We start from the raw sequence: 72,089 nt of genomic DNA, 5'->3' as shown, positions 1-72,089 counted from the left end.
AAGTATTCCTATAGGGGGCGCAGCACGTACAGTCATCCGAGCGGGGGGCACCTTCACTATAGAAGAGAACAGCAGTACTGAACCTGTCTGCAGCCACCACTAGGGGGAGCTCCCTGTATACAGAGATACATGATAAGATCCTGTCTGCAGCCACCACTAGGGGGAGCTCCCTGTATACAGAGATACATGATAAGATCCTGTCTGCAGCCACCACTAGGGGGAGCTCCCTGTATACAGAGATACATGATAAGATCCTGTCTGCAGCCACCACTAGGGGGAGCTCCCTGTATACAGAGATACATGATAAGATCCTGTCTGCAGCCACCACTAGGGGGAGCTCCCTGTATACAGAGATACATGATAAGTTCCTGTCTATAGCCACCACTAGAGGGAGCTCCCTGTATACAGAGATACATGATAAGATCCTGTCTGCAGCCACCACTAGGGGGAGCTCCCTGTATACAGACATACATGATAAGATCCTGTCTATAGCCACCACTAGGGGGAGCTCCCTGTATACAGAGATACATGATAAGATCCTGTCTGCAGTCACCACTAGGGGGAGCTCCCTGTATACAGAGATACATGATAAGATCCTGTCTGCAGCCACCACTAGGGGGAGCTCCCTGTATACAGAGATACATGATAAGATCCTGTCTGCAGCCACCACTAGGGGGAGCTCCCTGTATACAGAGATACATGGTAAGATCCTGTCTGCAGTCACCACTAGGGGGAGCTCCCTGTATACAGAGATACATGATAAGATCCTGTCTGCAGCCACCACTAGGGGGAGCTCCCTGTATACAGAGATACATGATAAGATCATGTCTGCAGCCACCACTAGGGGGAGCTCCCTGTATACAGAGATACATGATAAGATCATGTCTGCAGCCACCACTAGGGGGAGCTCCCTGTATACAGAGATACATAAGATCCTGTCTGCAGCCACCACTAGGGGGAGCTCCCTGTATACAGAGATACATGATAAGATCCTGTCTGCGGCCACCACTAGGGGGAGCTCCCTGTATACAGAGATACATAAGATCCTGTCTGCAGCCACCACTAGGGGGAGCTCCCTGTATACAGAGATACATGATAAGATCCTGTCTGCAGTCACCACTAGGGGGAGTTCCCTGTATACAGAGATACATGATAAGATCCTGTCTGCAGCCACCACTAGGGGGAGCTCCCTGTATACAGAGATACATGATAAGATCCTGTCTGCAGTCACCACTAGGGGGAGCTCCCTGTATACAGAGATACATGATAAGATCCTGTCTGCAGCCACCACTAGGGGGAGCTCCCTGTATACAGAGATACATAAGATCCTGTCTGCAGCCACCACTAGGGGGAGCTCCCTGTATACAGAGATACATGATAAGATCCTGTCTGCAGCCACCACTAGGGGGAGTTCCCTGTATACAGAGATACATGATAAGATCCTGTCTGCTGTCACCACTAGGGGGAGCTCCCTGTATACAGAGATACATGATAAGATCCTGTCTGCAGCCACCACTAGGGGGAGTTCCCTGTATACAGAGATACATGATAAGATCCTGTCTGCAGTCACCACTAGGGGGAGCTCCCTGTATACAGAGATACATGATAAGATCCTGTCTGCAGCCACCACTAGGGGGAGCTCCCTGTATACAGAGATACATGATAAGGTCCTGTCTGCAGCCACCACTAGGGGGAGCTCCCTGTATACAGAGATACATGATAAGATCCTGTCTGCAGCCACCACTAGGGGGAGCTCCCTGTATACAGAGATACATGATAAGGTCCTGTCTGCAGCCACCACTAGGGGGAGCTCCCTGTATACAGAGATACATGATAAGATCCTGTCTGCAGCCACCACTAGGGGGAGCTCCCTGTATACAGAGATACAGAATTAGATGAAATAATGGCAGGTTGGGTTTGAAGCTCTGGATGAGCAGAAGTTAGAGAGAAGCATTCTCCTCATCAGTCAGGGACGCTGCCTATAGCCCGGGGTCTCGGGGTGGGGGTGGGCGGCTTGTTGTGACAGTGAATGGTCGGTGGTCCGGGGTCGGGGCTGCAGGGGATGAATGTGAATGGAAACACAGGGGCAGATGACGCTATTTACAAGTGGAAAATGTCTGTGCGGTTTCTGGTTTCGCTGCCAACATGTGACGTGGACGGAGCTATTTATACTCTGCTCTGAGCCAAAGAACCAGTGAAACGGTGAGGAAATCAGAGGGCACTTTATGAGGGTGGAGGGGTGCCGAGGGATAGGGGGGAGTGGTTCCGAGAGGCAGGGGGGAGTGGTGCCGAGAGGCAGGGGGGAGTGGTGCTGAGGGGCAGGGGGGGAGTGGTTCCGAGAGGCAGGGGGAAGTGGTGCCGAAGGGCAGGGGGGAGTGGTTCCGAGAGGCAGGGGGGAGTGGTTCCGAGAGGCAGGGGGGAGTGGTGCCGAGAGGCAGGGGGGAGTGGTGCTGAGGGGCAGGGGGGGAGTGGTTCCGAGAGGCAGGGGGAAGTGGTGCCGAAGGGCAGGGGGGGGAGTGGTGCCGAGGGGCAGGGGGGGGAGTGGTGCTGAGGGATAGGGGGGAGTGGTGCCGAAAGGCAGGGGGGAGTGGTTCCGAGAGGCAGGGGGAAGTGGTGCCGAAGGGCAGGGGGGGAGTGGTGCCGAGGGGCAGGGGGGGGAGTGGTGCCGAGGGGCAGGGGGGAGTGGTGCCGAGGGGCAGGGGGGGGAGTGGTGCCGAGGGGCAGGGGGGAGTGGTGCCTAGGGGCAGGGGGGGAGTGGTGCCGAGGGGCAGGGGGGGAGTGGTGCCTAGGGGCAGAGGGGAGTGGTGCCGAGGGGCAGGGGGGAGGGTGGTGCCGAGGGGCAGGGGGGGAGTGGTGCCGAGGGGCAGGGGGGGAGTGGTGCCGAGGAGTAGGGGGGAGTGGTGCCTAGGGGCAGGGGGGGAGTGGTGCCGAGGGGCAGGGGGGGGAGTGGTGCCGAGGGGCAGGGGGGAGTGGTGCCTAGGGGCAGGGGGGAGTGGTGCCGAGGGGCAGGGGGGAGAGTGGTGCCGAGGGGCAGGGGGGGAGTGGTGCCGAGGGGCAGGGGGGGGAGTGGTGCCTAGGGGCAGGGGGGAGTGGTGCCTAGGGGCAGGGGGGGAGTGGTGCCGAGGGGCAGGGGGGAGTGGTGCCTAGGGGCAGGGGGGAGTGGTGTCGAGGGGCAGGGGGGGGAGTGGTGCCAAGGGGCGGGGGGGAGTGGTGCCGAGAGGCAGGGGGGGGAGTGGTGCCGAGGGGCAGGGGGGAGAGTGGTGCCGAGGGGCAGGGGGGAGAGTGGTGCCGAGGGGCAGGGGGGAGAGTGGTGCCCAGGGGCGGGGGTGAGTGGTGCCGAGGGGTGGGGGGAAGTGGTGCCGAGGGGCGGGGGGGAGTGGTGCCGAGGAGCAGGGGGGAGTGGTGCCGAGGGGTGGGGGGGAGTGTTGCTGAGGAAGAGGGAGAGTGGTGCCAAGGGGCAGGGGGGGAGTGATGCCGAGGGGCGGGGGGGAGTGGTGCCGAGGGGCAGGGGGGAGAGTGGTGCCGAGGGGCGGGGGGGGAGAGTGGTGCCGAGGGGCAGGGGGGGAGTGGTGCCGAGGGGCAGGGGGAGTGGTGCCTAGGGGCAGGGGGGAGTGGTGCCTAGGGGCAGGGGGGGAGTGGTGCCGAGGGGCAGGGGGGAGTGGTGCCTAGGGGCAGGGGGGAGTGGTGTCGAGGGGCAAGGGGGAGAGTGGTGCCGAGGGGCGGGGGGGAGTGGTGCCGAGAGGCAGGGGGGAGAGTGGTGCCGAGGGGCAGGGGGGAGAGTGGTGCCCAGGGGCGGGGGTGAGTGGTGCCGAGGGGTGGGGGGAAGTGGTGCCGAGGGGCGGGGGGGAGTGGTGCCGAGGAGCAGGGGGGAGTGGTGCCGAGGGGTGGGGGGGAGTGTTGCTGAGGAAGAGGGAGAGTGGTGCCAAGGGGCAGGGGGGGAGTGATGCCGAGGGGCGGGGGGGAGTGGTGCCGAGGGGCGGGGGGGAGTGGTGCCGAGGGGCAGGGGGGAGAGTGGTGCCGAGGGGCTGGGGGGAGAGTGGTGCCGAGGGGCGGGGGGGAGTGGTGCCGAGAGGCAAGGGGGGAGTGGTGCCGAGGGGCAGGGGGGGAGTGGTGCCGAGGGGCAGGGGGGAGTGGTGCCGAGGGGCGGGGGGGAGTGGTGCCGAGGGGCAGGGGGGAGAGTGGTGCCGAGGGGCGGGGGGGGAGAGTGGTGCCGAGGGGCAGGGGGGGAGTGGTGCCGAGGGGCAGGGGGAGTGGTGCCTAGGGGCAGGGGGGAGTGGTGCCTAGGGGCAGGGGGGGAGTGGTGCCGAGGGGCAGGGGGGGAGTGGTGCCTAGGGGCAGGGGGGAGTGGTGTCGAGGGGCAAGGGGGAGAGTGGTGCCGAGGGGCGGGGGGGAGTGGTGCCGAGAGGCAGGGGGGGAGAGTGGTGCCGAGGGGCAGGGGGGAGAGTGGTGCCCAGGGGCGGGGGTGAGTGGTGCCGAGGGGTGGGGGGAAGTGGTGCCGAGGGGCGGGGGGGAGTGGTGCCGAGGAGCAGGGGGGAGTGGTGCCGAGGGGTGGGGGGGAGTGTTGCTGAGGAAGAGGGAGAGTGGTGCCAAGGGGCAGGGGGGGAGTGATGCCGAGGGGCGGGGGGGAGTGGTGCCGAGGGGCGGGGGGGAGTGGTGCCGAGGGGCAGGGGGGAGAGTGGTGCCGAGGGGCTGGGGGGAGAGTGGTGCCGAGGGGCGGGGGGGAGTGGTGCCGAGAGGCAAGGGGGGAGTGGTGCCGAGGGGCAGGGGGGGAGTGGTGCCGAGGGGCAGGGGGGAGAGTGGTGCCGAGGGGTGGGGGGAAGTGGTGCCGAGGGGCGGGGGGGAGTGGTGCCGAGGGGTGGGGGGGAGTGTTGCTGAGGAAGGGGGAGAGTGGTGCCAAGGGGCAGGGGGGGAGTGATGCCGAGGGGCGGGGAGGAGAGTGGTGCCGAGGGGCGGGGGGGGAGTGGTGCCGAGGGGATAGGGGGTTGTGTGGTGCCGAGGGGCAGCGCTCACATCAATGACCCACCCATGTATCTGCACGCAGAGACACAAAGTTCTGCAACTTTCAAGACCTCCGCTTGCTGTCAGTGAATACAGACAATATATAGTGTGTAATGTATTAATTACATCGGATACAATGGCAGCAATCCCTGGAGCAAATTATCGTTTTTGGGCATAAACAATAAATGTTTCCAATCTGTGACAGCAGTGACTGGATCATCCTCTGAGCCGGGATTAATGGCGGCCGTACTGGAGCTGTCAGCTCTGCCTCCTGTGCAGCAGAGGTACATCACATTACATGCACCGCCACCTAATGGCTGGGGCAGGAAATGACACCCGTGTTTATAATGATCACGTGTCTCTCAAAGCTTTCAATAGAATCATAAACTGAGACAATCTGGAATCGCAGCGCCGATGTGATCGGTGGCGCAGATCGATCACACATGAAATGGGGAATAGATTGTGATCTCTTTTAGTATTTTGTTTTTTTTATGTTTAGCAGCACCATCTAGTGGACAAAAGCGGGATTGCAAAAAAAAAAAATAAAAAAATATATATATCAATGCAAAGGCACCTACTATATCATTACAAATTGGCTAAAAAAGCCACAAAACAGGGGGAGTCCACAGATGCTGATACCACCTATTCCCCTCCCAGTTCAGGGCATTGCAGGGCTTCTTAGCTCTTTTCTGGGTTGCAGACTGACACTGCTGCTGGCAAGAAAACTTGGTGATGATTTGGATACGGCTGATGATGCTACAAATGTCCAGGTTTCAACTCAGTAATGATATTTTCTTACATTGCTTCGGACACTGGGAAAGCTGGGTTATAATTCAGTGCTGATACCTTCTTACATTGCTGCTGATGATGATGGGAAAGCTGGGTTATAGTTCAGTGCTGATATTTTCTTACATTGCTGCTGACACTGGGAAAGCTGGGTTATAGTTCAGTGCTGATACTTTCTTACATTGCTGCTGACACTGGGAAAGCTGGGTTGTAGTTCAGTGCTGATATTTTCTTACATTGCTGCTGACACTGGGAAAGCTGGGTTATAGTTCAGTGCTGATACTTTCTTACATTGCTGCTGACACTGGGAAAGCTGGGTTATAGTTCAGTGCTGATACCTTCTTACATTGCTGATGATGATGATGGGAAAGCTGGGTTATAGTTCAGTGTTGATACTTTCTTACATTGCTGCTGACACTGGGAAAGCTGGGTTGTAGTTCAGTGCTGATATTTTCTTACATTGCTGCTGACACTGGGAAAGCTGGGTTATAGTTCAGTGCTGATACTTTCTTACATTGCTGCTGACACTGGGAAAGCTGGGTTATAGTTCAGTGCTGATACTTTCTTACATTGCTGCTGACACTGGGAAAGCTGGGTTATAGTTCAGTGATGATACTTTCTTACATTGCTGCTGACACTGGGAAAGCTGGGTTATAGTTCAGTGATGATACTTTCTTACATTGCTGCTGACACAGGGAAAGCTGGGTTATAGTTCAGTGCTGATACCTTCTTACATTGCTGATGATGATGATGGGAAAGCTGGGTTATAGTTCAGTGCTGATACTTTCTTACATTGCTGCTGACACTGGGAAAGCTGGGTTATAGTTCAGTGCTGATACTTTCTTACATTGCTGCTGACACTGGGAAAGCTGGGTTATAGTTCAGTGCTGATACTTTCTTACATTGCTGCTGATGATGGGAAAGCTGGGTTATAGTTCAGTGCTGATACCTTCTTACATTGCTGCTGACACTGGGAAAGTTGGGATGTAGTTCAGTGTTGATACTTTCTTACATTGCTGCTGATGATGATGGGAAAGCTGGGTTATAGTTCAGTGTTGATACTTTCTTACATTGCTGCTGATGAGAGGAAAGCTGGGTTATAGTTCAGTAATGATACTTTCTTACATTGCTGCTGATGATGGGAAAGCTGGGTTATAGTTCAGTGCTGATACCTTCTTACATTGCTGCTGATGATGGGAAAGCTGGGTTATAGTTCAGTGATGATACTTTCTTACATTGCTGCTGACACTGGGAAAGCTGGGTTATAGTTCAGTGATGATACTTTCTTACATTGCTGCTGACACTGGCGAAAGCTGGGTTATAGTTCAGTGCTGATACCTTCTTACATTGCTGCTGATGATGGGAAAGCTGGGTTATAGTTCAGTGCTGATACTTTCTTACATTGCTGCTGACACTGGGAAAGCTGGGTTATAGTTCAGTGCTGATACTTTCTTACATTGCTGCTGACACTGGGAAAGTTGGGTTGTAGTTCAGTGTTGATACTTTCTTACATTGCTGCTGATGATGATGGGAAAGCTGGGTTATAGTTCAGTGTTGATACTTTCTTACATTGCTGCTGATGAGAGGAAAGCTGGGTTATAGTTCAGTAATGATACTTTCTTACATTGCTGCTGATGATGGGAAAGCTGGGTTATAGTTCAGTGTTGATACTTTCTTACATTGCTGCTGATGATGGGAAAGCTGGGTTATAGTTCAGTAATGATACTTTCTTACATTGCTGCTGACACTGGCGAAAGCTGGGTTATAGTTCAGTGCTGATACCTTCTTACATTGCTGCTGATGATGGGAAAGCTGGGTTATAGTTCAGTGATGATACTTTCTTACATTGCTGCTGACACTGGGAAAGCTGGGTTATAGTTCAGTGATGATACTTTCTTACATTGCTGCTGACACTGGCGAAAGCTGGGTTATAGTTCAGTGCTGATACCTTCTTACATTGCTGCTGATGATGGGAAAGCTGGGTTATAGTTCAGTGCTGATATATTCTTACATTGCTGCTGACACTGGGAAAGCTGGGTTATAGTTCAGTGTTGATACTTTCTTACATTGCTGCTGATGAGAGGAAAGCTGGGTTATAGTTCAGTGATGATACTTTCTTACATTGCTGCTGACACTGGGAAAGCTGGGTTATAGTTCAGTGTTGATACTTTCTTACATTGCTGCTGATGAGAGGAAAGCTGGGTTATAGTTCAGTGTTGATACTTTCTTACATTGCTGCGGACACTGGGAAAGCTGGGTTATAGTTCAGTAATGATACTTTCTTACATTGCTGCTGATGATGGGAAAGCTGGGTTATAGTTCAGTGCTGATACTTTCTTACATTGCTGCTGATGATGGGAAAGCTGGGTTATAGTTCAATGCTGATACTTTCTTACATTGCTGCTGATGATGGGAAAGCTGGGTTATAGTTCAGTGCTGATACTTTCTTACATTGCTGCTGATGATGGGAAAGCTGGGTTATAGTTCAGTGCTGATACTTTCTTACATTGCTGCTGATGATGGGAAAGCTGGGTTATAGTTCAGTAATGATACTTTCTTACATTGCTGCTGACACTGGGAAAGCTGGGTTATAGTTCAGTGCTGATACTTTCTTACATTGCTGCTGATGATGGGAAAGCTGGGTTATAGTTCAGTACTGATACTTTCTTACATTGCTGCTGATGATGAGAAAGCTGGGTTATAGTTCAGTATTGATACTTTCTTACATTGCTGCTGACACTGGGAAAGCTGGGTTATAGTTCAGTACTGATACTTTCTTACATTGCTGCTGATGATGGGAAAGCTGGGTTATAGTTCAGTGTTGATACTTTCTTACATTGCTGCTGATACTGGGAAAGCTGGGTTATAGTTCAGTGCTGATACTTTCTTACATTGCTGCGGACACTGGGAAAGCTGGGTTATAGTTCAGTGCTGATACTTTCTTACATTGCTGCTGATGATGGGAAAGCTGGGTTATAGTTCAGTGCTGATACTTTCTTACATTGCTGCTGACACTGGGAAAGCTGGGTTATAGTTCAGTGCTGATACTTTCTTACATTGCTGCTGATGATGGGAAAGCTGGGTTATAGTTCAGTGCTGATACTTTCTTACATTGCTGCTGACACTGGGAAAGCTGGGTTATAGTTCAGTGCTGATACTTTCTTACATTGCTGCTGACACTGGGAAAGCTGGGTTATAGTTCAGTGCTGATACTTTCTTACATTGCTGCTGATGATGGGAAAGCTGGGTTATAGTTCAGTGCTGATACCTTCTTACATTGCTGCTGACACTGGGAAAGTTGGGTTGTAGTTCAGTGTTGATACTTTCTTACATTGCTGCTGATGATGATGGGAAAGCTGGGTTATAGTTGAGTGTTGATACTTTCTTACATTGCTGCTGATGAGAGGAAAGCTGGGTTATAGTTCAGTGTTGATACTTTCTTACATTGCTGCTGATGAGAGGAAAGCTGGGTTATAGTTCAGTGCTGATACTTTCTTACATTGCTGCGGACACTGGGAAAGCTGGGTTATAGTTCAGTGCTGATACTTTCTTACATTGCTGCTGATGATGGGAAAGCTGGGTTATAGTTCAGTGCTGATACTTTCTTACATTGCTGCTGACACTGGGAAAGCTGGGTTATAGTTCAGTGCTGATACTTTCTTACACTGCTGCTGACACTGGGAAAGCTGGGTTATAGTTCAGTGCTGATACTTTCTTACACTGCTGCTGACACTGGGAAAGCTGGGTTATAGTTCAGTGCTGATACTTTCTTACATTGCTGCTGACACTGGGAAAGCTGGGTTATAGTTCAGTGCTGATATATTCTTACATTGCTGCTGACACTGGGAAAGCTGGGTTATAGTTCAGTGCTGATATTTTCTTACATTGCTGCTGACACTGGGAAAGCTGGGTTATAGTTCAGTGCTGATACTTTCTTACATTGCTGCTGACACTGGGAAAGCTGGGTTATAGTTCAGTGCTGATATATTCTTACATTGCTGCTGACACTGGGAAAGCTGGGTTATAGTTCAGTGCTGATATTTTCTTACATTGCTGCTGACACTGGGAAAGCTGGGTTATAGTTCAGTGCTGATATATTCTTACATTGCTGCTGACACTGGGAAAGCTGGGTTATAGTTCAGTGATGATACTTTCTTACATTGCTGCTGACACTGGGAAAGCTGGGTTATAGTTCAGTGCTGATTCTTTCTTACATTGCTGCTGACACTGGGAAAGCTGGGTTATAGTTCAGTATTGATACTTTCTTACATTGCTGCTGACACTGGGAAAGCTGGGTTATAGTTCAGTAATGATACTTTCTTACATTGCTGCTGACACTGGGAAAGCTGGGTTATAGTTCAGTGCTGATACTTTCTTACATTGCTGCTGACACTGGGAAAGCTGGGTTATAGTTCAGTGCTGATATATTCTTACATTGCTGCTGACACTGGGAAAGCTGGGTTATAGTTCAGTGATGATACTTTCTTACATTGCTGCTGACACTGGGAAAGCTGGGTTATAGTTCAGTGCTGATTCTTTCTTACATTGCTGCTGACACTGGGAAAGCTGGGTTATAGTTCAGTAATGATACTTTCTTACATTGCTGCTGACACTGGGAAAGCTGGGTTATAGTTCAGTGCTGATACTTTCTTACATTGCTGCTGACACTGGGAAAGCTGGGTTATAGTTCAGTGCTGATATATTCTTACATTGCTGCTGACACTGGGAAAGCTGGGTTATAGTTCAGTGATGATACTTTCTTACATTGCTGCTGACACTGGGAAAGCTGGGTTATAGTTCAGTGCTGATTCTTTCTTACATTGCTGCTGACACTGGGAAAGCTGGGTTATAGTTCAGTATTGATACTTTCTTACATTGCTGCTGACACTGGGAAAGCTGGGTTATAGTTCAGTAATGATACTTTCTTACATTGCTGCTGACACTGGGAAAGCTGGGTTATAGTTCAGTGCTGATACTTTCTTACATTGCTGCTGACACTGGGAAAGCTGGGTTATAGTTCAGTGCTGATATATTCTTACATTGCTGCTGACACTGGGAAAGCTGGGTTATAGTTCAGTGATGATACTTTCTTACATTGCTGATGATGAGACTGAAAACAGCAAAAAAATATTTTAAATATTTTTCTTAAAGGAACCTGACATCTTATTCTGCTCCCGATCCACGAGAAGACCCCGGAAGACGTCAGTCTCTGAACCGCTGCGGTGTGTCAGGGAAAACAAACTGAGGAAGACGCCGAGGAGCCGTGCGCCCCATCTAACTATATGGAACACTTAGAACGTGCACATTTATTGCAGGGTGTGTGGACTTTTGCACTGTCATATCAGAGTGATCTGTATACTGCACTATATGTAATAATGGTATTGTGAGCTAATATGTCAAGGAGCGGAACGCTCGGGTCACCGGGAGGTTCCTGTCCTGCAAAATGTCAAGTTTACAGCGGAACATTGGCCAGGTAAAAACTGCAGGGGAATGGAGGGGCCCTGTCCCCATGTTTGGCCCCACCCCCTCACGGATGAACAAAGAAGGGGGTATGTAACACAGCGAGGGTGTGGTGCTGGATGGAAGGTACATTTCTCCCAGTAAAGTGACTATCACACTGCTGAGCAGCGGGAAGGAGGTCGCACCTGGCCTGGACCTTCTCTGTTAGTCCGGGTTTTGATTTCATTGTCTAAGATGCACAGCTGTAGGATTAGCGCAGCAGCAATAGACAGCGCTGGCTTCTCAGTGTGGTGGTGTTTGGGCTGGAAAGCTGAAGCAGGTTTTGTGGTAATAATATTCCTGAATGGACTGGCACGTCCGGGGCCTGCGCTCTGCTGCTTGGCAAGCTGGACTTTTCCTTTGCATCTGTCTGAAGTTACTGCGCTTTCTCTGTTTGTCATCCGTGTGAATGAAACACTGAATTTTGGACTGAAAACCTGAGTGCACCTCTTTACTGCGTCCCTGCATCCATCAGAGGTAATTGCCTACATTTGGTGGCTTGAAGGGGGCAAACGCAGTGAGGACGGGGCACATTGTTTTTTGTGCTTCTGGCTGGATGCCAGTGTATGTCCTGGGTGAAGAGACTGCTCCAAATCCAGACAAGGATATGTGCGGAGATGGAGGTCGCGGTGAAAGCGTTCAGAGAGGCCACTTAGCAACAGCTGGAGGCCACACAGCATGAGGCTGCTCAGCTCAGCAAGAGGCCATTCAGCAGCAGCAGGAGGCCACTCAGCAGCAGGAGGCCGCTCGGCAGCAGGAGACCACTCAAAAGCAGCAGGAGGCCGCTCGGCAGCAGGAGGCCACTCAAAAGCAGCAGGAGGCCGCTCGGCAGCAGCAGGAGGTTGCTCAGCTCAGCAAGAGGCCACTCAGCGGCAGCAGGAGGCCGCTCGGCAGCAGAAAGAGGCCGCTCAGAAGCAGCAGGAGGCCACACTTGGCAGCAGCAGGAGGCCCCTCGGCAGCAGCAGGAGGCCACACTCGGCAGCAGCAGGAGGCCACACTCGGCGGCAGCAGCAGGAGGCCACACTCGGCGGCAGCAGCAGGAGGCCACACTCGGCGGCAGCAGCAGGAGGCCACACTCGGCGGCAGCAGCAGGAGGCCACACTCGGCGGCAGCAGCAGGAGGCCACACTCTGCGGCAGCAGCAGGAGGCCACACTCTGCGGCAGCAGCAGGAGGCCACACTCGGCGGCAGCAGCAGGAGGCCACACTCGGCGGCAGCAGCAGGAGGCCACACTCGGCAGCAGCAGGAGGCCACACTCGGCAGCAGCAGGACGCCACACTCGGCAGCAGCAGGAGGCCACTCGGCAGTTAGACTCTATTACCTGTGTTGTTTTTTGGAGGAGCCTCTGTCGTAGTAAAAATTGCTCAAACTTTGTCCCCTAAACAGGTTCAGGAGGCCAGAAGTTCATTAGTCGGAATACGGATGTCTTCTCTGAAATCCCTGGACGTACCTCTGTAATCCAACCTGAGATTGTTACTGAGTCCTGGGCCAAGGTCCGATTAAAGCCATATTGGGTCTCTGAGGACCGGCGACAAGCCATCTCGGAGGAAGTGAAGTCAGTGCTACAGCCGGGGGTCATTGAGAAGTCCCGGAGTGAGTGGGCGTGCCCGATGGTCCTGACACCTAAACCAGATGGAACATTACTGTAAGGACTTCTGGAAACTTAATGAAATATCAAAGTTTAATGCCTGCCCCATGCCCCGGGGACATGAGTTAATAGAAAGGTTAGGGAAAGCTCTGTACTTTTTGACCCTGGACCTCACGAAGGGTTACTGGCCTGTGCCACTAATGGAGGCCACCACGGCCTATGTAACGCCTGAATGGGCTGCATCAGTATAAGGTATCACCTTCTGGTTCGCACGGTCAATGGATGTCATCCTTCATCCTCACCGCCGGTACACCTCAGCATACCTCAATGACCTTGTGGTATTTAGTGCACATAGGGAGAGTCACTTACCAAAATTTCAGGCAGTAGGGGCTTCTCACCGACAAAGGGGGCTAACCACCAACCCCCAAAAATGCACCCTAGGGGTGGAAGACGCTCGGTATCTAGGGTATATCATTGAGCGAGGAGTCATCAAACCCCAAATAATCAAGATAGAGGCAATTAGGAACTGGACCCGTCTCCTCACAACAAAGCAGGTAAGAGCTTTTTTGGGGTTTTAGTCAGATGTCACAGGTGGTTTGTTCCTAAGGCCGCTTTCACACGCATTGAACGGCATCTGTCACAATGCATTGTGTGACACGTGACGGATGCGTTGTAAATAGTGTGATATAAAGGCAATGGATTCCTATGAAATAACACGTTGCGTTACGCCGAGAGATAGAGAGAAAGCTCCTGTCATCACAGCACACACCCCGGCACAACCGCACCCATCATCACCGCACACACCCCGGCACAACCGCACCCATCATCATCGCACACACCCCGGCACAACCGCACCCATCCCGGCACAACCGCACCCATCATCACCGCACACACCCCGGCACAACCGCTCACATCATCACCGCACACACCCCGGCACAACCACCCCCATCATCACCGCACACACCCCGGCACTACCACCCCCATCATCACCGCACACACCCCGACACTACCGTCCCCATCATCACCGCACACACCCGACACTACCGTCCCCATCATCATCAGTGCACACACCCCGGCACTACCGCCCCCATCATCATCCATCAGTGCACACACCCCGGCACTACCGCCCCATCATCATCACCGCACACACCCCGGCACTACCGCCCCATCATCATCACCGCACACACCCCGGCACTACCACCCCCATCATCACTGCACACACCCCGGCACTACCGTCCCCATCATCATCAGTGCACTCACCCCGGCACTACCGCACTACCATATACAACCATTAGACACCTTGGCGGATTCCAATGGAATCCGTCAAGGTGCGTTATTTTAACGACCCAAAAACACTACATGCAGCGTTCCCACCGCCCGACGCAGCGTCGTCCAGCGGATGAAACGTAGACACTTGCGTTACAGTGCGTTGTCAATACAAGTCTATGGAGCATAGCGAAGTGCGTTAACGGACTGCTCTATTCTCCATAGCGGCGGATTGCGCTGAACGCAAGTGTGAAAGTAGCCTAATTTGCCATACTGTCCGTAATGGACCACTGAAATGATCAGGCCAAGGAGGCTCCTGTGTCCCTGAAGTCACCATTGTGGGGGGCACCTGTTCAGTGCTATATTAGATTAACGGGGAGGAACATCCCATTGTTTTCCTCAGCCGGAAGCTTACCCCAGCCCAAACCATATACGCTATAGTGGAGAGGGCGGGCCTCACTATTAGGTGGGCGCTCGAGTGACTCCGCAATTATTTGCTGGAAGGACATTCCACTTGGTGACTGATCATTCCCCGCTCACGTGGATGAGCCAGGCCAAGGAGAGGAATCCGCAGGTCACCAGGTGGTTCCTGTCCTTGCAAAATATCAAGTTTACAGTGGAACATCGGGCAGGCACACTGCAGGGGAATGCAGATACCTGTCCCAAGTCCACGTCTGACCAAAAAGGGAGAGTACATAGCACAGTGAGGGAGTAATGCTGGATGGAAGGTACATTTCTCCCAGGAAGTGCCTATCACACTGGTGAGCAGCAGGGAAGGAGGTCAACCTGGTCTGGACCTTCTCTGCTAGTCCGGGTTTTTGGGGCACAGATGCAGGATTAGGACAGCATAAACCAAACCTAGCTCCTCAGTGTGTCGATGGTTCGGCTGGAAAGTTGAAGCAGTCTTTGTGGGAAAGCCCATATCTGGATGGACTGGCACGTCCGGGACCTGTGCCATACTGCTTGATAAGCTGGACTTTTCCTTTGCACACCTATCTGCAGTAAGACTGTGTTTTTTCTGTTTGTTATCAGTGTGAAAAAAAACACTGAATTTTTGGACTGAAAACCTGTGTGCCTCATCACTGCGTCCCTACCATTGCCTCCCAGAGCTAATTCCCGACACTATGCATGCACCTTATATTGTTTTAATGGCTGTAACAATCTGATATACTCTTATTTATATTAATGAGATTAAAGCCACTCAATTATGTATCACTCGTTATATGACAACAACCTAAACGTTGCCTCATGAGCGTATAAAGCCCACCCTTTAGTGTCTTTCATGTGGCACGTAAGGGTATTTAGCCTGGTTTAACCCAATAAATAAAAAATTTTAAAAAAACGGCATGAGGTCCCTTTCCATTTTTTTTATAATCAGCAAAGGTAAAGCAGACAGCTGGAGGCCGGTAATATTAGGCTGGGAAGGTTCTTGGATATTTGGCCCTTCCCAGCCTAAAAATAGCAGCCACCCCAGAATTGGCACATCATATTAGATGTGCCAATTCTGGCACTTCGCCTGACTCTTCCCGATTGCCCTGGTGCAGTGGAAATCGGGATAATATTTTTGGGGTTGATGTCAGCTGTGTAGTGTCACATGTCATCAAGCCCAGGGATTAGTCATAGAGAGGTATCAGACACCCCAATAACTAACCCAGTAACACAAAAACACACACAAAAAATATTTTATTTGAAAAAACACTCCCAGAAACTTTCCCTGCTTCACCAATTTCTTTTAAAAAAAGCAATGCTGGTAATGGGGGTGTCTGATAGACCCCGTTCCAGTACTAAACCCTGGGCTTGATGGCAGCTAACAGTACACAGCTGACATCAACCCCAACTAGCATTACTCCTATTGCCACCGCACCAGGGCAATCAGGAAGAGCTGGGCAAAGCAGCAGAATTTGGGCATTGATGAGGTGGCTGCAGGCTGCTATTTTTAGGTTGGGAGGGGCCCAATAACTATGGACCTTCCCAGTCTGATAATACCAGCCCCCAGCTGTCTGCTTTACCTTTGCAGGTTACAAAAAATAGAGGGGACCTCACATTGTTGTTCTTTCAATAATTTATTTATTAAGTTAAAACAGGATAACCACTCTTACAGTTAGGTCCAGAAATATTTGGACAGTGACACAAGTATTGTTATTTTAGCTGTTTACAAAAACATGTTCAGAAATACAATTATATATATAATATGGGCTGAAAGTGCACACTCCCAGCTGCAATATGAGAGTTTTCACATCCAAATCGGAGAAAGGGTTTAGGAATCATAGCTCTGTAATGCATAGCCTCCTCTTTTTCAAGGGACCAAAAGTAATTGGACAAGGGACTCTAAGGGCTGCAATTAACTCTGAAGGTGTCTCCCTCGTTAACCTGTAATCAATGAAGTAGTTAAAAGGTCTGGGGTTGATTACAGGTGTGTGGTTTTGCATTTGGAAGCTGTTGCTGTGACCAGACAACATGCGGTCTAAGGAACTCTCAATCGAGGTGAAGCAGAACATCCTGAGGCTGAAAAAAGGAAAAAATCCATCAGAGAGATAGCAGACATGCTTGGAGAAGCAAAATCAACAGTCGGGTACATTCTGAGAAAAAAGGAATTGACTGGTGAGCTTGGGAACTCAAAAAGGCCTGGGCGTCCACGGATGACAACAGTGGTGGATGATCGCCGCATACTTTCTTTGGTGAAGAAGAACCCGTTCACAACATCAACTGAAGTCCAGAACACTCTCAGTGAAGTAGGTGTATCTGTCTCTAAGTCAACAGTAAAGAGAAGACTCCATGAAAGTAAATACAAAGGGTTCACATCTAGATGCAAACCATTCATCAATTCCAAAAATAGACAGGCCAGAGTTACATTTGCTGAAAAAAAACCTCATGAAGCCAGCTCAGTTCTGGAAAAGTATTCTATGGACAGATGAGACCAAGATCAACCTGTACCAGAATGATGGGAAGAAAAAAGTGTGGAGAAGAAAGGGAACGGCACATGATCCAAGGCACACCACATCCTCTGTAAAACATGGTGGAGGCAACGTGATGGCATGGGCATGCATGGCTTTCAATGGCACTGGGTCACTTGTGTTTATTGATGACATAACAGCAGACAAGAGTAGCCGGATGAATTCTGAAGTGTACCGGGATATACTTTCAGCCCAGATTCAGCCAAATGCCGCAAAGTTGATCGGACGGCGCTTCATAGTACAGATGGACAATGACCCCAAGCATACAGCCAAAGCTACCCAGGAGTTCATGAGTGCAAAAAAGTGGAACATTCTGCAATGGCCAAGTCAATCACCAGATCTTAACCCAATTGAGCATGCATTTCACTTGCTCAAATCCAGACTTAAGACGGAAAGACCCACAAACAAGCAAGACCTGAAGGCTGCGGCTGTAAAGGCCTGGCAAAGCATTAAGAAGGAGGAAACCCAGCGTTTGGTGATGTCCATGGGTTCCAGACTTAAGGCAGTGATTGCCTCCAAAGGATTCGCAACAAAATATTGAAAATAACAATTTTTTTTTTGGATTTGGTTTATTTGTCCAATTACTTTTGACCTCCTAAAATGTGGAGTGTTTGTAAAGAAATGTGACAATTCCTACAATTTCTATCAGATATTTTTGTTCAAACCTTCAAATTAAACGTTACAATCTGCACTTGAATTCTGTTGTAGAGGTTTCATTTCAAATCCAATGTGGTGGCATGCAGAGCCCAACTCGCCAAAATTGTGTCACTGGCCAAAGATTTCTGGACCTAACTGTATTTTCAACATGAAAAGCCACTAAAAGATGCAAGTATATAATATGTAGAGGGGGGGACAATATATAGCACCAATATAGCTTTCTATAAATCATCTATCTACTGGATTGCACTTGTCCGCTTTAAACACAAGTGGAGCGAGGCCTAATAAGTATTATTTGCGCCCACACAATGGCTCCCCCCACACTACACAGGTCACAATGAAGAAACTGATACAACGCTATTTTATTTTACAGTCTTCAGTCCACCGAGGTGAAGAAATTCACTTTTTGTGCACTGTAAATTACATGATATTTTTCCCCTCCCCCCATCTGTCAATCAAACCACAGCTTCCCTTTGGCGCGTGTACGTGTTGGCGGACAGCATCTGATACGATGTACTCTGGGAAGTGATTATGAGCCGGAGAGCGCTGCCATGCTGCTGACTTGGCTGATCCATGATTGATCTCATGCTGTGACTTCCTGCTGGGAGAGGGGGAGAGGGAGCTGCCTTATTTATAAAAAAACATGGCGACTGTGGAGAATTTGCCAATATTCACTCTCTGACTTACTGGCCACATACAAAGTAACGTCTATTTTTTTTTTTGTGTGATTCTAATCCCTTTAATACACCTATACAGCTGCATGATCCTCACTGCAACAGTATCTCTATGTCCGTGTTATCGCGGTCCCTGCGGTCGGGGCCTGTCCTGTTCAATCCCCTCGTAGGTTTTAGCAGACTAGTGTCATCTACGTATGACGTCACGCTTTAGATAATATAACGTTTCCGAGTAGAGACGGAAACCACAAGACTTTTTTTTATCTAAGGTCACTAAGTCACTAGGGTGTTGTCGAATGCAGCACCTACGTTTCTAGGCTGGAATGTACATCGCCCCCTGATGGCGGAGATCTGTAACAGCAATCCATCATTTGCTGGTAAAAAAAAACTGGTCAGTGTGAGAGATATTGGGGAGGAGAACTTAAATTGGGGAGGGGGGTGGAGATTTAACTTTAGGGTGGGGCCTATGGGAGGAATCGGGTTTTCAGGGGTATTAAATGACCGTTTTGGACTGCTTGTGTCTCAGACGCCCTCGTAAGGGGTGAGGTGGTGGAGGAGGAGACTCCTTGTCTGTACAAGTCCTTGTAACAAGTAGTGTAGCTGCATCAGAACCGCGTCTCCTTATCCGGCGAGATGAGACCATCCTTGGCTTCCATCGCCAACGATCCACTTTTCCGGGGTTTGCCAAATTCTGAGAGATACTTCTTAGGCTGTGGGAGGTCGAGGTGCGGAGTGACGAGCTGCTTCAGCCGCTGGGAGGTGGCAAGAAATAACAGAACACAATTCAGGAATGTGAAACTATAACTAAATGTTTGAGCGATCTGATTGGATGGCTAAGCAGCTAAACGCGTTGAGACTCTTTACCTGGGTGAATGGACCCTTTGTCCTCAGCGTTATATAGGCGGCATACACTGGTATGCAGATCATAGAGGAGATGGCCATCAGCCAGCCAATGGCGTAGCCCCATGGTGGATACACATAACGGTTATTGTACTTCAGGGGCGTGTACTTGATGAGAGAGAAGAGGAACGTCCCCTGAGGAAGAGGAATCATATCACAAGGCCGAAGACACAAAATAATGTAATCTGAGGACCCAAATATGAAAAAGGGCCATATGAAATAGTCATTAGGAATCAAGACAAAATTCAATGCCTCCGTACAACTCACCATGCACACGGCAGGTGTGGCTACCAACCAACAAAACTTTACCAGTGGCCATGGGCGGTAGCCGATCATGTCTTCTATGTTATCATAGAAGCGATCAGCACCTGAAAGGGAATGGGAATCTGGGTGAATCTTTACTGCATCCGGCAATGTGATCCCTCGTCTTGTCTTTCCCCAGACTTACCATAAACCCAACCAACGCAGACCACCTCAAAGATGGCCACGCAGAGCAAGCAGGTCCCACTGGCTGCATAATAGTCGAATAGTTGGAAGACGTACATGCCACCCTATGAGACGTAAGAAAGAAAAGTGCAGACTGGTCCGATAAGTGGAAAACCAACATTAAACCTTGAAAGTCTTCTAGATATTTCATTAGGACTGTACCCGATGTGTCCACCCCCATTGTCCCATCGTACCTCAGTTAGGAGGATGAGACCTAGAAGATAGCAGATGATGGCGATGCCCAATATGAGGATCTCTCGTCGGTACTTCTTTCGAAACACTTCAGGGAACAAGTCCACAATGGCAGTGACCAGACTCTCCACACAGACGAACTGGACATACATAGATCAATTACTAAAAGCTTAAACAACTTCAGTCTTTCACTGACAAAAATAAGAACATTTGTAATAAACCAACAATAAATTCTCAAAAGTCGTGAACGACCTAAAAATAAAATGTTTCATGCATTTGTTTTTCAACCAATACCTGACTATCGAGCCCCAAGAAGATGAGCATGAGGAAGAAGAGACAAGACCAAAGAGGGGACACCGGCATCAGGGTCACTGCTTTTGGGTAGGCAATAAATGCTAGACCAGGACCTATGATACAAAGAACATCTCAAGACCCTGAAATGAAGGTGAACCAGATGATGCCTACAATTCACATTGACCAACCTTTGTCAGGACATCCTATCCCCAGAGCATTACAATTGTCAGCTGATACAATTTGAGGTTTGAGGATTTTATGGGCAACATGATGTCAACTTTCTCTAGGTCAAGGTTTAGAATTAAGGTTCTTCTATTAGATGTCTACTTTCAAGGTTCTTCTAAAATCAAGGTTATGATTATTATTAACATTTATTTCATAGTGTCCTTAATTCCACGGTAGAAAAATTATAACTATACACAGCTCAATATGTGCAGAAAGGTACGAGGAGGAAAAGGACCCTGTCCATGAGGAACAGTAGGCCTCTAAAATTAAGGTTTTTCTAAAATAAGTCTTCGAACAAGGTCTACAATCACAGTTGTAGTTCCATAGATTAGGTCTACAATAAAATCCTTCTTAAAGATGATCTACAACCAAGATTCTTTTACAAAACCATTACAATCAGTCTTCCAGTACAAGATGTTAATAATCGTGGGTAGATTAGAAAATGTCTATAATCAAGGTCCAGCTATAAGAAGTCTGAAATCAAGGATCTTCGACATTCTACATGTAGTCAACAAACCAAGGTATTTTAGAAGTTTACGATACAAGGAGTCTATAGTCCAGTTTCTTCTACTGGAGATCTAAACTCAAGGCTCATCTACAAGAAGTTTATAATGAAGGCTCATCTAGAGGTCAATGGTGAAGATTAGATTTGAAGAGATCTAAGATCAAGTATTTTCCACAAAGGGTCAACATTCAAGGTTTTAAGGGCGTTTTCCCAAGAGCAAAATTAATTTTAAAGTTAATTTTAATGAACAGATTTTGGAATAAACAATAATAATAAAAAAAATCTAATTTAAGAGAGCATCAACAAGAGGTCTACAAGAGGTCTACAATCAAGGATCTTGTAAAAGAGGTCTAAAATTGAGATTTTCCAACTTAAAGTCTACAATCAGTTTATTCCTACAAGAGGTCTACAATCAAGGTTCTTCTATAAAACAGCTATCACCAAGATCCTTCCATGAGATGTCTGCAATCATGTTCATTTTACAAGAGAGCTACAAACAAAGTTCTCCCATATGAGGTCTACAACCCAGGTTCTTCTACAAGAGGTCTTCTATCTACAATAAAGATCCTTTTACAATAGGCCCACAACCATATTCTTCTATGAGAGGTCTACAATCAAGTTTCTGCTAAGGAAGTCTATAAAGTTCTACTAGTTTTATAAGAGGCCTAGAATCAAGGTCCTTCAACAAGAAGTCTACAATCAAGGTTCTCCTACAAGACACCTATTATCAAGATTCTTCTATAAGATTGTTACAGTCTATCTATGGTCTGCAGTCAAGGTTCTTCTACAAGAGTCCTAGAAATACGGGTCTACTTCAGGAGGTCAGCAATCAGGGTTGCAAAATATCCTAGGGTGGATCTCATGCCTGCTTGGGCCCCACAATAGCTACATGGTCAATTCTTCATGAATAGTGAATTTGGTCTCACATGGTCTTTTCAGTAATTTATCTAGTAACTAAAAACATTCGATTTACCGGATTCAGCCACTTGTGAAATTGGGACACCCTGCTCCCGCGCCATGAACCCCAACACTGAAAAGATGGCAAATCCGGCCACAAAGCTGGTAATACTGTTCAGGAAACAAAGAGCGATGCAATCCCTAAAGAAGAAGAGAAGGGGAGACAATGGTCGGTGAGACGTGGGGAGTTGCACAAGTCAAGAAGCAAAGTGACAAAGACGGTGGTTTGTCATACAAATGACTGCCCCGTGGCCAGTGCGACGTGCGGACCGGTTACATCCCGGGTACCTGTAGCAGTTGTTGTTGTATTTATTGTAGCTCCCGAGAGCTGTCAGACAACCCTGGCAGATGGCGTATGAGAAGAAAATTTGGGTCCCAGCGTCCATCCAGACCTGCAGTGTGGACAAACCACAATTACTACAATACCTGCGTAGTCTGTGTATCTAAGCTTATGGTGTGTAATGTTGTCTACTCAGTCAGTGTACCTAAGCACACCTGATACTGTTAGCTGAGCCAATGTCTATATGCCTATCCTGTGTGATCCTGCCCAATATCTAAGCCTTTCAGGTACTATACTGTTTGTGGAGATGAGTATCTCATCTTGTCATAACTGATACTGCCTTCTGAGCAGAGTATCTAAGCCCAGCTGTCTCAGAATTACATAGCACTTGATTGCATATTATACAGGAATAAACGCATGGGACACAATGCCTTTTTCAGGAATTTAAGCCCCCACCCAAATGACTGATAGTTTATTCGTTGCTGCCCGTGACCCACCTCACCTGAGGGTCCTTGAGCCGCGAGATATCCGGTTTCAGATAAAACATGATTCCATCATATGCTCCAGGCAAAGTGACCCCTCGAACCAGTAGTATGATTAGCATCACATAGGGAAATGTGGCTGTGAAATATACCACCTGACACAAGGGGGCAGTATTGAGAAATACATTTTGTTACATATCAAGTTATATACAGCTTCAATGCAAAGATATTTTATAGGATGTTTCTGTTGTGATCAATTGTTGGGGTTTAATGCACTTATCTTGTCTCTGGGGTTAGAGTAGACCCCATTGTGGTTCCCTTTCTGTAAGATTAATTAACATTAATTCTATAAAGTTTGATGCTCACTATTTCACAGATGTCAACAGTTGTTCCCTTTCTAAAGTTGCAATTTAAGCAGAGTGTATCAAAATGGTTGTCATTTTGGGGCAAGTTTAGGTAATATATTGAGACAAGGACTAAAACTTTTTCATGAGAGAAGCTTCTATAACTACTTGGCATCTTGTTTACCCCCATGGCGGGACCCCTCTACAACCAACCAGTATAAGCAATAATACCCCTTCAGATGCTCTAACATCCTTTGTTTTAGCCTTAGTTTTCCTTAAGCCAGTTGTAGTCCACCCCAAAAAGTAAAAATTGAACCATAACATGGTGTAAAGCATCTAGGATCACCTTTCCAGTGGACTTGACCCCTTTCCAGATGCAGAAATAACAAACGATCCAGGCCAGCAGAAGACACAGTGCAAGCTCCCATCGGATGGTTCCCAAGTTCTCAATCCCACTGGAGAGGCCCAATGCTCTGTTTCTAAATGTAAATGTATGAGTATCACAATAAAGATCTACAGACATATAGGTATATTGTGCAGTAGTTTGTAATGTAACAGAGGGTGATTACACTTACTCCCAGAATTCCACCACAGGGGATGTAGCATTTATGGGCGCTGTATAATTCTCAGTATACGCAAGGTCATCAATGCAATTCACTGTAGAGGAAAGTAAATACAAAGTCCAAAGAACTGCTACCAAATCTTAGAATTTTTCATATAAATATTCCTGGTTACACGTGCCAAGATGTCTTACCTGTGTTCCATGTGTGATTGCAGCTAGCCCAAGGTAACTCAGCTGTAAATGAGCTGAAGAGATAAAATAGTGCCCAGGCCAGGATGACAATATAGTAGATGTTCAGGTAGCTTTCAATTACCTGTGAAGCATAGCCGATACCTTAAAGAGAGTAAATGGTGTTTACTACATGGGGTTCACAGTGTTGTAATTCCCTTATTATGAGTAAATGTTGTCTACTACGATACGGTACGATACACTTTATTGATCTCGTGGGAAATGATGGGGTTTACAGTATTGTAATGCACTTATCTTGTCTCTGGGGTTAGTGTAGACCCCATTGCGGTTCCCTTTCTGTAAGATTAATTAACATTAATTCTATAAAGTTGCCCATACACTTTTGTTAGCTGCCAGTAGAATTATAGCTGTTCCTATTACCGGTATTCTCTCACCTAACCTATATACTTTATATTCACACCTAGCTGAGCATGAATATGTTTTCAAAGGGAGATTAGACATTTAGAATTTTTTGGAAGTGGCTTAAATCACAAAACAAATAAAGATGAAGCATGCTGAAATCTAACATGACCGGTTTCTTCTATTCTCTGACATCAGGGAAGAGTAAAAACAAATTCCTAGTCAGCTCTGAAGCCAAAATTGGTTCATCTGTCGACTTTCATCTAATGTGCATAGGCAAATTATGATTTTTCTAGCTCATTTTTTTAATTAACGGGATTCTTTAATGGGAGTTTTTTGCCTTGGGATGTTTTAGGATTAATGGTATGACAGGAGGTTGTGCTTTGAGAAAATGCAATGGGGTCCACAAGCTGTATGCAGTATATGCCACTAGTTAGCAATGTCTAAAAGTGAAAAATATGCAGAATTCGTAAAAAAGAAGAGTAAACTGCAGACAGAAAAGACATTCATAGAATAATAAAAGATGTCCCCAGGATACAATATACAACAGTTAGAGGAATTATGCCATGAGAATGAGCCCGGGAAAGGCTAACGTAGATCAACAGCTCCTCTATAATCTAATCTACTAATCTACAAATAGTGAAATATCCTAAAATGGTGATATATGCAATGGTGTGAACGGGACCTAAGTCATCTGCATGAATGAGGTCATCCTCCTGACTGCGGTGGTGTGCTCATTGATAAATGTTGACCGAGAAGATGCTGCCAGCGTCTTGGTTTCTATGGCTCTTTGCCCCGTCAGGTCGTGTGAAAGTGGGTGAGGGAGCTGAATGAAGAATGGGGCACACAATACTAACCTTCAAAGAGGGGGCAGATCTTCCTCCATGCTGTGACCCCTCCCTGGGTAGTGTACTGGCCCAGTGCCGTCTCCAGGAAAAATACAGGAATGCCGCAGGTGAAGAGGAAGATGAGGTACGGGATGAAGAAGGCTCCTGGTAACACAAGGGTGCAATGTCACGATAACACGACTCCGCTCTCCAGAACTCTGCAGCACAAATCTGTCTCCTGTGCTGTTTGTTACAATGTATCATCAGACTGGAGACCAGACAATATGACGGTATTATCTGAGCACTGTATGGCAGTGTTATTTACATTACGCATAGACATTGTATGTGCGGTGTTAGTACTTGAGCAATGCACAGCAATAATTGGGCACTATATGGCCAGTGATGGGGGTATTATAACAAAATATGTGTGCACTGTATGGCAGTACTGCACTAACTGGATATTGTATGGAGATTAACAGATACTGTTTTTTTCTGATACAGACCTCCAAATCCCCTGCTTTTCTATCCATCACCATAGAGTTATTTTGTATATTAAACCACCAATAGAGGGAGCTCACCACATACAGATTTATACAGCCACCACTAGCGGGAGCTCACTACATACAGATTTATACAGCCACCACTAGAGGGAGCTCACTACATACAGATTATACAGCCACCACTAGAGGGAGCTCACTACATACAGATTTATACAGCCACCACTAGGGGGAGCTCACTACATACAGATTTATACAGCCACCACTAGAGGGAGCTCACTACATACAGATTTATACAGCCACCACTAGAGGGAGCTCACTACATATAGATTTATACAGCCACCACTAGCGGGAGCTCACTACATACAGATTATACAGCCACCACTAGCGGGAGCTCATTACATACAGATTTATACAGCCACCACTAGAGGGAGCTCATAACATACAGATTTATACAGCCACCACTAGAGGGAGCTCACTACATACAGATTTATACAGTCACCACTAGAGGGAGCTCACTACATACAGATTTATACAGTCACCACTAGAGGGGGCTCACTACATACAGATTTATACAGCCACCACTAGAGGGAGCTCACTACATACAGATTTATACAGCCACCACTAGAGGGAGCTCACTACATACAGATTTATACAGTCACCACTAGAGGGGGCTCACTACATACAGATTTATACAGCCACCACTAGAGGGAGCTCACTACATACAGATTATACATCCACCACTAGAGGGAGCTCACTACATACAGATTATACAGTCACCACTAGAGGGAGCTCACTACATACAGATTATACAGCCACCACTAGAGGGAGCTCACTACATACAGATTATACAGTCACCACTAGAGGGAGCTCACTACATACAGATTTATACAGCCACCACTAGAGGGAGCTCACTACATACAGATTATACAGTCACCACTAGAGGGAGCTCACTACATACAGATTATACATCCACCACTAGAGGGAGCTCACTACATACAGATTATACAGTCACCACTAGAGGGAGCTCACTACATACAGATTTATACAGCCACCACTAGAGGGAGCTCACTACATACAGATTATACAGTCACCGCTAGAGGGAGCTCACTACATACTGATTATACAGCCACCACTAGAGGGAGCTCACTACATACAGATTTATACAGCCACCACTAGAGGGAGCTCACTACATACAGATTTATACAGTCACCACTAGAGGGAGCTCACTACATACAGATTATACAGCCACCACTTGGAGGAGATCACTACATACAGATTTATACAGTCACCACTAGAGGGAGCTCACTACATACAGATTTATACAGCCACCACTAGAGGGAGCTCACTACATACAGATTATACAGCCACCACTTGGAGGAGATCACTACATACAGATTTATACAGTCACCACTAGAGGGGGCTCACTACATACACATTTATACAGTCACCACTAGCGGGAGCTCACTACATACAGATTTATACAGCCACCACTAGCGGGAGCTCACTACATACAGATTTATACAGCCACCACTAGAGGGAGCTCACTACATACAGATTTATACAGCCACCACTAGAGGGGGCTCACTACATACAGATTTATACAGTCACCACTAGCGGGAGCTCACTACATACAGATTCTTACAGCCACCACTAGCGGGAGCTCACTACATACAGATTTATACAGCCACCACTAGAGGGAGCTCACTACAGACAGATTTATACAGCCACCACTAGAGGGAGCTCACTACATACAGATTTATACAGTCACCACTAGCGGGAGCTCACTACATACAAATTTATACAGCCACCACTTGGAGGAGATCACTACATACAGATTTATACAGTCACCACTAGAGGGGGCTCACTACATACAGATTTATACAGTCACCACTAGAGGGAGCTCACTACATACAGATTTATACAGTCACCACTAGAGGGAGCTCACTACATACAGATTATACAGCCACCACTAGAGGGAGCTCACTACATACAGATTTATACAGTCACCACTAGAGGGAGCTCACTACAGACAGATTTATACAGCCACCACTTGGAGGAGATCACTACATACAGATTTATACAGTCACCACTAGAGGGGGCTCACTACATACAGATTTATACAGTCACCGCTAGAGGGAGCTCACTACATACTGATTTATACAGCCACCACTAGAGGGAGCTCACTACATACAGATTATACAGCCACCACTAGAGGGAGCTCACTACATACAGATTATACAGCCACCACTAGAGGGAGCTCACTACATACAGATTTATACAGCCACCACTAGAGGGAGCTCACTACATACAGATTATACAGCCACCACTAGAGGGAGCTCACTACATACAGATTTATACAGCCACCACTAGAGGGAGCTCACTACATATAGATATATACAGCCACCAATAGATGAGCTCACTACATACAGATTTATACAGCCACCACTAGAGGAAGCTCACTACATACAGATTTATACAGCCACCACTAGAGGGAGCTCACTACATACAGATTTATACAGCCACCACTAGAGGGAGCTCACTACATACAGATTTATACAGTCACCGCTAGGAGGAGCTCACTACATACAGATTTATACAGTCACCACTAGAGGGAGCTCACTACATACAGATTTATACAGCCACCACTAGAGGGAGCTCACTACATACAGATTTATACAGCCACCACTAGAGGGAGCTCACTACATACAGATTTATACAGCCACCACTAGAGGGGGCTCACTACATACAGATTTATACAGCCACCACTAGAGGGAGCTCACTACATACAGATTTATACAGCCACCACTAGAGGGAGCTCACTACATACAGATTTATACAGTCACCACTAGAGGGGGCTCACTACATACAGATTTATACAGCCACCACTAGAGGGAGCTCACTACATACAGATTATACATCCACCACTAGAGGGAGCTCACTACATACAGATTATACAGCCTCCACTAGAGGGAGCTCACTACATACAGATTATACAGTCACCACTAGAGGGAGCTCACTACATACAGATTATACAGCCACCACTTGGAGGAGATCACTACATACAGATTTATACAGTCACCACTAGAGGGAGCTCACTACATACAGATTATACAGCCACCACTTGGAGGAGATCACTACATACAGATTTATACAGTCACCACTAGAGGGAGCTCACTACATACAGATTATACATCCACCACTAGAGGGAGCTCACTACATACAGATTATACAGCCACCACTAGAGGGAGCTCACTACATACTGATTATACAGCCACCACTAGAGGGAGCTCACTACATACAGATTTATACAGCCACCACTAGAGGGAGCTCACTACATACAGATTTATACAGTCACCACTAGAGGGAGCTCACTACATACAGATTATACAGCCACCACTTGGAGGAGATCACTACATACAGATTTATACAGTCACCACTAGAGGGAGCTCACTACATACAGATTTATACAGCCACCACTAGAGGGAGCTCACTACATACAGATTATACAGCCACCACTTGGAGGAGATCACTACATACAGATTTATACAGTCACCACTAGAGGGGGCTCACTACATACAGATTTATACAGTCACCACTAGCGGGAGCTCACTACATACAGATTTATACAGCCACCACTAGCGGGAGCTCACTACATACAGATTTATACAGCCACCACTAGAGGGAGCTCACTACATACAGATTTATACAGCCACCACTAGAGGGGGCTCACTACATACAGATTTATACAGTCACCACTAGCGGGAGCTCACTACATACAGATTTATACAGCCACCACTAGCGGGAGCTCACTACATACAGATTTATACAGCCACCACTAGAGGGAGCTCACTACAGACAGATTTATACAGCCACCACTAGAGGGAGCTCACTACATACAGATTTATACAGCCACCACTAGAGGGAGCTCACTACATACAGATTATACAGCCACCACTAGAGGGAGCTCACTACATACAGATTTATACAGCCACCACTAGAAGGAGCTCACTACATACAGATTTATACAGCCACCACTAGCGGGAGCTCACTACATACAGATTTATACAGCCACCACTAGAGGAAGCTCACTACATACAGATTTATACAGCCACCACTAGAGGGAGCTCACTACATACAGATTTATACAGCCACCACTAGAGGGAGCTCACTACATACAGATTTATACAGTCACCGCTAGGAGGAGCTCACTACATACAGATTTATACAGTCACCACTAGAGGGAGCTCACTACATACAGATTTATACAGCCACCACTAGAGGGAGCTCACTACATACAGATTTATACAGCCACCACTAGAGGGAGCTCACTACATACAGATTTATACAGCCACCACTAGAGGGGGCTCACTACATACAGATTATACAGCCACCACTAGAGGGAGCTCACTACATACAGATTTATACAGCCACCACTAGAGGGAGCTCACTACATACAGATTTATACAGCCACCACTAGAAGGAGCTCACTACATACAGATTATACAGCCACCACTAGAGGGAGCTCACTACATACAGATTTATACAGCCACCACTAGCGGGAGCTCACTACATACAGATTTATACAGCCACCACTAGAGGAAGCTCACTACATACAGATTTATACAGCCACCACTAGAGGGAGCTCACTACATACAGATTTATACAGCCACCACTAGAGGGAGCTCACTACATACAGATTTATACAGTCACCGCTAGGAGGAGCTCACTACATACAGATTTATACAGTCACCACTAGAGGGAGCTCACTACATACAGATTTATACAGCCACCACTAGAGGGAGCTCACTACATACAGATTTATACAGCCACCACTAGAGGGAGCTCACTACATACAGATTTATACAGCCACCACTAGAGGGGGCTCACTACATACAGATTATACAGCCACTACTAGAGGGAGCTCACTACATACAGATTTATACAGCCACCACTAGAGGGAGCTGAGTACATACAGATTATACAGTCACCACTAGAGGGAGCTCACTACATACAGATTTACTCCATTGCACCAGTGTGCAATCAGCTCTCAAGCTCCCCCTAGCGGTGGCTGCAGTAAACCAAAAGATGTCATTGTAAGCGCTCCTATCCGGGTGCCTCAGGAAGAACGGACCAGATTGCCGGAGGACTTGGTAGCCGGGGACCCATCAAGTATAATGATTACCCCCTATCAAGATGATATCAGTGCTTTAGAATGACCTTTGTAATATTCCATTGTGTCCTCTGCTCCAAGCTCCCGAAATATGTCCTACCCCCATAAAAACAAAGTCGGACGTAGCCGCGGGAGTGGATGCTATAACCGCAATGTGTGGGCTCAATGTTCACAAACAAGATGTCTTATTTATTCCCTGAGTAAGACGCCCTGCCCATCCCCGTTCCTGCAGCATTAACCCCTTCGGAGCTGCCTTTCAGCGGATATATTGGAGTACAGGGAGCTTCCCTGGCCAGGAAGGGGTTAAAGAGACCCCCATCTCCACTCACTAAACCTCCCTCCGCTTTCCCTCCCCCCCCAAAAAAAAGAACAATCTTGAAAGCAGCGGAAACTTGGAACAAAACAGCCTGTGAAGTGATCCGGAGCTCCATTCTTCTACCTAATAAGTGTGAAGCGAGCGCGGACTCCCCGCGGACACACAAAGGGTCAAACCAACTTTCTCTCAGAACTCCCATGGCCGCCCTATAGATCCGCGCTCTCCGCTGCCAGCCATGACAGAGCAACGGGTTAATTAATTATGTATCACGCTGTCTAACGATGGCTGATTAATAGGCCCTATAAATACGTTGTGCGCCTGGGGGCCACCGACCTCCGACCCCACCAATGATCTCAATGGATGACAAATGCTGGGAAATCTGCCGGTGTCGCCGGGACGCTTCCAGCTCTTCTGCCATTATCTGCGGAGTCTGGCCTCCCCGGGACGCGAACAACACAAGGAAACAATATGGAGACTCCAGCGGGATCGGGGGCCTCATACAGGGGCGGGATACCATGTGATATCTGTGCTCAGGACAGTGGCAAAAGTCAAAAAACGTGGAAACCAAAACCTGAGGAGTGTTAATCCAGAAGACATTGCCTGGTAATCTGGTAATCCGGCATCACTGGGCCCATCACAAGCAAAGAGCCTGAGACCTGAAACGCGTGCGGTCACAGGAGGCTCCGCGCATCACATCTGCCTTCTCGAGGTTTTTAGTGGTCCGGCAGATTTCATACTCTGGCCCCTTGGTGGTCTCTAGTATGCCAGATTATCAGAATAGTGCTACACAGCGCACACTCATTATACCCGCAGTCAGAGGCGCAGCGTGGGTTAACTGCGCCTGGGGCCAGGAAAGTGTATTAAGCCCTCTTAACCCAGAAATTGTTTGCACCCGAGTCCTTTCCACTAGGACCTTTGGTTTTCTCTTGTTTTTTTTTTTGCTATAAAATGTTAAACATAAAAATGATGTTGTTAGAATTTATTTTACTTTTTATGAGTTTTTTAAGTAATTATTTTATTACCCAACCCCTAGCCCCAATCCTAGTCCCAAATCTAGACCCAGTCCTAGCCCTAACACTAGTCCTAAATCTAGACCCAATCCAAGTTGTAACCCTAGTCCTAAATTGAGACTCAATCCTAGCTGTAACCTCAGCCCCAAATTGAGACCCAATCCTAGCTGTAACCCTAGTCCCAAATCTAGACCCAATCCTAGCTGTAACCCTAGTCCTATATCTAGACCCAATCCTAGCTGTAACCCTAGTCCTATATCTAGACCCAATCCTAGCTGTAACCTTAGTCCCAAATGTAGACCCAATTCTAGCCGTAACCCTAGTCCCAAAGCTAGACCCAATCCTAACCCTAACCCTAGTCCCAAAGCTAGTCCCTATCCTAGCCCTAACCCCCTAGTCCCAAATCTAGACCCAATCCTAGCCCTAACCTTAGTCCCAAATCTAGACCCAATCCTAGCCATAACCCTAGTCTCAAATCTAGACCCAATACTAGCCGTAACCCTAGTCCCAAATCGAGACCCAATCCTAGCTGTAACCCTAGTCCTAAATCTAGACCCAATCATAACCGTAACCCTAGTCCCAAATTGAGACCCAATCCTAGCCGTACCCAATCCTAATACTAATCATAGACCCAATTTTAGCCCAAAGTTAAGCTCCAATCCTATCCCTAACCCTAGTCCAAAATATCGACCACATTCTATCCCTTACCCCAGTCCTAAATCTAAACCCAATCCTAGCTCTAACCCTAGTCATAATCCGAACCCCAATCCTAGTGATAATCCAAGCCCTAACTCCCAATCCTAGTACCAATCCTAGCCTTAACCCTTACCATTATCCTAGTCTTCATCGTATCCCCAATCCTACCCATAGCTCCAATTCTAGCCCTAACCTAAACTCCAATCCGAGCCATAACCCCAGCCCTAGCCCTAACCACAATCCAAGTCCCAATCCAAGTCCTAACCCTAGCCATAACTCTAACCACAATCCTAGTCCTAATCCTAGCCATAACCCCAGTCATAACATTTCCAACAATCCTAGTCTTAATCCTTGCACCAATCCTAACCATACTCTTCATCGTTGCCATAACCACAATCCCAGTCCTAACCCTATCTGAATACCAGCCGCCAATCTTTTTTTCTTATCAGATAGGTTTTTATTGAATTTTCAAACAAAACAAGAATACAAAGAGGTAATTCCCCTCCCCCCTCCCCCCCTCGTTCACCTCCATCTATGATCCAATACATATAAAAGTTATTCCCTCTGCACATTATATGGTGAGGACTTGTTATAATGCCCCATCACCAGCCCCATCACCAGCCCCATCACCAGCCCCATCACCAGCCCCACCACCAGCCTCATCACCAGCCCCATCACCAGCCCCATCACCAGCCCCATCACCAGCCCCATCACCAGCCCCATCACCAGCCCCATCACCAGCCCCATCACCAGCCCCACACCAGTCTCATCACCAGCCCCATCACCAACCCCATCACCAGCCCCACCACCAGCCCCACCACCAGCCTCATCACCAGCCCCATCACCAGCCCCATCACCAGCCCCATCACCAGCCCCATCACCAGCCCCATCACCAGCCCCATCACCAGCCCCATCACCAGCCCCATCACCAGCCTCATCACCAGCCCCATCACCAGCCCCACCACCAGCCTCATCACCAGCCCCATCACCAGCCCCATCACAAGCCTCATCACCAGCCTCATCACCAGCCCCATCACCAGCCCCATCACCAGCTCCATCACCAGCCCCATCACCAGCCCCATCACCAGCCTCATCACCAGCCCCATCACCAGCCCCATCACCAGCCTCATCACCAGCCCCACACCAGCCTCATCACCAGCCCGACACCAGCCCCACACCAGCCTCATCACCAGCCCCATCACCAGCTTCATCACCAGCCCCATCACCAGCCTCATCACCAGCTCCCATCACCAGCCTCATCAACAGCCCCATCACCAGCCCCATCACCAGCCTCATCACCAGCCTCATCACCAGCCTCATCACCAGCCCCATCACCAGCTTCATCACCAGCCCCATCCCCAGCCCCATCACCAGCCCCATCCCCAGCCTCATCACCGGCCCCATCACCAGCCCCATCACCAGCCCCATCACCAGCTCCATCACCAGCCTCATCGCCAGCCCCATCGCCAGCCCCATCACCAGCCTCATCACCAGTCCCATCGCCAGCCCGACACCAGCCTCATCACCAGCCCCATCACCAGCCCCATCACCAGCCCCATCACCGGCCCCATCACCGGCCTCATCACCGGCCCCATCACCAGCCCCATCACCAGCCCCATCACCAGCCCCATCACCAGCCTCATCACCAGCCCCATCACCAGCCCCATCACCAGCCTCATCACCAGCCCCATCACCAGCCTCATCACCAGCCTCATCACCAGCCCCATCACCAGCCTCATCACCAGCCCCATCACCAGCCTCATCACCAGCCCCATCACCAGCCCCATCACCAGCCTCATCACCAGCCCCATCACCAGCCTCATCACCGGCCCCATCACCAGCCCCATCACCAGCCCCATCACCAGCTCCATCACCAGCCTCATCACCAGCCCCATCACCAGCCTCATCACCAGCCTCATCACCAGCCTCATCACCAGCCCCATCACCAGCCCCATCACCAGCTCCATCACCAGCCTCATCACCAGCCCCATCACCAGTCTCATCACCAGCCTCATCACCAGCCTCATCACCAGCCTCATCACCAGCCTCATCACCAGCCCCATCACCAGCCCGACACCAGCCCCATCACCAGCTTCATCACCAGCCCCATCACCAGCCTCATCACCAGCCCCATCACCAGCCTCATCACCAGCCTCATCACCAGCCCCATCACCAGCCCCATCACAAGCCTCATCACCAGCCCCATCACCAGCCCCATCACCAGCCCCATCACCAGCCCCATCACCGGCCCCATCACCGGCCCCATCACCAGCCCCATCACCAGCCCCATCACCAGCCCCACACCAGCCTCATCACCAGCCCCATCACCAGCCCGACACCAGCCTCATCACCAGCCCCATCACCAGCCTCATCACCAGCCTCATCACCAGCCTCATCACCAGCCCCATCACCAGCCCGACACCAGCCCCATCACCAGCTTCATCACCAGCCCCATCACCAGCCTCATCACCAGCCCCAAAACCAGCCTCATCACCAGCCTCATCACTAGCCCCATCACCAGCCTCATCAGCAGCCCCCATCACCAGCCCCATCACCAGCCTCATCACCAGCCTCATCACCATCCCCATCACCAGCCTCATCACCGGCCCCATCACCAGCCCCATCACCAGCCCCATCACCAGCTCCATCACCAGCCCCATCGCCAGCCCCATCGCCAGCCCCATCGCCAGCCCCATCACCAGCCTCATCGCCAGCCCGACACCAGCCTCATCACCAGCCCCATCACCAGCCCCATCACCAGCCCCATCACCGGCCCCATCACCGGCCTCATCACCGGCCCCATCACCAGCCCCATCACCAGCCCCATCACCAGCTTCATCACCAGCTTCATCACCAGCCCCATCACCAGCCTCATCACCAGCCCCATCACCAGCCTCATCACCAGCCCCATCACCAGCCCCATCACCAGCCCCTTCACCAGCCCCATCACCAGCCCCATCACCAGCCTCATCACCAGCCCCATCACCAGCCTCATCACCAGCCTCATCACCGGCCCCATCACCAGCCCCATCACCAGCCCCATCACCAGCTCCATCACCAGCCTCATCACCAGCCCCATCACCGGCCTCATCACCGGCCCCATCACCGGCCCCATCACCAGCCCCATCACCAGCCCCATCACCAGCTCCATCACCAGCCTCATCACCAGCCCCATCACCAGCCCCATCACCGGCCCCATCACCGGCCCCATCACCGGCCCCATCACCGGCCCCATCACCGGCCCCATCACCGGCCTCATCACCAGCCCCATCACCAGCCCCATCACCAGCCCCATCACCAGCCCCATCACAAGCCCCATCACCAGCCTCATCACCAGCCCCATCACCAGCCTCATCACCAGCCTCATCACCAGCCTCATCACCAGCCCCATCACCAGCCCCATCACCAGCCCCATCACCAGCCCCATCACCAGCCCCATCGCCGAACTATAAGACCAGCAACACCTTAGCGAAATACATGACAGATGAGACCCCGGTACATATAGAGTGTCCGTTATCATGATGCCCCGCCCCCCCCATTCCTGATGAGAAGCCAATACCTCGTTACTCCATTCCCACGTTAGAGTTCCTGATGGACGCGGCGGTCTCTTCACCCTCCCCACATCTTATCATATTTGCTGATCGTCTTTCTTTTGTTGTCAAAGTGTTCTTGGTTACTGGCACCAGTATCTTGTCCCCAGTGTTCCTGGTTACTGGCACCAGTATCTTGTCCCAGTGTTTTTGGTTACTGGCACCAGTATCTTGTCCCCAGTGTTCTTGGTTACTGGCACCAGTATCTTGTCCCCAGTGTTCTTGGTTACTAGCACCAGTATCTTGTCCCCAGTGTTCCTGGTTACTGGCACCAGTATCTTGTCCCAGTGTTCCTGGTTACTGGCACCAGTATCTTGTCCCCAGTGTTCTTGGTTACTGGCACCAGTATCTTGTCCCAGTGTTCCTGGTTACTGGCACCAGTATCTTGTCCCCAGTGTTCTTGGTTACTGGCACCAGTATCTTGTCCCAGTGTTCTTGGTTACTGGCACCAGTATCTTGTCCCCAGTGTTCTTGGTTACTGGCACCAGTATCTTGTCCCAGTGTTCTTGGTTACTGGCACCAGTATCTTGTCCCAGTGTTCCTGGTTACTCGCACCAGTATCTTGTCCCCAGTGTTCTTGGTTACTGGCACCAGTATCTTGTCCCCAGTGTTCCTGGTTACTCGCACCAGTATCTTGTCCCCAGTGTTCTTGGTTACTGGCACCAGTATCTTGTCCCAGTGTTCTTGGTTACTGGCACCAGTATCTTGTCCCAGTGTTCCTGGTTACTGGCACCAGTATCTTGTCCCCAGTGTTCTTGGTTACTGGCACCAGTATCTTGTCCCAGTGTTCTTGGTTACTGGCACCAGTATCTTGTCCCAGTGTTGTTGGTTACTGGCACCAGTATCTTGTCCCCAGTGTTCTTGGTTACTGGCACCAGTATCTTGTCCCCAGTGTTCCTGGTTACTCGCACCAGTATCTTGTCCCCAGTGTTCTTGGTTACTGGCACCAGTGTCTTGTCCCCAGTGTTCTTGGTTACTGGCACCAGTGTCTTGTCCCCAGTGTTCTTGGTTACTGGCACCAGTGTCTTGTCCCCAGTGTTCTTGGTTACTGGCACCAGTGTCTTGTCCCCAGTGTTCTTGGTTACTGGTACCAGTATCTTGTCCCCAGTGTTCTTGGTTACTGGCACCAGTATCTTGTCCCCAGTGTTCTTGGTTACTGGAACCAGTATCTTGTCCCAGTGTTCTTGGTTACTGGTACCAGTATCTTGTCCCCAGTGTTCTTGGTTACTGGCACCAGTGTCTTGTCCCCAGTGTTCTTGGTTACTGGTACCAGTACCTTGTCCCCAGTGTTCTTGGTTACTGGCACCAGTGTCTTGTCCCCAGTGTTCTTGGTTACTGGCACCAGTGTCTTGTCCCCAGTGTTCTTGGTTACTGGTACCAGTATCTTGTCCCCAGTGTTCTTGGTTACTGGCACCAGTGTCTTGTCCCCAGTGTTCTTGGTTACTGGCACCAGTGTCTTGTCCCCAGTGTTCTTGGTTACTGGTACCAGTGTCTTGTCCCCAGTGTTCTTGGTTACTGGCACCAGTATCATGTCCCAGTGTTCTTGGTTACTCGCACCAGTATCTTGTCCCCAGTGTTCTTGGTTACTGGCACCAGTGTCTTGTCCCCAGTGTTCTTGGTTACTGGCACCAGTGTCTTGTCCCCAGTGTTCTTGGTTACTGGCACCAGTATCTTATCCCAGTGTTCCTGGTTACTGGCACCAGTATCTTGTCCCAGTGTTCTTGGTTACTGGCACCAGTATCTTGTCCCAGTGTTCTTGGTTACTGGCACCAGTATCTTGTCCCAGTGTTCTTGGTTACTGGCACCAGTATCTTGTCCCAGTGTTCTTGGTTACTGGCACCAGTATCTTGTCCCCAGTGTTCTTGGTTACTGGCACCAGTGTCTTGTCCCCAGTGTTCTTGGTTACTGGTACCAGTATCTTGTCCCCAGTGTTCTTGGTTACTGGCACCAGTGTCTTGTCCCCAGTGTTCTTGGTTACTGGCACCAGTGTCTTGTCCCCAGTGTTCTTGGTTACTGGTACCAGTGTCTTGTCCCCAGTGTTCTTGGTTACTGGCACCAGTATCATGTCCCAGTGTTCTTGGTTACTCGCACCAGTATCTTGTCCCCAGTGTTCTTGGTTACTGGCACCAGTGTCTTGTCCCCAGTGTTCTTGGTTACTGGCACCAGTGTCTTGTCCCCAGTGTTCTTGGTTACTGGCACCAGTATCTTATCCCAGTGTTCCTGGTTACTGGCACCAGTATCTTGTCCCAGTGTTCTTGGTTACTGGCACCAGTATCTTGTCCCAGTGTTCTTGGTTACTGGCACCAGTATCTTGTCCCAGTGTTCTTGGTTACTGGCACCAGTATCTTGTCCCAGTGTTCTTGGTTACTGGCACCAGTATCTTGTCCCCAGTGTTCTTGGTTACTGGCACCAGTATCTTGTCCCAGTGTTCTTGGTTACTGGCACCAGTATCTTGTCCCCAGTGTTCTTGGTTACTGGCACCAGTATCTTGTCCCAGTGTTCTTGGTTACTGGCACCAGTATCTTGTCCCCAGTGTTCTTGGTTACTGGCACCAGTATCTTGTCCCCAGTGTTCTTGGTTACTGGCACCAGTATCTTGTCCCCAGTGTTCTTGGTTACTGGCACCAGTATCTTGTCCCCAGTGTTCTTGGTTACTGGCACCAGTATCTTGTCCCAGTGTTCTTGGTTACTGGCACCAGTATCTTGTCCCAGTGTTCTTGGTTACTGGCACCAGTATCTTGTCCCCAGTGTTCTTGGTTACTGGCACCAGTATCTTGTCCCAGTGTTCTTGGTTACTGGCACCAGTATCTTGTCCCAGTGTTCTTGGTTACTGGCACCAGTATCTTGTCCCCAGTGTTCTTGGTTACTGGCACCAGTATCTTGTCCCAGTGTTCCTGGTTACTGGCACCAGTATCTTGTCTCCAGTGTTCTTGGTTACTGGCACCAGTATCTTGTCCCAGTGTTCTTGGTTACTGGCACCAGTATCTTGTCCCCAGTGTTCTTGGTTACTGGCTCCAGTATCTTGTCCCAGTGTTCTTGGTTACTGGCACCAGTATCTTGTCTCCAGTGTTCTTGGTTACTGGCACCAGTATCTTGTCCCAGTGTTTTTGGTTACTGGCACCAGTATCTTGTCCCCAGTGTTCCTGGTTACTGGCACCAGTATCTTGTCCCCAGTGTTCCTGGTTACTGGCACCAGTATCTTGTCCCCAGTGTTCTTGGTTACTGGCACCAGTATCTTGTCCCAGTGTTCCTGGTTACTGGCACCAGTATCTTGTCCCCAGTGTTCCTGGTTACTGGCACCAGTATCTTGTCCCAGTGTTCTTGGTTACTGGCTCCAGTATCTTGTCCCCAGTGTTCTTGGTTACTGGCACCAGTATCTTGTCCCCAGTGTTCTTGGTTACTGGCACCAGTATCTTGTCCCCAGTGTTCTTGGTTACTGGCACCAGTATCATGTCCCCAGTGTTCTTGGTTACGGGCACCAGTATCATGTCCCAGTGTTCTTGGTTACTGGCACCAGTATCATGTCCCCAGTGTTCTTGGTTACTGGCACCAGTATCTTGTCCCAGTGTTCTTGGTTACTGGCACCAGTATCTTGTCCCAGTGTTCTTGGTTACTGGCACCAGTATCTTGTCCCAGTGTTCTTGGTTACTGGCACCAGTATCTTGTCCCAGTGTTCCTGGTTACTGGCACCAGTATCTTGTCCCAGTGATCCTGGTTACTGGCACCAGTATCTTGTCCCAGTGTTCTTGGTTACTGGAACCAGTATCTTGTCCCCAGTGTTCTTGGTTACTGGCACCAGTGTCTTGTCCCAGTGTTCTTGGTTACTGGCACCAGTATCTTGTCCCCAGTGTTCTTGGTTACTGGCACCAGTATCTTGTCCCAGTGTTCTTGGTTACTGGCACCAGTATCTTGTCCCAGTGTTCTTGGTTACTGGCACCAGTATCTTGTCCCCAGTGTTCTTGGTTACTGGCACCAGTATCTTGTCCCAGTGTTCCTGGTTACTGGCACCAGTATCTTGTCTCCAGTGTTCTTGGTTACTGGCACCAGTATCTTGTCCCAGTGTTCTTGGTTACTGGCACCAGTATCTTGTCCCCAGTGTTCTTGGTTACTGGCTCCAGTATCTTGTCCCAGTGTTCTTGGTTACTGGCACCAGTATCTTGTCCCCAGTGTTCTTGGTTACTGGCACCAGTATCTTGTCCCAGTGTTCTTGGTTACTGGCACCAGTATCTTGTCCCCAGTGTTCTTGGTTACGGGCACCAGTATCTTGTCCCCAGTGTTCTTGGTTACTGGCACCAGTATCTTGTCCCCAGTGTTCCTGGTTACTGGCACCAGTATCTTGTCCCCAGTGTTCTTGGTTACTGGCACCAGTATCTTGTCCCCAGTGTTCTTGGTTACTGGCACCAGTATCTTGTCCCCAGTGTTCTTGGTTACTGGCACCAGTATCTTGTCCCCAGTGTTCTTGGTTACTGGCACCAGTATCTTGTCCCCAGTGTTCTTGGTTACTGGCACCAGTGTCTTGTCCCAGTGTTCTTGGTTACTGGCACCAGTATCTTGTCCCCAGTGTTCTTGGTTACTGGCACCAGTATCTTGTCCCCAGTGTTCTTGGTTACTGGCACCAGTATCTTGTCCCCAGTGTTCTTGGTTACTGGCACCAGTATCTTGTCCCCAGTGTTCTTGGTTACTGGCACCAGTATCTTGTCCCCAGTGTTCTTGGTTACTGGCACCAGTATCTTGTCCCCAGTGTTCTTGGTTACTGGCACCAGTATCTTGTCCCCAGTGTTCTTGGTTACTGGCACCAGTGTCTTGTCCCAGTGTTCTTGGTTACTGGCACCAGTATCTTGTCCCCAGTGTTCTTGGTTACTGGCACCAGTATCTTGTCCCCAGTGTTCTTGGTTACTGGCACCAGTATCTTGTCCCCAGTGTTCTTGGTTACTGGCACCAGTATCTTGTCCCAGTGTTCTTGGTTACTGGCACCAGTATCTTGTCCCAGTGTTCTTGGTTACTGGCACCAGTATCTTGTCCCCAGTGTTCTTGGTTACTGGCACCAGTATCTTGTCCCAGTGTTCTTGGTTACTGGCACCAGTATCTTGTCCCCAGTGTTCTTGGTTACTGGCACCAGTATCTTGTCCCAGTGTTCTTGGTTACTGGCACCAGTATCTTGTCCCCAGTGTTCTTGGTTACTGGCACCAGTATCTTGTCCCCAGTGTTCTTGGTTACTGGCACCAGTATCTTGTCCCCAGTGTTCTTGGTTACTGGCACCAGAATCTTGTCCCCAGTGTTCTTGGTTACTGGCACCAGTATCTTGTCCCAGTGTTCTTGGTTACTGGCACCAGTATCTTGTCCCCAGTGTTCTTGGTTACTGGCACCAGTATCTTGTCCCCAGTGTTCTTGGTTACTGGCACCAGTATCTTGTCCCCAGTGTTCTTGGTTACTGGCACCAGTAATTTATCCCAGTGTTCTTGGTTACTGGCACCAGTAATTTATCCCAGTGTTCTTGGTTACTGGCACCAGTATCTTGTCCCCAGTGTTCTTGGTTACTGGCACCAGTATCTTGTCCCCAGTGTTCCTGGTTACTGGCACCAGTATCTTGTCCCAGTGTTCTTGGTTACGGGCACCAGTATCTTGTCCCCAGTGTTCTTGGTTACTGGCACCAGTATCTTGTCCCAGTGTTCTTGGTTACTGGCACCAGTATCTTGTCCCCAGTGTTCCTGGTTACTGGCACCAGTATCTTGTCCCAGTGTTTTTGGTTACTGGCACCAGTATCTTGTCCCCAGTGTTCTTGGTTACTAGCACCAGTATCTTGTCCCCAGTGTTCTTGGTTACTAGCACCAGTATCTTGTCCCCAGTGTTCTTGGTTACTAGCACCAGTATCTTGTCCCCAGTGTTCTTGGTTACTGGCACCAGTATCTTGTCCCCAGTGTTCTTGGTTACTGGCACCAGTATCTTGTCCCCAGTGTTCTTGGTTACTAGCACCAGTATCTTGTCCCCAGTCTTCTTGGTTACTGCCACCAGTATCTTGTCCCCAGTGTTCTTGGTTACTAGCACCAGTATCTTGTCCCAGTGTTCTTGGTTACTGGCACCAGTATCTTGTCCCAGTGTTCTTGGTTACTGGCACCAGTATCTTGTCCCAGTGTTCTTGGTTACTGGCACCAGTATCTTGTCCCAGTGTTCCTGGTTACTGGCACCAGTATCTTGTCCCCAGTGTTCTTGGTTACTGGCACCAGTATCTTGTCCCCAGTGTTCTTGGTTACTAGCACCAGTATCTTGTCCCAGTGTTCTTGGTTACTGGCACCAGTATCTTGTCCCAGTGTTCTTGGTTACTGGCACCAGTATCTTGTCCCAGTGTTCTTGGTTACTGGCACCAGTATCTTGTCCCAGTGTTCCTGGTTACTGGCACCAGTATCTTGTCCCCAGTGTTCTTGGTTACTGGCACCAGTATCTTGTCCCAGTGTTCTTGGTTACTGGCACCAGTATCTTGTCCCAGTGTTCCTGGTTACTGGCACCAGTATCTTGTCCCCAGTGTTCTTGGTTACTGGCACCAGTATCTTGTCCCAGTGTTCTTGGTTACTGGCACCAGTATCTTGTCCCCAGTGTTCTTGGTTACTGGCACCAGTATCTTGTCCCCAGTGTTCTTGGTTACTGGCACCAGTATCTTGTCCCAGTGTTCTTGGTTACTGGCACCAGTATCTTGTCCCAGTGTTCCTGGTTACTGGCACCAGTATCTTGTCCCCAGTGTTCTTGGTTACTGGCACCAGTATCTTGTCCCAGTGTTCTTGGTTACTGGCACCAGTATCTTGTCCCCAGTGTTCTTGGTTACTGGCACCAGTATCTTGTCCCAGTGTTCCTGGTTACTGGCACCAGTATCTTGTCCCCAGTGTTCTTGGTTACTGGCACCAGTATCTTGTCCCAGTGTTCTTGGTTACTGGCACCAGTATCTTGTCCCCAGTGTTCTTGGTTACTGGCACCAGTATCTTGTCCCCAGTGTTCCTGGTTACTGGCACCAGTATCTTGTCCCAGTGTTCCTGGTTACTGGCACCAGTATCTTGTCCCCAGTGTTCTTGGTTACTGGCACCAGTATCTTGTCCCCAGTGTTCTTGGTTACTGGCACCAGTATCTTGTCCCCAGTGTTCTTGGTTACTGGCACCAGTATCTTGTCCCCAGTGTTCTTGGTTACTAGCACCAGTATCTTGTCCCAGTGTTCTTGGTTACGGGCACCAGTATCTTGTCCCCAGTGTTCTTGGTTACTGGCACCAGTATCTTGTCCCAGTGTTCTTGGTTACTGGCACCAGTATCTTGTCCCCAGTGTTCCTGGTTACTGGCACCAGTATCTTGTCCCAGTGTTTTTGGTTACTGGCACCAGTATCTTGTCCCCAGTGTTCTTGGTTACTAGCACCAGTATCTTGTCCCCAGTGTTCTTGGTTACTAGCACCAGTATCTTGTCCCCAGTGTTCTTGGTTACTGGAACCAGTATCTTGTCCCAGTGTTCTTGGTTACTGGCACCAGTATCTTGTCCCAGTGTTCTTGGTTACTAGCACCAGTATCTTGTCCCCAGTCTTCTTGGTTACTGCCACCAGTATCTTGTCCCAGTGTTCTTGGTTACTAGCACCAGTATCTTGTCCCAGTGTTCTTGGTTACTGGCACCAGTATCTTGTCCCAGTGTTCTTGGTTACTGGCACCAGTATCTTGTCCCAGTGTTCTTGGTTACTGGCACCAGTATCTTGTCCCCAGTGTTCCTGGTTACTGGCACCAGTATCTTGTCCCAGTGTTCTTGGTTACTGGCTCCAGTATCTTGTCCCCAGTGTTCTTGGTTACTGGCACCAGTATCTTGTCCCCAGTGTTCTTGGTTACTGGCACCAGTATCTTGTCCCCAGTGTTCTTGGTTACTGGCACCAGTATCATGTCCCCAGTGTTCTTGGTTACGGGCACCAGTATCATGTCCCAGTGTTCTTGGTTACTGGCACCAGTATCATGTCCCCAGTGTTCTTGGTTACTGGCACCAGTATCTTGTCCCAGTGTTCTTGGTTACTGGCACCAGTATCTTGTCCCAGTGTTCTTGGTTACTGGCACCAGTATCTTGTCCCAGTGTTCTTGGTTACTGGCACCAGTATCTTGTCCCAGTGTTCCTGGTTACTGGCACCAGTATCTTGTCCCAGTGATCCTGGTTACTGGCACCAGTATCTTGTCCCAGTGTTCTTGGTTACTGGAACCAGTATCTTGTCCCCAGTGTTCTTGGTTACTGGCACCAGTGTCTTGTCCCAGTGTTCTTGGTTACTGGCACCAGTATCTTGTCCCCAGTGTTCTTGGTTACTGGCACCAGTATCTTGTCCCAGTGTTCTTGGTTACTGGCACCAGTATCTTGTCCCAGTGTTCTTGGTTACTGGCACCAGTATCTTGTCCCCAGTGTTCTTGGTTACTGGCACCAGTATCTTGTCCCAGTGTTCCTGGTTACTGGCACCAGTATCTTGTCTCCAGTGTTCTTGGTTACTGGCACCAGTATCTTGTCCCAGTGTTCTTGGTTACTGGCACCAGTATCTTGTCCCCAGTGTTCTTGGTTACTGGCTCCAGTATCTTGTCCCAGTGTTCTTGGTTACTGGCACCAGTATCTTGTCCCCAGTGTTCTTGGTTACTGGCACCAGTATCTTGTCCCAGTGTTCTTGGTTACTGGCACCAGTATCTTGTCCCCAGTGTTCTTGGTTACGGGCACCAGTATCTTGTCCCCAGTGTTCTTGGTTACTGGCACCAGTATCTTGTCCCCAGTGTTCCTGGTTACTGGCACCAGTATCTTGTCCCCAGTGTTCTTGGTTACTGGCACCAGTATCTTGTCCCAGTGTTCTTGGTTACTGGCACCAGTATCTTGTCCCCAGTGTTCTTGGTTACGGGCACCAGTATCTTGTCCCAGTGTTCCTGGTTACTGGCTCCAGTATCTTGTCCCCAGTGTTCTTGGTTACTGGCACCAGTATCTTGTCCCCAGTGTTCTTGGTTACTGGCACCAGTATCTTGTCCCCAGTGTTCTTGGTTACTGGCACCAGTGTCTTGTCCCAGTGTTCTTGGTTACTGGCACCAGTATCTTGTCCCCAGTGTTCTTGGTTACTGGCACCAGTATCTTGTCCCAGTGTTCTTGGTTACTGGCACCAGTATCTTATCCCAGTGTTCTTGGTTACTGGCACCAGTATCTTGTCCCCAGTGTTCTTGGTTACTGGCACCAGTATCTTGTCCCCAGTGTTCTTGGTTACTGGCACCAGTGTCTTGTCCCCAGTGTTCTTGGTTACTGGCACCAGTATCTTGTCCCCAGTGTTCTTGGTTACTGGCACCAGTGTCTTGTCCCAGTGTTCTTGGTTACTGGCACCAGTATCTTGTCCCCAGTGTTCTTGGTTACTGGCACCAGTATCTTATCCCAGTGTTCTTGGTTACTGGCACCAGTATCTTATCCCAGTGTTCTTGGTTACTGGCACCAGTATCTTGTCCCCAGTGTTCTTGGTTACTGGCACCAGTATCTTGTCCCCAGTGTTCTTGGTTACTGGCACCAGTATCTTATCCCAGTGTTCTTGGTTACTGGCACCAGTATCTTGTCCCCAGTGTTCTTGGTTACTGGCACCAGTATCTTGTCCCCAGTGTTCTTGGTTACTGGCACCAGTATCTTGTCCCCAGTGTTCTTGGTTACTGGCACCAGTATCTTGTCCCCAGTGTTCTTGGTTACTGGCACCAGTGTCTTGTCCCCAGTGTTCTTGGTTACTGGCACCAGTATCTTGTCCCCAGTGTTCTTGGTTACTGGCACCAGTGTCTTGTCCCAGTGTTCTTGGTTACTGGCACCAGTATCTTGTCCCCAGTGTTCTTGGTTACTGGCACCAGTATCTTGTCCCCAGTGTTCTTGGTTACTGGCACCAGTATCTTATCCCAGTGTTCTTGGTTACTGGCACCAGTATCTTGTCCCCAGTGTTCTTGGTTACTGGCACCAGTATCTTGTCCCCAGTGTTCTTGGTTACTGGCACCAGTATCTTGTCCCCAGTGTTCTTGGTTACTGGCACCAGTATCTTGTCCCCAGTGTTCTTGGTTACTGGCACCAGTATCTTGTCCCCAGTGTTCTTGGTTACTGGCACCAGTATCTTATCCCAGTGTTCTTGGTTACTGGCACCAGTATCTTGTCCCCAGTGTTCTTGGTTACTGGCACCAGTGTCTTGTCCCAGTGTTCTTGGTTACTGGCACCAGTATCTTGTCCCCAGTGTTCTTGGTTACTAGCACCAGTATCTTGTCCCCAGTGTTCCTGGTTACTGGCACCAGTATCTTGTCCCCAGTGTTCTTGGTTACTGGCACCAGTATCTTGTCCCCAGTGTTCTTGGTTACTGGCACCAGTATCTTGTCCCCAGTGTTCTTGGTTACTGGCACCAGTATCTTGTCCCCAGTGTTCTTGGTTACTGGCACCAGTATCTTGTCCCCAGTGTTCTTGGTTACTGGCACCAGTGTCTTGTCCCAGTGTTCTTGGTTACTGGCACCAGTATCTTGTCCCCAGTGTTCTTGGTTACTGGCACCAGTATCTTGTCCCCAGTGTTCTTGGTTACTGGCACCAGTATCTTGTCCCCAGTGTTCTTGGTTACTGGCACCAGTATCTTGTCCCAGTGTTCTTGGTTACTGGCACCAGTATCTTGTCCCCAGTGTTCTTGGTTACTGGCACCAGTATCTTGTCCCAGTGTTCTTGGTTACTGGCACCAGTATCTTGTCCCCAGTGTTCTTGGTTACTGGCACCAGTATCTTGTCCCAGTGTTCTTGGTTACTGGCACCAGTATCTTGTCACCAGCTTTCTCTAATGGATGCCTAAGGCTAGGTTCACATTTACGTTGTTTTGCATCAGTCACATGCGTTGCTTGACGCTTGTGACTGATGCGTTGTACAACGGGTGACAATAATTGGAATTAGAAATCGGATTCCGTTGTAAAACGAGAGAGAGAGAGAACAATCAGCTGATCGCCCGGCCGCCGGCTTTTGAGAGCGATCAGATGATCTCCCGGCGGCCGGCTATTGTTAACGATCAGCTGATCGCTCACAGAAACCAGCCGCTGGGTGATCAGCTGATCACTCACAGAAGCCAGCCGCCGGGTGATCAGCTGATCGCTCACAGAAGGGGCCGCCGGGTGATCAGCTGATCGCTCACAGAAGTCGGCTGCCGGGAGATCAGCTGATCGCTCACAGAAGTCGGCTGCCGGGTGATCAGCTGATCGCTCACAGAAGCCAGCCGCCGGGTGATCAGCTGATCGCTCACAGAAGGCGGCTGCCGGGTGATCAGCTGATCGCTCACAGAAGGCGGCTGCCGGGAGATCAGCTGATCGCTCACAGAAGGTGGCTGCTGGGAGATCAGCTGATCGCTCACAGAAGGCGGCTGCCGGGAGATCAGCTGATCGCTCACAGAAGGCGGCTGCCGGGTGATCAGCTGATTGCTCACAGAAGGCGGCTGCCGGGTGATCAGCTGATCGCTCACAGAAGGCGGCTGCTAGGCGATCAGCTGATCGTACGGCTGCCGAGAGAGAGCATGCGCAGCGAAATTATAAGGATTCGGCTGCTTAAAAAACGTTACTTTCTGCGTTTCTGCCGCCCGACGGTCAATCGTTCCACGACTGATCAGTCAGGAGGAGGATGCAACGCAAGGGCATCAGTCACAATCCACCACTCATATTAAGGGTGCTTTACACGCTGTGACATCGCTAGCGTTTGCTAGCGATGTCGCGAGCGATAGCACCCGCCCCCGTCGTTAGTGCAACATTTGGTGATCGCTGTCGTAGCGAACAATATCGCTACTGCAGTGTCACATGCACATACCTTATCAGCGACGTCGCTGTGGCCGCCGAACAATCCCTCCTTCAAGGGGGAGGTGCGTTCGGCGTCATAGCGACGTCACTGCGGCGTCACTAAGTGGCCACCCAATAGCAGAGGAGGGGCGGAGATGAGCGGCCGGAACATGTCGCCCACCTCCTTCCTTCCGCATTGGCGGTGGAGGCAGGTAAGGACATGTTTGTCGTTCCTGCGGTGTCACAGATACTGATGTGTGACACCAAAGAGCGACGAACAACCAGCGGCATGCACCACCAACGATATTATGAAAAGGAGCGACGTGTCAACAATCAACGATTTTTGACGTTTTGCGATCGTTGGGCGTCGCACACGCTGCGATGTCGCTAACGATGCCGGATGTGCGTCACTAACGACGTGACCCCGACGATATATCGTTAGCAATGTCGCAGCGTGTAAAGTACCCTTTAGTCTATGGGAAACTACGGAATCCGCCAAACAGATTGCATTGTTTATCAGGGCGGCGGATTGTGACTGATGCAAAACAACGGAAATGTGAACCTAGCCTTAGAAGGAACGGTCACCTATAAACCTGGAGATTTCTCCTTTTTGCACATTTCTGATGGGAGATCACACGAAATAAGAAATGATTTGTCTTAAGTCGCTCTGTTTTTCCTTTATCCTCAGTCCAGAATTATTCCCATTATTGACATAACATTCAATAAGGAACAAAAAGTATCTTCAAGAAATATCATTATAGCCATAAATTACAATGTACAAAGTGTGAGGTTCTGACTGCACATCTTGATCATTGCATGTGAGCCCCCCTGCCCGACACGTCGACCTCTCAGGCGGGACCCTAAAGACTCAGGATCTCGCTATATTTGCTCTAAATAAAATGAGGATTAAAAAAGTGGGTGGGCACGGGACCCCCCACACCTAAAAAATAAAAGAAGCAGCGCCCGAGATGACCACGAGTCAGGAGTGAGGAGGGCACGCTGAGTCCTCTCTGGGGGATGAATATTTTCTTTTGTCTCATCTGGGGTCATATATTTATGGGGGCTCGGGATGGATTGGTGTTGGGGCTGAAACTTATTTAGGGTCCAGAATAGAGGATGATATTAATATAAGGGTCTGGATTTATTCAGGGGTCGGATATTAGATCAGGGTCTGGACTGTGAAATGATATTAGTATAGGGAGTCTGAATATATTTTGGGGTCTGATATCGATGTAGGGGTTTGAATATATTTAGGGGGGCTGGTCTTGGGTCTGATATTAGACAGGAGTCTAGTGTCTGATATATAGGGGTCTGGTCAATGACGTGAAATTATTATAGAGGATCTGGTCTGTGATCTAAAATTAAAATAGGGGGTCTGGTCTGGGGTCTAATATTGCACAGGAGTCTAGTGTGGCGTCTTATATTATTTAGGGGTCTGGACTGAGGTTTAAAATTACTATTGGGGGGTCTGAATAAATGTAGGGTCTGATACAAATATATGGGTGTGATCTTGGGTCTAATACCAATATTGGGGGTCTGAATATATTTCGAGATTCTAGTCTGATGTCTGACATTGATCAAGGGTTTGGTCTAGGGTCTGATGTTAATATAGTTAAAGGGCCTGGTTTGGGGTCTTATTTTAGTCTATGTCTGTGGTCAGGGGGTTTAATATAAATATACATGATATGAATATATTTTGGGGGGTCTGGTCTGGAATCTGGAATTATTATATGGCTGTGGTCTTGTCTGGGGTCTGATGTTAATATAGGGGTCTGAATATAGTTAAAGGGCCTGGTCTGGGGTCTTATGCTAATACATGTCTGTGACCTGGGGTCTCATTACAATATATGGGACTGAATATATTTAAGGGGTCTTCTTTGGAGTCTGATTTTTATATAGGGGGTGTGATTAGGGAGTCTTACAATATTATTGGGGTCTGAATATATTTAAGGGATCTGGTCTGGGATCTCATATTGATGTAGGAGTCTGGTTTGGGGTCATGTGTTAATATGATCAATTCTAGGGGCTTGACTATATTTAAAGGGGTCTAGTCTGGGTTTTGATATTAATATCAGGGGTCTGAATATATTAAATGGGGTGGGTCTGAGATTATTATAGGGGGTCTGAATATATTAAAAGGGGGCTGGTCTGGGGTCTGATATTATTATAGGGGGTCTGGCCAGATTTAAGGGGTCTGGTCTGGGGTCTGATATTATTATAGGGGGTCTGAATATATTTAGCTGGACCCTTTTATATAAGTATTGCCTATATAAAGGGCTTTCCTTTGGCCGCGAAGCTTTAAATTTTGGGAGAAGTGAATATTTTCTATAAATTTCCCGCGGGGGGGGATCACCATCATATCATGGTGCGGCCTCACAAGCGGTGGGGTATTGGTAATTCGGAGTAACCCTTTAAGGGTTCGTACGTATCTTGTTGTGTACTCACCGCCTCCATTCTTATAACACAGGTACGGGAATCTCCAGACGTTCCCGAGTCCGATGATTTCACCGGCGACGGACAGGACAAATTCCACCTTGTTGCCCCACTGGCCTCTGTCCTCCATTTTGGCCTCGGTCTTCTGGCCTTCTGACGGGGCGCGCAGAACCTCGCACTTTTCGGCCCTGTTCCAGGATTCTTCACAGCTCTTCCGACCCATTGCCCTATGGACAGAAAAGGGGTGTTACTCAGAGTCAGCTGGTGCCCGGCTGTGACATGACATATACGCTGAATTGACCCATTCATCAACAGCAAAGCGGCACAACATTCCACACGAGGGTGACACCAGCGAGCAAGCGCATCAGGACTCTGACTGCGGCCATACAGCCCTTCATTCTGCAGTGCTGAGAACTAATCACTGGAAAGTAAAGGCCTGAAGCCTGAGGCTGCACTACTGAGGTCCTCCAGTCAGGTGCAGTGTTGTCATGGAGACCTGGTGTGGACGGCACTGACATAAGGAGGCACAATGGCGGTCCACCAGTCCGCAGGGAGGCCGTGACCATCTCTGATCACATATGACGGCCATATTGCCTTCTTCAGTTTCTATGGCACCCATAAACACCACAGTTCCCAGCAGCCATGCATTTACTGGGGTCACACCACACCCTAAAGTGGGCTTTTGGGGGCATTCATGGGTGTTTTGTGGAGCGGTGAATCTGTATCTATGTTTATTGCCCTCTATAGCATATTCTACAGTTTTATATATTGCCTAGCAACCCGAGGCCGTCCGGCCTGGTGACCACCATTTCCATCCATGAGTCCCAGGTGCTGAAGTAGTGACAGGAAGTGTTATCTGCGATACAGCACACTGCCTCTCCACACTGCACAGACTTGTTTCAGGGTTCTCCAATCAATACAAATAAAAATCACAAAGAAAAGGGGAAAAACAGAAGAGCTGTGTAATGGAGGAAATGCACATAAGAGAGGTAGAGGCAGCTCCGCTCCCCGAATACACGTGTACATGGCGTACAGACGCCACACGGGGTCCAAACCGGCATCAAAGAAGCACCAGGAACCGAGCAAAACCACATCACACACAAGGAGCGGCCATCAAACGATCACCAGTAACCATGTCACTGCCAACTACAAGTGTGATACTGTCTGCTGAGATACATATAATCTAATCCTCTCCTGTGTGATACCATCTGCTGAGCTGTATCTAATCCTGTCCTGTGTGATACTGTCTGATGAGCTGTGTATCTAATCATATCCTGTGTGATACTGTCTGCTGAGCCGTGTATCTAATCCTCTTCTGTGTGATACTGTCTGCTGAGCTGTGTATCTAATCCTCTCCTGTGTGATACTGTCTGCTGAGCTGTGTATGTAATCCTCTCCTGTGTGATACTGTCTGATGAGCTGTGTATCTAATCCTCTCCTGTGTGATACTGTCTGCTAAGCTGTGTATCTAATCCTCTCCTGTGTGATACTGTCTGCTGAGCTGTGTATCTAATCCTCTCCTGTGTGATACTGTCTGCTAAGCTGTGTATCTAATCCTCTCCTGTGTGATACTGTCTGCTGAGCTGTGTATCTAATCCTCTCCTGTGTGATACTGTCTGCTGAGCTGTGTATCTAATCCTCTCCTGTGTGATACTGTCTGCTGAGCCGTGTATCTAATCCTCTCCTGTGTGATACTGTCTGCTGAGCTGTGTATCTAATCCTCTCCTGTGTGATACTGTCTGCTGAGCTGTGTATCTAATCCTCTCCTGTGTGATACTGTCTGCTGAGCTGTGTATCTAATCCTCTCATGTGTGATACTGTCTGCTGAGCTCTGTATCTAATCCTCTCCTGTGTGATACAATGCTGTGAATAGAGCAGAGCCTGGATCGGATGCGTCTGTCTCCAGCTGTGGGTACACGGACACTACAGTCTGCTCCTCTGTGGATGACGCGCTGCTCTGGGTCCCGCCGTCACCTTCCTGATATTACGAAGATCGCGCGGTACAAAACCACCAACAACAACAAAAAAAAACAAACCTCCCAATTACCTCCAGATGTTCCCCTCACTGACCCCCCACTGCTGGCAGGAGCCCATAGAGGAAATCAAGGCCAAGTCATGGGGTAACTCAGGTATTATTAAAGGGACAGTACAGCTGACAGGAGGAATTACTGAGGAAACTTTATGTTATTAGGTGGCAGGAATTTTCTGTGGTTTTCTGGTATTTATGTAAAATTCTGCAGCGTTCTGATCCATCGTCCTGGTGCCGGGAGACTTCTCCCCCAACTGGATCTCACACACACGAGAGACGAGGAACGGATCAACGTCCAAAACCGATGCGAGGGGAAAAAAAAAACGTTTTCCATAGACTCCAATGTTAAAAAGATTCACATCCATGTGTCTCCTCTGATCTGATGGATGACTCACCCGGGAGAATACATGTTGGTGCAGGACAGCGCGGTGCCACCACCGGCGCTCTGCGGGTGCAATGCGCATGTCTATAACGACTGAGACACGCAAGGACATGCGCATTGTGCCATAGAGCGCCGGCGGTGGCACCGCGCTGTCCTGCACTAACACGTATTCTCCCGCGTGAGTCATCCATCAGATTAGAGGAGACACATGGATGTGATTCTGCCTTATCAGCGCTTTACTGCACCGTGCACCAACTGAGCACTTCATGGAAACTGCCCCGAATATTGGAAACTTCTATGTTTTTGGTACTTTACCTATATTGAATGTAAACTGCATAATGATATTACCTCGCTATAAGACCTACCCAGAAAGTGAGCCCTGGGAGGAGTTTTGGGGCTTTTTGGATTTTTGGAGTAGGCTTAAAATATAGGCCCTACTCCAAAAATAAGCCCTAGATGCGGTTCAATAAGGAAGTGTCCAAAAAGCTAAAAAACTTAAAGGCTACAGCAGAACTCTTCATCAATGAAAGCAGACACCCCCAAAAGCAAGCAGACACCCCCAAAAGAAAGCAGACACCCCAAAAGAAAGAAGACAGCCCCAAAAGAGAGCAGACACCCCAAAAGAAAGAAGACAGCCCCAAAAGAGAGCAGACAACTCAAAAGAAAGCAGACAACTGAAAAGAAAGCAGACAACTCAAAAGAAAGCAGACACCCCAAAAGAAAGAAGACACCCCCAAAAGAAAGCAGACAGCCCCAAAGGAAAGAAGACAGCCCCAAAGGAAAGAAGACAGCCCCAAAGGAAAGAAGACAGCCCCAAAAGAAAGAAGACAACCCAAAAAGAAAGAAGACACCCCAAAAGAAAGCAGATATATTCAAAAGAAAGCAGACACCCCCAAAAGAAAGCAGACACCCCCAAAAGAAAGCAGATATATTCAAAAGAAAGAAAACACCCCCAAAAGAAAGTAGACAGTCCCAAAAGAAAGACAGTCCCAAAAGAAAGCAGACATCCTCAAAAGAAAGAAGACACCCCCAAAAGAGAGCAGACACCTCAAAAGAAAGCAGACACCCCAAAAGAAAGAAGACAGCCCCAAAAGAAAGAAGACACCCCCAAAAGAAAGCAGACACCCCAAAAGAAAGAAGACAGCCCCAAAGGAAAGAAGACAGCACCAAAATAAAGAAGACAGCCCCAAAAGAAAAAAGACAGCCCCCCAAAAAAAAAAAGACAGCCCCAAAAGAAAAAAAGACAGCCCCAAAAGAAAGAAGACACCCCCAAAGGAAAGAAGACAGTCCCAAAGGAAAGAAGACAGCCCCAAAAGAAAGAAGACAGCCCCAAAAGAAAGCAGACACCCCAAAAGAAAGCAGACACCCCAAAAGAAAGACAGCCCCAAAAGAAAGCAGACAGCCCCAAAACAAAGAAGACAGCCCCAAAAGAAAGAAGACAGCCCCAAAAGAAAGCAGACACCCCCAAAGGAAAGCAGACACCCCCAAAAGAAAGAAGACAGCCCCAAAAGAAAGCAGACACCCCCAAAAGAAAGCAGACAGCCCCAAAAGAAAGCAGACAGCCCCAAAAGAAAGAAGACAGCCCCAAAAGAAAGAAGACAGCCCCAAAAGAAAGAAGACAGCCCCAAAAGAAAGAAGACAGCCCCAAAAGAAAGAAGACAGCCCCAAAAGAAAGCAGACACCCCCAAAGGAAAGCAGACACCCCCAAAAGAAAGAAGACAGCCCCAAAAGAAAGCAGACACCCCCAAAGGAAAGCAGACAGCCCCAAAAGAAAGCAGACAGTCCCAAAGAAAGCAGGCACCCCCAAAAGAAAGAAGACAGTCCCAAAAGAAAGCAGACATATTCAAAAGAAAGAAAACACCCCCAAAAAAAGCAGACAACCCAAAAAGAAAGAAGACACCCACAAAAGAAAGAAGACATCCTCAAAAGAAAGCAGGCACCCCCAAATGTAAGACACCCCAAAAGAAAGCAGACACCTCCAAAAGAAAGCAGACACCCCCAAAAGAAAGCAGACACCCCCAAAAGAAAGCAGACACCCCCAAAAGAAAGCAGACACCCCCAAAAGAAAGACACCCCCAAAAGAAAGCAGACATCCTCAAAAGAAAGCAGACACCCCAAAAGAAAGACACCCCAAAAGAAAGCAGACATCCTCAAAAGAAAGAAGACACCCCCAAAAGAAACACACCCCAAAAGAAAACAGGCACCCCCAAAAGAAAGCAGACATCCTCAAAAGAAAGCAGACACCACAAAAGAAAGTGCTGATGGTGGATGGGCTCTCACACAGAGGTCTGCGTTGCTGTCAGGTTCCTCGTCGTTACAGCTCCATTGCACTGCAGCTCTCATTCGGTAGCATTATCACTCAGCGTGAGTCATACCGCTTCCAGTCACCAGGGGGAGCCAACTGCTGTAGAACGCAGGGGGACCTGACAGCGACGCAGATCTGTATGTGAGAGCCCATTCACTTGCCAACTCTAATTGTTTAGGATCTGGTAAATGCGATTCTTTTAGGGGGTGTCTGCTTTCTTTTGGGGGGTAACCTTAGATAGATAGATAGATAGAGATAGATAGAGGGATAGACAGACAGACCGATATAGATAGATAGAGACAGATAGAGATAGATAGATAGATAGATAGAAGGGATAGATAGATAGATAGATAGATAGATAGATAGAGGGATAGATAGATAGATAGATAGATAGATAGATAGATAGATAGAGATAGATAGAGATAGATAGATAAGCGCTGACCGTCCATTGTCTAGGGCTGCACCTTACCGGCGGTGACTGCCTCTCTGTACTAAGTATTTTTTTAAGGTCACTCCCCTCCCGCCAGCTGCTCCACCTATCAGCACTCACTGGAGAGGAGGAGGCGGAGCATCACTCACGGTATAAGACTCATTGGGATGGGCCTTTTTGGGGAGCATCCTGCGCCTCCCTGGAATAATGATCGGGCATGTTGAATTTTCACACCCGCTCTTCTTGTTCTCGGTGGAGACGCCTGGCAGCCATATGATTGTGTGCAGCGCCTTCCTGCTGATGGTTTCCACGTATCTCATTGCTTTTGTCTTCCACTCTAATCAGGCTGGTTGATACAACCGCTAATACTCTCCGTAATAAACTATTTTACGACGTCTCCGCTATTCGCCAGCGCTTTATAATACTGCAGCACGGGGAAAGTGTAATAAAGAGCAAGGTGCACCATGGGCGGCAGAGCAGTTAACCAGTTATGCACCCCACAGAATAAAAACACTTAGATACACCTGTATCTGCATTGGGGAAAGCTGGGTGTCCCACGGGTCACCGCTACCTCTGCACCCAGCTTTCCTATACATGCTGGCTAAGACAAGGGAACGAGGCTGCTTTGGCGTCTGGACAGGGACAATGCTGCCAAATGTATAAATATCAGTAAATCAGTGATCAGCGCGAATTGCAATGAGCGACCGAGTGTGATCATCTGGAAGGAGAATAATCAGATCAAAGAAAGAAGCAAAAGTCTGAAAATGGGTTTGAGGTGCAGTACCGCACCCCGCCTGCGGGAGTGCTGCAGCGCTCAGTCAGCCATCTGCAAGGACACAATGCCCCACAGCGCCCCTAGAGGCTGAGGCAGGTATTGCAGCCTATCTATAATGCCATGCAGTAGGATAACCCCTGATCATAGTATTTATACAGCCCTTGTCACACAGCAGACATCATTAATATCAAGTCAATCACCCACAGTCAGACTGTGATGGCTGATAACAGGGAGCTGCAGCTTGCATTGAACTCCGCACAGAAGATGGGATGACAATATAAAGTTTCTTCAAAAGTGACAGATGAGTGAAAGGTCGGGGTTAAGCAGCAGGATTAATGCAATAATAACAGCTGAGGGTCCACCAGCCTTGGCTGACAGCTGAGAACAAAAGCTTGCATAGTATATATAGAGGAGATAAGTTGCAAGGTTAGTGTCTCTTTAAGAACTCATGAGGCTGCTGCCAACATATTCGGGAGTGAGTAGTAGAGAAATTGTTACCAGGGTTTGTTGCAAAATTCCACACACCTTAAAAGTGTTGACGCCCCTCACTCACAGCAGCGCAGGACACAGCAGCGCAGGACACAGCAGCAGTCACAGCAGAGTCATAGAGGACCGAGCCGCTCCAGATACGTCCACGACTAAAGGATCATTCATCTGACTATAACATAGGGGCGAGGAGGCGTGAAGAGGGGCGGACACAGAGGCGTACACCGGCCCCAAATAATGCCCACACCACTACACACTGTGCACCCAGCACCCCAACATGGCACCAGCCCGAAATCAGGGCACCACCCCCTGTCCAAAGCAAGAGACGGACTCGTCACCCAGAAAAATGGGGAGAACAATCACTAACAAAGCAATCAGAAACACCTCTAACATTACTGATCCTGTATTATCCTCCAGAGCTGCACTCACTCTTCTGCTGGTGCAGTCACTGTGTACATACATTACATTACTGATCCTTGGTTACCTCCTGTATTATACTCCAGAGCTGCACTTACTCTTCTGCTGGTGCAGTCACTGTGTACATACATTACATTACTGATCCTGAGTTACCTCCTGTATTATGCTCCAGAGCTGCACTCACTATTCTGCTGGCGCAGTCACTGTGTACATACATTACATTACTGATCTTGAGTTACCGCCTGTATTATCCTCCAGAGCTGCACTCACTCTTCTGCTGGTGCAGTCACTGTGTACATACATTACATTACTGATCCTGAGTTACCTCCTGTACTCCTGTATTATACTCCAGAGCTGCACTCACTATTCTGCTGGGGCAGTCACTGTGTACATACATTACTGATCCTGAGTTACCGCCTGTATTATACTCCAGAGCTGCACTCACTATTCTGCTGGTGCAGTCACTGAGCACATACATTACTGATCCTGAGTTACCTCCTGTATTATACTCCAGAGCTGCCCTCACTATTCTGCTGCTGCAGTCACTGTGTACATACATTACATTACTGATCCTGAGTTACCTCCTGTATTGTACTTTAGAGCTGCACTCACTATTCTGCTGGTGCAGTCACTGTGCACATACATTACTGATCCTGAGTTACCTCCTGTATTGTACTCCAGAGCTGCACTCACTATTCTGCTGGTGCAGTCACTGTGTACATACATTACATTACTGATCCTGAGTTACCTCCTGTATTATACTCCAGAGCTGCACTCACTATTCTGCTGGTGCAGTCACTGTGTACATACATTACTGATCCTGAGTTACCTCCTGTATTATACTCCAGAGCTGCACTCACTATTCTGCTGGTGCAGTCACTGTGTACATACATTACATTACTGATCCTGAGTTACCGCCTGTATTATACTCCAGAGCTGCACTCACTATTCTGCTGGTGCAGTCACTGTGTAAATACATTAGATAACATATACTGATCCCAAGCTACATTCTGTATTATACTCCAGAGCTGCACTCATTTTTCTGTTGGTTGTTATAAGAAGCTGGTGGTTGCACAGTTTGGCATATCTCCTACACTGAGGGTGCACAGATTTTGTAGAATACCTGGAGAAAAGCCGACACACTCTTCAGAGTGCAAATCATCATTCTGCTATGTTGGACATCTTGAGAGATTTCAGCTCTGAAGCCAGGAGGATGGTTAATCTCAGAGTGGACTTCAGCTTGAAGCAGTCATTGTTCTGTGGATCCATAGCACTGCCCTGCTGGTAATGCACACCAAGTCCATCGTGCAGCGGTTTGTGCTTCAGAGCTGTTGTTCCCACTATAGAAGAAAGATGTAAACAGAGTCAGATAAGACTGATGACAGCACAGGACCCCATATTTCCCTGCATACGCCCCCTACAGGCGGATATTACACTCCAGGTCCTGCAGTGGGGGCACTTACAGGCTGAATGAGGTACTACATGCAATGCAAATCCTGCCATGTTTCTCACACATTGGAATAGGGCGACCTCTGCCCTCAGCAGGGTATTACTGATTGTATCAGGTGCAGCACTCACCCAGCAGCCCCCCCGGCAGCTCAGGGGTTACAGGGCTTGGTCACCCAGCAGCCCCCCCCCCCCGGCAGCTCAGGGGTTACAGGGCTTGGTCACCCAGCAGCCTCCCCGGCAGCTCAGGGGTTACAGGGCTTGGTCACCCAGCAGCCCCCCCGGCAGCTCAGGGGTTACAGGGCTTGGTCACCCAGCAGCCCCCCCCGGCAGCTCAGGGGTTACAGGGCTTGGTCACCCAGCAGCCCCCCCGGCAGCTCAGGGGTTACAGGGCTTGGTCACCCAGCAGCCTCCCCGGCAGCTCAGGGGTTACAGGGCTTGGTCACCCAGCAGCCCCCCCGGCAGCTCAGGGGTTACAGGGCTTGGTCACCCAGCAGCCCCCCCGGCAGCTCAGGGGTTACAGGGCTTGGTCACCCAGCAGCCCCCCCCGGCAGCTCAGGGGTTACAGGGCTTGGTCAGCCGCAGCCTCCCCGGCAGCTCAGGGGTTACAGGGCTTGGTCAGCCGCAGCCTCCCCGGCAGCTCAGGGGTTACAGGGCTTGGTCACCCAGCAGCCCCCCCCCCCCCGGCAGCTCAGGGGTTACAGGGCTTGGTCACCCAGCAGCCCCCCCGGCAGCTCAGGGGTTACAGGGCTTGGTCACCCAGCAGCCCCCCCGGCAGCTCAGGGGTTACAGGGCTTGGTCAGCCGCAGCCCCCCCGGCAGCTCAGGGGTTACAGGGCTTGGTCAGCCGCAGCCTCCCCGGCAGCTCAGGGGTTACAGGGCTTGGTCACCCAGCAGCCCCCCCGGCAGCTCAGGGGTTACAGGGCTTGGTCAGCCGCAGCCCCCCCGGCAGCTCAGGGGTTACAGGGCTTGGTCACCCAGCAGCCCCCCCGGCAGCTCAGGGGTTACAGGGCTTGGTCACCCAGCAGCCCCCCCCGGCAGCTCAGGGGTTACAGGGCTTGGTCAGCCGCAGCCCCCCGGCAGCTCAGGGGTTACAGGGCTTGGTCACCCAGCAGCCCCCCCGGCAGCTCAGGGGTTACAGCCCCTGACCCCATTCCTCTGGAGGAGATGGATATTGGGAAACCTCGCACAGAGCAGGGGTCAGTCACCTGTGAGTGAGAGCCCTGTCAGCACATTGCATAACTACAGCGTGCCAGTGCCTGAGCTCACCCAGAAGAGTCAGCGCCCCCTGCTGGCACCAGGGATTGTGAGGCGAGTGTACAGAGGATAAATCCAGTGGTGAGTATGACAAACAGCACAGAAGGAAAAATCAGCCTGCTCCACAGACTATGACATCACCAACCAATCATAGATCAGCCTGCTCCACAGACTATGACATCACCAACCAATCATAGATCAGCCTACTCCACAGACTATGACATCACCAACCAATCATAGATCAGCCTGCTCCACAGACTATGACATCACCAACCAATCATAGATCAGCCTACTCCACAGACTATGACATCACCAACCAATCATAGATCAGCCTGCTCCACAGACTATGACATCACCAACCAATCATAGATCAGCCTACTCCACAGACTATGACATCACCAACCAATCATAGATCAGCCTGCTCCACAGACTATGACATCACCAACCAATCATAGATCAGCCTACTCCACAGACTATGACATCACCAACCAATCATAGATCAGCCTGCTCCACAGACTATGACATCACCAACCAATCATAGATCAGCCTGCTCCACAGACTATGACATCACCAACCAATCATAGATCAGCCTACTCCACAGACTATGACATCACCAACCAATCATAGATCAGCCTGCTCCACAGACTATGACATCACCAACCAATCATAGATCAGCCTGCTCCACAGACTATGACATCACCAACCAATCATAGATCAGCCTGCTCCACAGACTATGACATCACCAACCAATCATAGATCAGCCTACTCCACAGACTATGACATCACCAACCAATCATAGATCAGCCTGCTCCACAGACTATGACATCACCAACCAATCATAGATCAGGCTGCTCCACAGACTATGACATCACCAACCAATCATAGATCAGGCTGCTCCACAGACTATGACATCACCAACCAATCATAGATCAGCCTGCTCCACAGACTATGACATCACCAACCAATCATAGATCAGGCTGCTCCACAGACTATGACATCACCAACCAATCACAGATCAGCCTGCTCCACAGCCTATGACATCACCAACCAATCACAGATCAGGCTGCTCCACAGACTATGACATTACCAACCAATCATAGATCAGGCTGCTCCACAGACTATGACATCACCAACCAATCATAGATCAGGCTGCTCCACAGACTATGACATCACCAACCAATCATAGATCAGGCTGCTCCACAGACTATGACATCACCAACCAATCATAGATCAGCCTGCTCCACAGACTATGACATCACCAACCAATCATAGATCAGCCTGCTCCACAGACTATGACTTCACCAGCCAATCATAGATCAGCCTGCTCCACAGACTATGACATCACCAACCAATCATAGATCAGCCTGCTCCACAGACTATGACATCACCAACCAATCACAGATCAGCCTGCACCACAGACTATGACATCACCAACCAATCACAGATCAGCCTGCTCCACAGACTATGACATCACCAACCAATCATAGATCAGCCTGCTCCACAGACTATGACTTCACCAGCCAATCATAGATCAGCCTGCTCCACAGACTATGACATCACCAACCAATCATAGATCAGCCTGCTCCACAGACTATAACATCACCAACCAATCACAGATCAGCCTGCTCCACAGACTATGACATCACCAACCAATCATAGATCAGGCTGCTCCACAGACTATGACATCACCAACCAATCATAGATCAGGCTGCTCCACAGACTATGACATCACCAACCAATCATAGATCAGCCTGCACCACAGACTATGACATCACCAACCAATCACAGATCAGCCTGCTCCACAGACTATGACATCACCAACCAATCATAGATCAGCCTGCTCCACAGACTATGACTTCACCAGCCAATCATAGATCAGCCTGCTCCACAGACTATGACATCACCAACCAATCATAGATCAGCCTGCTCCACAGACTATGACATCACCAACCAATCATAGATCAGCCTGCACCACAGACTATGACATCACCAACCAATCATAGATCAGCCTGCTCCACAGACTATGACATCACCAACCAATCACAGATCAGCCTTCTCCACAGACTATGACATCACCAACCAATCATAGATCAGCCTGCTCCACAGACTATGACATCACCAACCAATCATAGATCAGCCTGCACCACAGACTATGACATCACCAACCAATCATAGATCAGCCTTCTCCACAGACTATGACATCACCAACCAATCATAGATCAGCCTGCTCCACAGACTATGACATCACCATCCAATCATAGATCAGCCTGCTCCACAGACTATGACATCACCAACCAATCATAGATCAGCCTTCTCCACAGACTATGACATCACCAACCAATCATAGATCAGCCTTCTCCACAGACTATGACATCACCAACCAATCATAGATTAGCCTGCTCCACAGACTATGACATCACCAACCAATCATAGATCAGCCTTCTCCACAGACTATGACATCACCAACCAATCATAGATCAGCCTGCTCCACAGACTATGACATCACCATCCAATCATAGATCAGCCTGCTCCTCAGACTATGACATCACCAACCAATCATAGATCAGCCTGATCCACAGACTATGACATCAGCAACCAATCATAGATCAGCCTTCTCCACAGACTATGACATCACCAACCAATCATAGATCAGCCTGCTCCACAGACTATGACATCACCAACCAATCACAGATCAGCCTGCTCCACAGACTATGACATCACCAACCAAACATAGATCAGCCTGATCCACAGACTGACATCACCAACCAATCATAGATCAGCCTGCTCCACAGACTATGACATCACCAACCAATCATAGATCAGCCTGCTCCACAGACTATGACATCACCATCCAATCATAGATCAGCCTGCTCCTCAGACTATGACATCACCAACCAATCACAGATCAGCCTGCTCCTCAGACATGACATCACCAACCAATCATAGATCAGCCTGCTCCACAGACTATAACAGCACCAGCCAATCATAGATCAGCCTGCTCCACAGACTATGACATCACCATCCAATCATAGATCAGCCTGCTCCACAGACTATAACAGCACCATCCAATCACAGATCAGCCTGCTCCACAGACTATGACATCACCAACCAATCATAGATCAGCCTTCTCCACAGACTATGACATCACCAACCAATCATAGATCAGCCTTCTCCACAGACTATGACATCACCAACCAATCATAGATCAGCCTGCACCACAGACTATGACATCACCAACCAATCACAGATCAGCCTGCTCCACAGACTATGACATCACCAACCAATCATAGATCAGCCTGCTCCACAGACTATGACTTCACCAGCCAATCATAGATCAGCCTGCTCCACAGACTATGACATCACCAACCAATCATAGATCAGCCTGCTCCACAGACTATGACATCACCAACCAATCATAGATCAGCCTGCACCACAGACTATGACATCACCAACCAATCATAGATCAGCCTTCTCCACAGACTATGACATCACCAACCAATCATAGATCAGCCTGCTCCACAGACTATGACATCACCATCCAATCATAGATCAGCCTGCTCCACAGACTATGACATCACCAACCAATCATAGATCAGCCTTCTCCACAGACTATGACATCACCAACCAATCATAGATCAGCCTTCTCCACAGACTATGACATCACCAACCAATCATAGATTAGCCTGCTCCACAGACTATGACATCACCAACCAATCATAGATCAGCCTTCTCCACAGACTATGACATCACCAACCAATCATAGATCAGCCTGCTCCACAGACTATGACATCACCATCCAATCATAGATCAGCCTGCTCCTCAGACTATGACATCACCAACCAATCATAGATCAGCCTGATCCACAGACTATGACATCAGCAACCAATCATAGATCAGCCTTCTCCACAGACTATGACATCACCAACCAATCATAGATCAGCCTGCTCCACAGACTATGACATCACCAACCAATCACAGATCAGCCTGCTCCACAGACTATGACATCACCAACCAAACATAGATCAGCCTGATCCACAGACTGACATCACCAACCAATCATAGATCAGCCTGCTCCACAGACTATGACATCACCAACCAATCACAGATCAGCCTGCTCCTCAGACATGACATCACCAACCAATCATAGATCAGCCTGCTCCACAGACTATAACAGCACCAGCCAATCATAGATCAGCCTGCTCCACAGACTATGACATCACCATCCAATCATAGATCAGCCTGCTCCACAGACTATAACAGCACCATCCAATCACAGATCAGCCTGCTCCACAGACTATGACATCACCAACCAATCATAGATCAGCCTTCTCCACAGACTATGACATCACCAACCAATCATAGATCAGGCTGCTCCACAGACTATGACATCACCAACCAATCATAGATCAGCCTGCACCACAGACTATGACATCACCAACCAATCACAGATCAGCCTGCTCCACAGACTATGACATCACCAACCAATCATAGATCAGCCTGCTCCACAGACTATGACTTCACCAGCCAATCATAGATCAGCCTGCTCCACAGACTATGACATCACCAACCAATCATAGATCAGCCTGCTCCACAGACTATGACATCACCAACCAATCATAGATCAGCCTGCACCACAGACTATGACATCACCAACCAATCATAGATCAGCCTGCTCCACAGACTATGACATCACCAACCAATCATAGATCAGCCTGCACCACAGACTATGACATCACCAACCAATCATAGATCAGCCTGCTCCACAGACTATGACATCACCAACCAATCATAGATCAGCCTTCTCCACAGACTATGACATCACCAACCAATCATAGATCAGCCTGCTCCACAGACTATGACATCACCAACCAATCATAGATCAGCCTGCACCACAGACTATGACATCACCAACCAATCATAGATCAGCCTGCTCCACAGACTATGACATCACCAACCAATCATAGATTAGCCTGCTCCACAGACTATGACATCACCAACCAATCATAGATCAGCCTTCTCCACAGACTATGACATCACCAACCAATCATAGATCAGCCTGCTCCACAGACTATGACATCACCATCCAATCATAGATCAGCCTGCTCCTCAGACTATGACATCACCAACCAATCATAGATCAGCCTGATCCACAGACTATGACATCACCAACCAATCATAGATCAGCCTTCTCCACAGACTATGACATCACCAACCAATCATAGATCAGCCTGCTCCACAGACTATGACATCACCAACCAATCACAGATCAGCCTGCTCCACAGACTATGACATCACCAACCAAACATAGATCAGCCTGATCCACAGACTGACATCACCATCCAATCATAGATCAGCCTTCTCCACAGACTATGACATCACCATCCAATCATAGATCAGCCTGCTCCACAGACTATGACATCACCAACCAATCATAGATCAGCCTGCTCCACAGACTATGACATCACCAACCAATCACAGATCAGCCTGCTCCTCAGACTATGACATCACCAACCAATCATAGATTAGCCTTCTCCACAGACTATGACATCACCAACCAATCATAGATCAGCCTTCTCCACAGACTATGACATCACCAACCAATCATAGATCAGCCTTCTCAACAGACTATGACATCACCAACCAATTATAGATGAGCCTGCTCCACAGACTATGACATCACCAACCAATCATAGATCAGCCTGCTCCTCAGACTATGACATCACCAACCAATCATAGATCAGCCTGCTCCACAGACTATGACATCACCATCCAATCATAGATCAGCCTTCTCCACAGACTATAACAGCACCATCCAATCACAGATCAGCCTGCTCCTCAGACTATGACATCACCAACCAATCACAGATCAGCCTGCTCCTCAGACATGACATCACCAACCAATCATAGATCAGCCTGCTCCACAGACTATAACAGCACCAGCCAATCATAGATCAGCCTGCTCCACAGACTATGACATCACCATCCAATCATAGATCAGCCTGCTCCACAGACTATAACAGCACCATCCAATCACAGATCAGCCTGCTCCTCAGACTATGACATCACCAACCAATCATAGATCAGTTTTCTCCACAGACTATGACATCACCAACCAATCATAGATCAGCCTTCTCCACAGACTATGACATCACCAACCAATCATAGATCAGCCTTCTCCACAGACTATGACATCACCAACCAATTATAGATGAGCCTGCTCCACAGACTATGACATCACCAACCAATCATAGATCAGCCTTCTCCACAGACTATAACAGCACCAGCCAATCATAGATCAGCCTGCTCCTCAGACTATGACATCACCAACCAATCATAGATCAGCCTGCTCCACAGACTATAACAGCACCATCCAATCACAGATCAGCCTGCTCCACAGACTATGACATCACCAACCAATCATAGATCAGCCTGCTCCACAGACTATAACAGCACCATCCAATCACAGATCAGCCTGCTCCACAGACTATGACATCACCAGCCAATCATAGATCAGCCTGCTCCTCAGACTATGACATCACCAACCAATCACAGATCAGCCTGCTCCTCAGACATGACATCACCAACCAATCATAGATCAGCCTGCTCCACAGACTATAACAGCACCAGCCAATCATAGATCAGCCTGCTCCTCAGACTATGACATCACCAACCAATCACAGATCAGCCTACTCCACAGACTATGACATCACCAACCAATCATAGATCAGCCTTCTCCACAGACTATGACATCACCAACCAATCATAGATCAGCCTTCTCCACAGACTGACATCACCAACCAATCATAGATCAGCCTTCTCCACAGACTATGACATCACCAACCAATTATAGATGAGCCTGCTCCACAGACTATGACATCACCAACCAATCATAGATCAGCCTGCTCCTCAGACTATGACATCACCAACCAATCACAGATCAGCCTGCTCCACAGACTATGACATCACCAACCAATCACAGATCAGCCTGCTCCTTAGACATGACATCACCAACCAATCATAGATCAGCCTGCTCCACAGACTATGACATCACCATCCAATCATAGATCAGCCTGCTCCACAGACTATAACAGCACCATCCAATCACAGATCAGCCTGCTCCTCAGACTATGACATCACCAACCAATCACAGATCAGCCTGCTCCTCAGACTATGACATCACCAACTAATCATAGATCAGCCTGCTCCACAGACTATAACAGCACCAGCCAATCATAGATCAGCCTGCTCCACAGACTATGACATCACCATCCAATCATAGATCAGCCTGCTCCACAGACTATAACAGCACCATCCAATCACAGATCAGCCTGCTCCTCAGACTATGACATCACCAACCAATCATAGATCAGCCTTCTCCACAGACTATGACATCACCAACCAATCATAGATCAGCCTTCTCCACAGACTATGACATCACCAACCAATTATAGATGAGCCTTCTCCACAGACTATGACATCACCAACCAATTATAGATGAGCCTGCTCCACAGACTATGACATCACCAACCAATCATAGATCAGCCTTCTCCACAGACTATAACAGCACCAGCCAATCATAGATCAGCCTGCTCCTCAGACTATGACATCACCAACCAATCATAGATCAGCCTGCTCCACAGACTATGACATCACCAACCAATCATAGATCAGCCTGCTCCACAGACTATAACAGCACCATCCAATCACAGATCAGCCTGCTCCACAGACTATGACATCACCAGCCAATCATAGATCAGCCTGCTCCACAGACTATAACAGCACCATCCAATCACAGATCAGCCTGCTCCTCAGACTATGACATCACCAACCAATCATAGATCAGCCTTCTCCACAGACTATGACATCACCAACCAATCATAGATCAGCCTTCTCCACAGACTATGACATCACCAACCAATCATAGATCAGCCTTCTCCACAGACTATGACATCACCAACCAATCATAGATCAGCCTTCTCCACAGACTATGACATCACCAACCAATTATAGATGAGCCTGCTCCACAGACTATGACATCACCAACCAATCATAGATCAGCCTTCTCCACAGACTATAACAGCACCAGCCAATCATAGATCAGCCTGCTCCTCAGACTGTGACATCACCAACCAATCATAGATCAGCCTGCTCCACAGACTATGACATCACCAACCAATCATAGATCAGCCTGCTCCACAGACTATAACAGCACCATCCAATCACAGATCAGCCTGCTCCACAGACTATGACATCACCAGCTAATCATAGATCAGCCTGCTCCTCAGACTATGACATCACCAACCAATCACAGATCAGCCTGCTCCTCAGACATGACATCACCAACCAATCATAGATCAGCCTTCTCCACAGACTATAACAGCACCAGCCAATCATAGATCAGCCTGCTCCTCAGACTATGACATCACCAACCAATCACAGATCAGCCTGCTCCACAGACTATGACATCACCAACCAATCATAGATCAGCCTTCTCCACAGACTATGACATCACCAACCAATCATAGATCAGCCTTCTCCACAGACTATGACATCACCAACCAATCATAGATCAGCCTGCTCCACAGACTATGACATCACCATCCAATCACAGATCAGCCTGCTCCTCAGACTATGACATCACCAACCAATCACAGATCAGCCTGCTCCTCAGACATGACATCACCAACCAATCATAGATCAGCCTGCTCCACAGACTATAACAGCACCAGCCAATCATAGATCAGCCTGCACCACAGACTATGACATCACCAACCAATCATAGATCAGCCTGCTCCACAGACTATGACATCACCATCCAATCATAGATCAGCCTGCTCCACAGACTATAACAGCACCATCCAATCACAGATCAGCCTGCTCCTCAGACTATGACATCACCAACCAATCATAGATCAGCCTTCTCCACAGACTATGACATCACCAACCAATTATAGATGAGCCTGCTCCACAGACTATGACATCACCAACCAATCATAGATCAGCCTTCTCCACAGACTATAACAGCACCAGCCAATCATAGATCAGCCTGCTCCTCAGACTATGACATCACCAACCAATCATAGATCAGCCTTCTCCACAGACTATAACAGCACCAGCCAATCATAGATCAGCCTGCTCCTCAGACTATGACATCACCAACCAATCATAGATCAGCCTTCTCCACAGACTATGACATCACCAACCAATCATAGATCAGCCTTCTCCACAGACTATGACATCACCAACCAATTATAGATGAGCCTTCTCCACAGACTATGACATCACCAACCAATCATAGATCAGCCTGCTCCTCAGACTATGACATCACCAACCAATCATAGATCAGCCTGCTCCACAGACTATGACATCACCATCCAATCATAGATCAGCCTGCTCCACAGACTATAACAGCACCATCCAATCACAGATCAGCCTGCTCCTCAGACTATGACATCACCAACCAATCATAGATCAGCCTGCTCCACAGACTATGACATCACCATCCAATCATAGATCAGCCTGCTCCACAGACTATAACAGCACCATCCAATCACAGATCAGCCTGCTCCTCAGACTATGACATCACCAACCAATCATAGATCAGCCTTCTCCACAGACTATGACATCACCAACCAATCATAGATCAGCCTTCTCCACAGACTATGACATCACCAACCAATCATAGATCAGCCTTCTCCACAGACTATGACATCACCAACCAATCATAGATCAGCCTTCTCCACAGACTATGACATCACCAACCAATCATAGATCAGCCTTCTCCACAGACTATGACATCACCAACCAATTATAGATGAGCCTTCTCCACAGACTATAACAGCACCAGCCAATCATAGATCAGCCTGCTCCTCAGACTATGACATCACCAACCAATCATAGATCAGCCTGCTCCTCAGACTATAACAGCACCATCCAATCACAGATCAGCCTTCTCCACAGACTATGACATCACCAACCAATCATAGATCAGCCTTCTCCACAGACTATGACATCACCAACCAATCATAGATCAGCCTTCTCCACAGACTATGACATCACCAACCAATCATAGATCAGCCTTCTCCACAGACTATGACATCACCAACCAATTATAGATGAGCCTGCTCCACAGACTATGACATCACCAACCAATCATAGATCAGTCTGCTCCACAGACTATGACATCACCAACCAATCATAGATCAGTCTGCTCCACAGACTATGACATCACCAACCAATCATAGATCAGTCTGCTCCACAGACTATGACATCACCAACCAATCATAGATCAGCCTGCTCCACAGACTATGACATCACCATCCAATCACAGATCAGCCTGCTCCTCAGACTATGACATCACCAACCAATCACAGATCAGCCTGCTCCTCAGACATGACATCACCAACCAATCATAGATCAGCCTGCTCCACAGACTATAAAAGCACCAGCCAATCATAGATCAGCCTGCACCACAGACTATGACATCACCAACCAATCATAGATCAGCCTGCTCCACAGACTATGACATCACCATCCAATCATAGATCAGCCTGCTCCACAGACTATAACAGCACCATCCAATCACAGATCAGCCTGCTCCTCAGACTATGACATCACCAACCAATCATAGATCAGCCTTCTCCACAGACTATGACATCACCAACCAATCATAGATCAGCCTTCTCCACAGACTACGACATCACCAACCAATCATAGATCAGCCTTCTCCACAGACTATGACATCACCAACCAATCATAGATCAGCCTTCTCCACAGACTATGACATCACCAACCAATTATAGATGAGCCTTCTCCACAGACTATACAGCACCAGCCAATCATAGATCAGCCTGCTCCTCAGACTATGACATCACCAACCAATCATAGATCAGCCTTCTCCTCAGACTATGACATCACCAACCAATCATAGATCAGCCTTCTCCACAGACTATGACATCACCAACCAATCATAGATCAGCCTTCTCCACAGACTATGACATCACCAACCAATCATAGATCAGCCTTCTCCACAGACTATGACATCACCAACCAATCATAGATCAGCCTTCTCCACAGACTATAACAGCACCAGCCAATCATAGATCAGCCTGCTCCTCAGACTATGACATCACCAACCAATCATAGATCAGCCTGCTCCACAGACTATAACAGCACCATCCAATCACAGATCAGCCTGCTCCACAGACTATGACATCACCAACCAATCATAGATCAGCCTGCTCCACAGACTATAACAGCACCATCCAATCACAGATCAGCCTGCTCCACAGACTATGACATCACCAGCCAATCATAGATCAGCCTTCTCCACAGACTATGACATCACCAACCAATCATAGATCAGCCTGCTCCACAGACTATAACAGCACCATCCAATCACAGATCAGCCTGCTCCACAGACTATGACATCACCAGCCAATCATAGATCAGCCTGCTCCTCAGACATGACATCACCAACCAATCATAGATCAGCCTGCTCCACAGACTATAACAGCACCAGCCAATCATAGATCAGCCTGCTCCTCAGACTGTGACATCACCAACCAATCACAGATCAGCCTACTCCACAGACTATGACATCACCAACCAATCATAGATCAGCCTTCTCCACAGACTATGACATCACCAACCAATCATAGATCAGCCTTCTCCACAGACTATGACATCACCAACCAATCATAGATCAGCCTTCTCCACAGACTATGACATCACCAACCAATTATAGATGAGCCTGCTCCACAGACTATGACATCACCAACCAATCATAGATCAGCCTTCTCCACAGACTATAACAGCACCAGCCAATCATAGATCAGCCTGCTCCTCAGACTATGACGTCACCAACCAATCATAGATCAGCCTTCTCCACAGACTATGACATCACCAACCAATCATAGATCAGCCTTCTCCACAGACTATGACATCACCAACCAATTATAGATGAGCCTGCTCCACAGACTATGACATCACCAACCAATCATAGATCAG

At 48.8% G+C, this 72,089-nt stretch overlaps 1 protein-coding gene across 2 annotated transcripts; it reads right to left on the bottom strand.

Moving 5' to 3' along the window:
• Window positions 1-18,089: 18,089 nt before the first annotated feature.
• Window positions 18,090-58,522, bottom strand: LOC142302539 (sodium- and chloride-dependent betaine transporter-like). 2 transcript variants are annotated; one of them, XM_075343635.1, is made up of 15 exons: window positions 58,502-58,522; window positions 50,567-50,781; window positions 25,094-25,228; window positions 23,841-23,981; window positions 23,662-23,743; window positions 23,433-23,565; window positions 22,763-22,897; window positions 22,269-22,372; window positions 21,997-22,121; window positions 20,294-20,406; window positions 20,002-20,139; window positions 19,770-19,872; window positions 19,589-19,689; window positions 19,286-19,456; window positions 18,090-19,173 (listed from the first exon to the last, which is right to left on the bottom strand). In XM_075343635.1, exons 2-15 carry the CDS (start codon window positions 50,775-50,777, stop codon window positions 19,027-19,029), a joined length of 1,839 nt encoding a protein of 612 aa, XP_075199750.1. In that variant the 5' UTR covers window positions 50,778-50,781; window positions 58,502-58,522; the 3' UTR covers window positions 18,090-19,026. The 2 variants fall into 2 exon arrangements, with proteins under 2 accessions (XP_075199750.1, XP_075199749.1); XM_075343634.1 differs by lacking the exon at window positions 58,502-58,522 and adding an exon at window positions 57,001-57,140.
• Between the last annotated feature and the right edge of the window lie 13,567 nt (window positions 58,523-72,089).

This window comes from Anomaloglossus baeobatrachus, chromosome 4 (genome assembly GCF_048569485.1).
Source record: "Anomaloglossus baeobatrachus isolate aAnoBae1 chromosome 4, aAnoBae1.hap1, whole genome shotgun sequence".
Lineage (NCBI taxonomy): Eukaryota > Metazoa > Chordata > Amphibia > Anura > Aromobatidae > Anomaloglossus > Anomaloglossus baeobatrachus.
This window is presented reverse-complemented; position numbering and strand designations above follow the sequence as displayed.

Coding starts and splice junctions, on each gene's coding strand:
- LOC142302539 (XM_075343635.1), bottom strand. CDS start 50,777: ATGGGTCGGAAGAGCTGTGAAGAATCCTGGAACAGGGCCGAAAAGTGC. Junction 25,229..50,566: donor GTGTTATAAGAATGGAGGCG/GTGAGTACACAA, acceptor TTGTGTTACCAG/GAGCCTTCTTCATCCCGTAC. Junction 23,566..23,661: donor CCTGTGGTGGAATTCTGGGA/GTAAGTGTAATC, acceptor ATTTACATTTAG/AAACAGAGCATTGGGCCTCT.